We start from the raw sequence: 72089 nt of genomic DNA on the forward strand, positions 1-72089 counted from the left end.
CGAAGCATCGCAGGTCAAAGGACCAGTCATACTACTGCAACATCAAGCAAGTCACTGACGAGTGGATAGACATCCAAGTGACTTCTTGTCTTGGTCACGCTCAGTATCCTTGTTCTTAACAAGCACCTGCACTATTACTTCAGTGTCTCCACACCGTGGACTCGAGTCTCGTCCATCCATAGGGAAAGTAATGTGTGCACTGATCTCATCGGATCGATCACCGTCCTCGTGATGATCCATCGATCAGGAGCGTTTAGAAATTAATCACTAATGATACATGGCTCGAATTCTCAACTCTTGAGAATATGCATCATTATCTTATTAATTTCTTGGACGATTCATAGACACAATAACAACATGAATGAAAAAGATGCCTTTCATTTATTCAATAATAAATAGTCAAGTACAAAATTATGTCCCTAGAATTAACAATGTGTCAGCCAGATTGGTTTCTAGGGCATACATCTAACAAGTACAACCCCCACTAGGAGGGTATTGATATGCCAACGTATAACCTATGCTAGTAGGATGTCGATATGCCAATATATAACTTTCACTGGCAAGGTATCGATGTACTAGCGCATAACCCATACTGTTGGGGTATCAATACATAGTCGGGTCGCAAAATTATGTTGAATCAAATCTCTCTTTCCCTAAATCGGTTTCGTGCTCCAAATTGAAGAAAAATGCAAAGCCATTTGATATCAAATTTAATTAAACATAATCTGTAATAAAATCAATACCTTAGATCATGCATCAATAATAATCTACAATAAGAGATATTCAACAAATAAATACTATGCTTCAAGTTCATAAATCATAAAATATTGCGACTGAAAACTTAATAATATAAATATTTTATAATTTGCTGATAAATTTAGAAAAATAGTTACATTACTTACTGTTAGATGTATGCCCTAGAAGCCAATTTGGCTGACACATTGTTGATTCTATGGACATAATTTTATACTTGACTATTTATTATTGAATAAATAAAAGGCATCTTTTTCATTCATATTGTTTATGTGTCTATGAATCGTCCAAGAAATTAATAAGATGATGATACATATTCTCAAGAGTTGAGAATTTAAGCCATGTATCATTGGTGATTAATTTCTAAATGTTCCTGATCAATGGATCATCATGAGGACGGTGATCGATCCGATCAGTGCACAGATTACTTTCCTTCTGGATGGACGAGACTTGAGTCCACAGTGTAGGGACACTGAAGTGATAGTGCAGGTGCTTGTTAGAGAACAAGGGTACTGAGCGTGACCAAGACAAGAAGTCACTTGGATGTCTATCCACTCATCAGTGACTTGCTTGATGTTGCAGTAGTGTGACTGGTCCCTTGACCTGCGGTGCTTCGGCTACTCACAGTGAGGTTATTGTAGTTTGACTGCACACATACATGGTCTCTAGCCATATGGGTCCATGCAGTGTAGATTGGCTGCAGTAGGTTCACTGTAGGAGTAGGGTATGCACCTATAAGGAATCTATCGACCTTGATAGAAGAGGAGTGATCCTATGTGATTTGTTAGACTGAGTTCTAAGACCTTGGCCAGGGCAGTAATATAAAGTGGAAAAAGAGTTTTCCACTATCGAACTCAAGTCGAATAAATCTTGACATATGACAGACGATGGGGTTTGACGAGTTGTCCATGACCTCCGTCCTGTAGGGATCCACGATAGTAGGATTGTATCACACGTTAACTGCACCTAGAGGTTCATCATTCCATTCTGCTGGGTAGCCACTACATGCTGCTGGGTAGCCACTACATGCTGCTAGGTGTCACTGGTGGATGGTGGGACTCATAGGGATTATCTTGATGATCGATAAACCCTAATGAGTTGAGTTGGAATCGTTCCAACCCATTGAAAGGAGTTTTCAATGATATTGAGATAGAGATCACAATATATCCCACTACCAGTCAGAATAGAACCTATGGGGTCACACACAATAGAAGTATTGACCGATCCGATGGTTGAAATCGTGATTAGGAATCACAAGAAATCAATTTGATTGATAAGAAGTTGAAGAAGGAACAAAGGAAATTAATTGATTGGACTTGAAACAAGAGTCCTACTTCGGGTAGGATTCCTAGAGTCCTAATTGGATTAGGACTGGGAATCCTAGTTAGAGTAGGACTGGAATTCCTACTTGGAATAGGATTCCTACAATCCTAATGAGATTAGGAACTTTGAATTAAACTTGGATTCCTACTTGGAGTAGGATTCCTAGAAATCCTAATTGGATTAGGACTTCGGATTCAAATAGAGTCCTAATTGGATTAGGACTAAAATTAAATAAATCCTAATTGGATTAGGATTCCTTAAGTCTAAATTAATTAATAATCTAATGAATCAACATGACTCCTAATTGGATTAGGATTGAAGAGTTCAATTGAGTCATGGTTCATTCAAGTCCTAATTGGATTAGGACTAGCATAGATTGAACCCAATTTGGCTAATCCTAATTGGATTGGGATTAAACCATAAGAGAGGCACCCAATCCTCTTTGGAAGAGGATTAGGGCATCACAAGAAGGAGGGATCACGCCCCTCCTCCTCTCCTTGTGTGCGGCATGAAGAGAGGGGCCGGCGCCCCCCTTCTCTCTTTGGAAATTCATCTAGGGCTCCTACTTTGGAGGAGCCCTTGATGGCTATAAGAGGGACCATGAGGCCGGCGCCCTAGAGCATTGGAATCCTCTTCCTCTTGTGCCGTGGCCACCCTCTTCCTCTCTTTAGTTGCAGCCGCAAGTAAGGGTAGAAGCTCTCCAAGTGTTGGCGGCCTCCTCCTCTTCCCTTTCTTCATCCAACGCAAGCAACAGAAGAAGGCTGCGTAGGGGCTCATCTTCTTCCTCTTCTTCATCCTTCTTCTTCCTCCTCTCAAGCACTTTCAAGAGTTGAAAGAAAGAGAGGAGATCAGCCATCAAAGCTATCTCTGCAAGGGAGCTAGCACCCCGGTGAGATAGAAAGCTTGGATCGGATCTTGCTTCGTGTGGATACCCGTAGAGGCCGGACGTTTGAACGGCCTCAAGCGAACCCTCTTCCAAAACCACGAATTCAGATTTGCGGTGATCATCTACCCGCGCAAGGTGAAGATTTGATCTTCCTAATAGTTTTAAAAGTTTTAATTCTTACCTAATTACGAAAGGTCTCGAAACAACGTTCATGCGATGAACGTCGATCCCGTGCATGCCGATTCCGCTGCCATCTGAAAAATTTTTGAAATATCAGCGGCATGGGCGGGTTCCCAACAGTGGTATCAGAGCCTAGGCTTCGTAGATTAAGGTAAGAATTAATTAACTAAAGGCTTATTAGATCTGAAAATTGAATGATCATGCATGCTGAAAATTTCTGCATGCAGATTTTTCAGGGGTGCTGATTTTTGCATGCTGATTTTTATGTGATAAAATGATGATTCTAATTGCGTTGTTAATGGGATTACAAAGTTTAGAATCATGATTAGCATGATCAGCGACCTATGTCATGATACAATCTGTTAGTTTTCAGATCTGAAAATTATAATTGTTGCATACGGTGATGATCATAGGATTCAACCCCTTTTGGTATCAAATGTAATGACCTGCGATGTGATCTGCGATGTCATGTAATTTTTCAGATGCTTGCATGCATCTTATTTGATGTTTTGAGAGGCCTGCGTGCCTCCTAAAAGGAGATGTAATTTATTTTTATTTTTATTTTACATCTGGTTGTATTTCTGTGATGTGATGTACATCAACGATCAAGTTGAAGCAAAGGCATGAGATGAAAGGTGATCTAAGCGGTTGATGGCGATGGGATCAAGAGTTGATCAAGGATCGAATCAAGGAGGCTTAGAACCAATTCAAGAGTTGAAGACCACTTGATCGATTGATGTGCATGTGCTTGTAATACGACCTAATTAGAATCCATGATCATCACCTATTTAAAGTTTAACTTTATTTGATGCTGCGATTATAACTGCCTGTGATGTACCGTTTGCATGAGATGTGAATGCGAGTCGGGTAGATAGGTTTACATGTGATGTAGCAAACCCAATTGAGACCTAAATCAAAACCTCCTCAATCAAGTCGAGAGTGAACCGACATGAGCAAGTCATATTAGATTAATTGATCTAATTGGTGTCTAGGAAAGCATGAAAGGTGGTTACTTAATTAGGACCTTACTCTCTGAGTAAGGGGAGCCTCCCACCTGCTTACCTGGCCAATTGTTCGATTACCTCTTATGAAGGGCTCAAGTTGCAAACACTAAGACCTGATTAACCAATATTAAGTCAATAGGTCTTCCACTGTAGTAGAGCTGCTAAGGCCTTTCTGATGTTGATTTGTCTCGGCTGGACACAGTGGTCAAGTTGCATCGGGAGGCTGGACCTCTCTATAGACATGAGATGTTGTAGGGTAAAGGTGGGGTTGGGCACCAATAACTGTTAGGTGAGGACCCAATGACGACTTTATTCCTACGGTTATACGGTGGGTCTGACTTAACTAAGAAATGGGACCAATAACTGTTAGGTGAGGTCTTCATGGCTTAGAGACCAAGTAACACTGCAACATGCTTGAGAAGCATTGTACAAGAGTTGTACACTCATCCATCTATGTGTCACCAATAACTGTTAGGTGAGGTGGCATGTAAATCGGTGGGACCGCAGTACCCACTAGAAACCCTAGTTGTGTGGGATTTCCGTTTCCCTACCAGGGGAGTGTGAGGGATTCGAGAAAATAGTGGGAGTTACATTTGTTCTAAAAGACCTTAGAACAGATTAGGATCAAGTACAAAAGTCTAACTAGAATCTTTACTCTCTGCAGATACAATGTCGGCTTCAAACCCTCTGACCCGTATTCCTGAGACCAACCGACTGACCGGAACCAATTACAAAGACTGGCTTAGAAATCTCAAAATAGTTTTGGACTGTGAGAAGATAGGCTACATACTCGATTCAGATATCCCCACACTACCAGCACGTCCTACTGATGTTCAGCGTGAGTTGCATAAAAAGTGGTTGGATGATGACATTAGAGTAAAATGCTATATGATGGCATCCATGTCTAATGAACTCCAATGCCAGCATGAAAATATAAAGACTGCTAGGGACATACTGGCACACCTGCAAGAGTTGTATGGTGAGCAGAGTCGCACAGCTCGTTTTGAAGTGTCCAAGAGGCTTTTCAAAGCGAAGATGCGCGAAGGGCAGTCTGTCCATGATCACGGTCTGACCATGATCAAGGACCTAGAGGAGCTTGAGAAGCTCGGTATGGACATGCACAAGGAATTACAAGTGGATTTGATCCTACAGTCACTTTCTGATTCATTTGGTCAGTTTATAGTAAACTACCACATGAATAAGATTGAATGCACTAAGACTGAACTAATCAACATGTTGGTAGCTGCTGAGGGAGCCTTGAAAGGTTCAAGGGGCAATGTCCTTGCTGCTGAGTTGACTTCTGGTTCCAAGAGAAAGTCTACTTGGAAGAAAAAGAAGCCTGCTAAGAAGCAGAAGAAAGACAAGAAGCCAAAGAAGGAAGTTCAAAAGAAAAGTGCTAACGACAAAGGAAAATGTTTCCACTGCAATGTCGAAGGCCACTGGAAGAGAAACTGTCCTTCATACCTCGAGAGCCTAAAGAACAAGAAAGGTGACACACCTTCAGAAGGTATAGACTTGCTCATAATTGAAACTAATCTAACGGTTTCTTCTACTTCTAGTTGGGTTATAGATTCTGGTTCTAGTGCTCATCTGTGCACTACCATGCAGGGTCTAAAGGAAAGTAGAAGGCTGGCGGAAGGTGCGGTAACCCTTCGGGTTGGCAACGGGGCAAAAGTTGCTGCTGTGGCTGTGGGCACCTACCATCTGCGACTACCGTCTGGATTTAGTTTAATACTTAGAGACTGCTATTATGTACCTGTTGCTAGCAGAAATTTGATTTCTGTTTCATGTCTAGCACAGGAAGGTCATGTTTTTACATTTGACAAAGACTGCTATTCTATTTATTTAAGAAATAAAATAGTCGCACGCGGTTTCATGATTGACAGTCTCTATCATTTACATATGGATGTATCTGTGAATGTTACCGAGTAAGATGTGAGTGCCAAAGGATCCAAAAGATCCAGAGATGAGATAAACCAAAGATATTTGTGGCACCTCAGGCTTGGCCATATTGGAGAGGACAGAATGAACAAAATGGATAAAGATGGGCTTTTAGGCTCATTGACTTTCGAGTCATATCCAGTTTGCGAGTCCTGTCTTCAAGAAAAAATGGCAAGACTGCCCTTTGTAGGACATGAGGAGAGGACCACTGAATTACTTGCCCTAGTACATACAGATGTATGTGGCCCATTCGATGTGCTAGCCAGGGGACGTTATTCTTACTTCATTACCTTTACCGATGATTACTCACGGTATGGGTATGTGTATCTTATGAGACACAAGTCTGAGTCTTTTGAAAAGTTCAAAGAGTTCAAGAATGAAGTAGAAAAACAAACTGGAAAACCTCTTAAGGCTCTTCGATCAGATCGAGGAGGAGAATACCTTAGTGGGGAATTCCGGGACTATCTCAAAGAAAACAGGCATAGTCTCACAATGGACACCTCCGGGTACACCTCAACTCAACGGGGTGTCAGAGAGGAGGAATCGGACCCTGTTGGACATGGTCAGGTCCATGATGAGCTTCACTGATTTACCTATGTTCCTTTGGGGAGATGCCTTACTCACAGCGATTTATTTATTGAATAGAGTTCCCTCTAAATCCGTTCCTACCACACCGTATGAGATATGGCATGGTAAGAAACCAAGTCTGGGTCATCTCAAGATTTGGGGATGTCCGGCCCACGTCAAGAGACTACAGGCGGACAAGTTAGAGGCTAGGACCATAAGTGCTCGTTTTATAGGATATCCTAAAGAGTCATTAGGATACAATTTTTACGTCTCAGAGGATCACAATGTGTTTGTGAGCCGTCATGCCATCTTCTTGGAAAATCAGTTTATCCTTGACAGAGGCAGTGGGAGGAAAATTGAGCTTGAAGAGAAAGTCTCTGAAAAGCAACGAGTCATGGATCCTATTGAACCCATTCATACAGAGCCAGTACACGATGTCCCTCAACCACCTCGTAGATCTAGTAGGGTCTCCCATCCTCCCGATAGATACTTAGGTATACTAGAAGAGGATACCGAGGAAATGTTCCTAGTGGGAGATAGGGATCACATACAGGATCCCAAAACCTACAACGAGGCGATATCTAATATCGATTCCGAGAAATGGCTGGAAGCTATGAAGTCAGAGTTAGACTCCATGCATTCCAACCAAGTCTGGACCTTAGTAGATCCACCAGAAGGTATTGTACCTATTGGATGCAAATGGATCTACAAAAGGAAGATAGGTTCGGATGGAGAGGTAGAGACCTATAAGGTAAGGCTTGTGGCGAAAGGGTATAGTCAGCGCGAAGGCATTGACTATCAGGAGATCTTTTCACCTGTAGCCATGCTAAAATCCATCCGAACATTGCTTGCCATTGCAGCATTTCATGATTATGAAATCTGGCAGATGGATGTGAAAACTGCTTTCCTGAATGGATATCTTGATGAAGATATCTATATGGAACAGCCTTTGGGTTTCACTTCCAGTGATGGAGATCACAAGGTCTGCAAGCTGCAAAGGTCCATCTATGGACTAAAGCAAGCATCTCGGAGTTGGAACACTCGTTTCGATGACGCAATCAAAACGTTTGATTTCATCAAAAACGAAGAGGAACCGTATGTTTACAAAAAGGTTAGTGGGAGTGCTGTCGTTTTTCTCGTACTGTACGTAGATGACATTCTCCTGATTGGGAATGATATTCCCATGCTAACCTCGGTCAAGGTCTGGTTGTCAAAAGAATTCTCCATGAAAGACCTTGGGGAAGCATCCTATATTTTGGGAATAAAGGTCTATAGAGATAGATCTAAAAGGATGCTTGGCCTGTCACAGAAAATGTACATAGAGGAGGTGCTGAAGAGGTTCAGCATGGAAAACTCCAAGAGGGGTCTCTTACCCCTAAGGCATGGAATTCATCTCTCCAAGAAGATGTGCCCCAACACATCTGAAGGATTCAACGCATGAGCAAGATACCCTATGCATCGGCAATAGGAAGCCTCATGTATGCCATGCTGTGTACACGACCTGATATAGCTCTTGCTGTGAGTGTCACAAGCAGATATCAGTCGAATCCAGGTGAAGAACACTGGACAGCTGTGAAGAATATTCTTAAGTACTTGAGAAGAACTAAAGATTTATTCTTGGTCTTTGGAGGATCATCAGAGTTAAAGGTAGAAGGGTACACAGATTCAGACTTCATGACTGATGTCGATGACAGGAAGTCAACATCTGGATATGTATTCTTGTGCAATGGTGGTGCGGTAAATTGGGAGAGTTCTAAACAACCGATCATTGCTGATTCTACTATGGAAGCCGAATACATCGCCGCCTCTGAAGCTGCTAAGGAAGGCTTCTGGTTCAAGAAATTCATTGCAGAGTTGGACGTGATGACATCAGATGCCATAACACTCTACTGCGATAATAATGGCGCCATAGCCCTTGCTAAGGAGCCAAGGTCTCATCAGAAGTCTAAGCATATAGAGCGGCGCTTCCATCTCATACGCGACTATGTTGAGAAGAAATATGTAGAGGTGCAGAGAGTAGACTCCGCGGATAACGTGGCAGACCCGTTCACTAAGCAGCTGAGTCAGCAAAAGACTGAAGCCCACCTTGAGAAGATGGGCCTAAGATATATGACCAATTGGCTTTAGTGCAAGTGGGAGATTGTTAGATGTATGCCCTAGAAGCCAATTTGGCTGACACATTGTTGATTCTAGGGACATAATTTTGTACTTGACTATTTATTATTGAATAAATAAAAGGCATCTTTTTCATTCATATTGTTTATGTGTCTATGAATCGTCCAAGAAATTAATAAGATGATGATACATATTCTCAAGAGTTGAGAATTTAAGCCATGTATCATTGGTGATTAATTTCTAAATGCTCCTGATCAATGGATCATCACGAGGACGGTGATCGATCCGATCAGTGCACAGATCACTTTCCTTCTGGATGGACGAGACTTGAGTCCACAGTGTAGGGACACTGAAGTGATAGTGCAGGTGCTTGTTAGAGAACAAGGGTACTGAGCGTGACCAAGACAAGAAGTCACTTGGATGTCTATCCACTCGTCAGTGACTTGCTTGATGTTGCAGTAGTGTGACTGGTCCTTTGACCTGCGGTGCTTCGGCTACTCACAGTGAGGTTATTGTAGTTTGACTGCACACATACATGGTCTCTAGCCATATGGGTCCATGCAGTGTAGATTGGCTGCAGTAGGTTCACTGTAGGAGTAGGGTATGCACCTATAAGGAATCTATCGACCTTGATAGAAGAGGAGTGATCCTATGTGATTTGTTAGACTGAGTTCTAAGACCTTGGCCAGGGTAGTAATATAAAGTGGAAAAAGAGTTTTCCACTATCGAACTCAAGTCGAATAAATCTTGACATATGACAGACGATGGGGTTTGACGAGTTGTCCATGACCTCCGTCCTGTAGGGATCCACGATAGTAGGATTGTATCACACGTTAACTGCACCTAGAGGTTCATCATTCCATTCTGCTGGGTAGCCACTACATTCTGCTAGGTGTCACTGGTGGATGGTGGGACTCATAGGGATTATCTTGATGATCGATAAACCCTAATGAGTTGAGTTGGAATCGTTCCAACCCATTGAAAGGAGTTTTCAATGATATTGAGATAGAGATCACAATATATCCCACTACCAGTCAGAATAGAACCTATGGGGTCACACACAATAGAAGTATTGACCGATCCGATGGTTGAAATCGTGATTAGGAATCACAAGAAATCAATTTGATTGATAAGAAGTTGAAGAAGGAACAAAGAGAATTAATTGATTGGACTTGAAACAAGAGTCCTACTTCGGGTAGGATTCCTAGAGTCCTAATTGGATTAGGACTGGGAATCCTAGTTGGAGTAGGACTGGGATTCCTACTTGGAATAGGATTCCTACAATCCTAATGAGATTAGGAACTTTGAATTAAACTTGGATTCCTACTTGGAGTAGGATTTCTAGAAATCCTAATTGGATTAGGACTTCGGATTCAAATAGAGTCCTAATTGGATTAGGACTAAAATTAAATAAATCCTAATTGGATTAGGATTCCTTAAGTCTAAATTAATTAATAATCTAATGAATCAACATGACTCCTAATTGGATTAGGATTGAAGAGTTCAATTGAGTCATGGTTCATTCAAGTCCTAATTGGATTAGGACTAGCATAGATTGAACCCAATTTGGCTAATCCTAATTGGATTGGGATTAAACCATAAGAGAGGCACCCAATCCTCTTTGGAAGAGGATTAGGGCATCACAAGAAGGAGGGATCACGCCCCTCCTCCTCTCCTTGTGTGCGGCATGAAGAGAGGGGCCGGCGCCCCCCTTCTCTCTTTGGAAATTCATCTAGGGCTCCTACTTTGGAGGAGCCCTTGATGGCTATAAGAGGGACCATGAGGCCGGCGCCCTAGAGCATTGGAATCCTCTTCCTCTTGTGCCATGGCCACCCTCTTCCTCTCTTTAGTTGCAGCCGCAAGCAAGGGTAGAAGCTCTCCAAGTGTTGGCGGCCTCCTCCTCTTCCCTTTCTTCATCCAACGCAAGCAACAGAAGAAGGCTGCGTAGGGGCTCATCTTCTTCCTCTTCTTCATCCTTCTTCTTCCTCCTCTCAAGCACTTTCAAGAGTTGAAAGAAAGAGAGGAGATCAGCCATCAAAGCTATCTCTGCAAGGGAGCTAGCACCCCGGTGAGATAGAAAGCTTGGATCGGATCCTGCTTCGTGTGGATACCCGTAGAGGCCGGACGTTTGAACGGCTTCAAGCGAACCCTCTTCCAAAACCACGAATTCAGATTTGCGGTGATCATCTACCCACGCAAGGTGAAGATTTGATCTTCCTAATAGTTTTAAAAGTTTTAATTCTTACCTAATTACGAAAGGTCTCGAAACAACGTTCATGCGATGAACGTCGATCCCGTGCATGCCGATTCCGCTGCCATCTGAAAAATTTTTGAAATATCAGCGGCATGGGCGGGTTCCCAACACTTACCTTGCGGGCGAAATCAAATTATAGGTCCAAATAATTTCAACAATCTCTCTTAGAACCTAACACTCCGATGAGTGCTCAACTGAATCTTCGGTAAGCACCACGAGCCAAGACTATTGGAAGTGAATAGGAGAAGGAGAAGGAATCAACGGTGGTCTAATGGTGGTGATTGGCAAAATCTATTGGCGGTGAGACAAAAGAGAGTGTGGGGTCTTTAAATAGCCATTGGTGGCTAGATTTTCGAGCTTCCATAGGAAATCAGGATGGAGGAGGAGTTTTGTCTCCTACTCCAAGTTGAACAAGGCTATGTGTTTTTTTTCATCTTCTACTTTAAGTTAAACAAATCTCTATCATTTTTTTTCGTCTCCTACTCAAAGTCGAACTGGGCTCTATTCCCTCTTTTTTTATCTCCTACTCCAACTCTTAGGTCTAGTGGACTAGGCCCTAGTCCTTATTAGCTGGGCTGGGTATTATATTCTTCCATCTTAAAAAAAAAATTCATTCTTGAAATTTTCTTACTTGAGTCTTAAGGATGTTTCTTCTACATCAAGTCATAACATTTTTCAAATTAAAGTTATTGTATATGACCAGTTTCAAAATAATTCAATTGATCATATTTTTGTTGCACAACTCTGATTTAAACCACCAAAATTATTTGTATTCACTAAATATCTTTCAATGAAAAGACCCAAAAGTATCAAATAGATAATATACATTTTTTTCCTCTTTTTTTAGAAATCCTCAAATATGATGTCTTAATTCTTCAAATAACTTATTCTGTAATCAATATAGATTTGTATCCCAATGTTCCTAGTGTCTACCCACCTACACTCATCATATGTTTGATTCTATATTATAATTTATCCACTTATGTTCCAATACTATATTAATTGTCATGCCCCGACCCGAGATCACGAGTCAGGGGTCGTGGCAACTGCTACATACTCATAGAAAACTTTCTTCACAAGCATGCAAGGCATCTCAACATGATATCATATACAAGCAGCAGAATAAATTTAAATAATTAGCATTCAAGTTCTACTTTAAATAATAAAATTAAAAGCCTTACAGAACTAATAATATTTTAAAATCTTGCATCAACTCTAAAAAAATAGTCTAAACAAAGATATCAAAATCTTATCTCTAATCGCTCTCCCATGATAAATATCTGAGTCAAGCTAGTTTTTCAAATTTATAAAAATAGTAAGAAATCATGTAATGAGCTAGACAACTCAGTAAGCAATGAACACTTTAGCTAGATAAATTAAGCAATATTATAATAATAATAATAATAATAATAATAATAATATACAATAATTAAGCATGCAAAGTATGCCAATTCAAAATCAAATCTATCACTATCCAGTCATTTCAAAATCTAAATTTTGTTCAAAAATTAATTTAATTCAAAACATTAAGATCATGTTGACAGCCATAAACTATGACCATATTTATACTTTATGGCTGGGCCAGAATATAAAATCAGTAATAATCAAAGTGTTAATGTATAACTCTCACTGGCAAGGGATACATGCCAATATATAAGCCCTGCTAGCAGGGTGTCTATATGCGGGCGTATAACCATCAGTGGCAAGGTGTCGATATGCCAATGTATAATCCTTACTAGCAGGATATTGATGTGCCAAAGTATAACCCTGATTGACAGATTTCGATATACTAGCGGATAACCTCTACTAGCGAGGTATTGATGTACCAATGCATAAACCCCACTAGCGGGGTGTCGATACATAGTTAAGCTACGAAATCGTCTTGAATCAAACCTCTCTTTCCATTAATCAGTTTCATGCTCCAAATCGAAGAAAAATGCAAAACCATTTGATATAGAATTTAATTAAACATATTTCGTAATAATATCAATACCTTCAATCATACATCAAAAATATTTCATAATAAGAGATATTCAACAAATAAATACTATGCTTCAAGTTCATAAATCATAAATAATGCGACTCAAAACACAATAATATAATTATTATATAATTTGTTGATAAATTTAGAAAATAAGTTATATTACTTATTTTGCGAGCGAAACCAAACTATATGTCAAAATTATTCTCTCTTAGAACCTAAGACTCTGGCAAGCGCTCAACTGAATTTCTGGTAAGCACCATGAGCCAAGACTATTGGAAGTCAAGAGGAGGAGAAGGAACCAACGGTGGTCTAGCAGTGGTGATCCGTAAAACCTATCGGTGGCGAGGCAAAAGAGGTTGTGGGAGTCTTTACATAGCCGTTGGTGGCTAGGTTTCCTTGCTTCCGTAGAAAATCGGGATGGAGGAGGAGTTCGTCTCCTACTCCAAGTTGAAAAAGATTCTATCTTTTTTTTTTCCATCTCCTGCTTCAAGACAAATATGGCTCTATCTTTTTTTTTTCATCTCCTACTCCAAGTCGAACAGAGACAAACAAGGCTCTATCTTTTTTTTGTTCCATCTCCTACTCTAAGTCGAACAGGGCTCTATTTTTATTTTTCATCTTGTACTCTAACTTTTACATCTGGGCGGGTCAAGTGGACTAGAGCCCGTTCCTTATTAGCTGGGTAGGGTATTACAAATTCTCTATCTTTGGCAATTGCATCTTGCTTAGTATTATATATACAAACGAATGGTCTACATGAGAAGCTACCAATAATATTTAGTAGTTTACAACTTGGAGAAAATAACCAAGGATGAGGACCTGAAAATTTTGTTATTTCCTAAAAAAAACACACCAAATGGCCACTTACTAGGTATCAATCAGTCGAACGATTGATAAATCGTTCAAAAAAATCAATGAATCAATGAATCCCAGTCAAATCTAGCTAATATTTGCATACAGATCATGGAGAGTGATATTGTGTTTCTCGAGTGCTCAACTAGGCAAATGGATGATATCATGATATATACCAAATAGGACTCTTGGCGGATCAAGATGGTCTTTCAAGTAGAAACAATTCATTAGCATTGGTGAAATCAGATTCACACGCTGCTTGGAAAACATCTTGGCTGGCTGATTTTGAAGCTACTGCGGAGGGGATATTAGAGCAAATATGGATGCAACTTACAAATTGGTCAGCAATCCAAGCAATCCAAGCAAGCCAATTAAGCAAGCCAACATCCCATTTTCATATTTCTTGCTTACTGAAAGGTTCAAATTCAGAACTGCGATGACCTTAACTGCTTGACTATTAGTGGGCTTGGGGATGATTAATGTCCGATTTCAATTATTATGTCAGGGATTTTGACTGCAGACATATTTGTTCCGCATGATTCACACCCAAAGTCTTTATTGCCTATGCCAAGATCTAGTTACACTTGCGTTGGCACCTACCAAACGTTGGTGGGGGAAATACGAAATAAAGCCTGGGAAGTTGGATGCAAAAGCCTAGGGCCTACTCGGAACTCGAAGATCTATGGCCTCAAGTATATGTTCCAATACAAATTGGCTCCACAAACCTCTAGATAATATAACAAACACACTCGACAGACGGCTGGCAACAAGTCAAAAATCTAGTAGAATGCAAAATTTCAAGTCATGTTGACTTTCCATGTAGAGGTAGAATACAGAGTTAAGCCCAGATGGTTTCTCATTCTCAATGGAGACATTCTCATTTTACTCAAAGACCAGGATGCAAATTCCCCCCAAGAGAAACATAAGATCTCTCAAAAGTGCTGGGCAACGCAGTAGTCCAGAGAAAAAGAACGCCATGACCGGCAACATAGAACAGGTCCGCTTGTCACCTTGATCAACGTAGGGAGAATTTGCATGGCATAACATGAAAGGAATTTTATACAACTACGTTAAAGATGAGTCCAGTAGCGCGATCGGAGCATACCACGTGTCCATTTCCCTGAGCGTGCCATGTGTCCGTCTCCTGGTTAGGGCGCACATGTGCCTTTCTTGCGGCCGGATGCGGTTCGCAGCAGCAGCGGATTGCGGGATGAGTTCCCGTGCTCCGCTGGCGCCATGTGCCCACTTCCCTGTTTGGGATGCGTATGTGGCTTTATTGCCGTTGGATGCCGTTAGCAGCGGCGGTGAAATGCAGGTCAAGTTCCCGTGCTCCATTCGATCAGGGTAGGGGGAAAACACAGAGGAGGAGGAATAAAAGGGCAGGGAAGCTTCAGGGCGTGTGTCGAGCGATGCGGGGATGTCGCGCTCCAGCGCTCCATGGGACTAAGGTAGGAAAAAATTTACTTCCCTGGCTACGATGATGAACTGGATTCACGAGGCCCCTTGAAAATATTTGAAATATAAAATATATAAATAAATCTATCTCATTCATCAATTTAAGTTTTTAGAACAAGTGGTGATTTTAATATGGTATTATAGCAGAGATCCTAAGTTCGAACCGTGTCTCCATACTATTTAACCTAATTATTAAAAATTTTATATATTAGACTCACCCGTTAAAAAAAAGCATATGCTCAAAGAGACTAACGAAGCCGCAGATTGAGTGGCTTCTTATATAGCCTGCCACTTCAGAAGGGTCATGTAAATTGTGAAGAAAAAATTGTCTTTTTTTTTTTTTTTTTATAGCCAAAGTATTGCTTAGGGTACTTCCTGATTTGTTTTTTAATTTTATTGAATATATTATTACTTGTATGAAATGCCAGTTAAAATTTTTTTGAAAAAAACAAGACAGAACGGCCGGACATATACAAATCTCATGAGTTTATGGTGAGAGCTGGAGTCCATAAATTTTTTTTTTCTGCCAGCGGTCCAAAGGCTAAGACCTAAGTTGGGTTTGGATAGGCTTTTGAAAAATTTAAGCTAGATGAGCCTAACATATTCCGTTCCTACAAATTTTCAGCTCAATCCTATAGAAATATCCAAACAGATAATAAATTTCCAAGAAGAAACTCAAGGGAAGCAATGTACAAGCTGCTGTAGGTGCAATGCAATTAGTAACTTTACATATATTTGACAAGTATTGCTCCATGATTTCTTTGGAAAAAGAAAAATTTAAAACCTCTGCACAGCTTCCTTGCTAGTTAGAACAAAAAAATGATGCAATGCTTTGAAGTTGGCATGTAAAACATCAAATGCACGGAGTAGGACATCTTTAATTTTTCTTAAGTTGTTGGTCACAACAAAAATGTAATCACATACGATCACCAGTAAGATGGGCAAAAAGAATTAGGACCCCAAATGCAAATGCCATTATTTAAAAGCTCATCAGTTCTTCGAGGAAAAACTCAAGCCAATTGCTAGCTTCTTTTTCCGATCCCAGGCTGGCAGTCTTGTTGTATTTAATTTGTCGCAGAGGAGAAAACCATCGATTCTAGAAAGCTTCATATACAAGAACACAGCCTTTGCCATCTCATCCTATTGTGAGACCAATAATATTTTGTCCCAATGGACAGATCAAGGTACCAATCATAACGTATAGCCCATCAAGCCATCTAAATCTTTGGCCATGGTGCTCAAGCATATATCTACTATGAGAGCTTTGTAAAGACCGTCCAAACTCCACGTCAGCTTACTTGTTTTGCTCATGAAGTCATGAATTCACTGAACTAATCTTTGGCCCTGGTGCCGAAGCATATATCTACAAGGGATCACCTCTAGTAAGTCATGAATTCACTGAACTAATTCCAGGGCTTTCCATTCCCCTCCAAATTACAATCTGACCATCTTTAAATAGGATAGGAACGCAAGGCACCAACTCCTGCAGTAAATCATTTAAAGCACAAATCAGAACACAGCAGCAAGACATTTAACTTATTACAAACATATTTTTTTTATCAATTAGAGCATATAAACATGACAATTTTCATTGTTAACTAAAGGATTCATCAAAAAGTAGTACTTTATCATATATAATACCTTTCCTTTGCAAAACATGCAGGGCTATGGGCTTTTGTTTACTGCAGGCCAGAGTGGACAACTAGTGCACCGCCCCCCTAACTGGTCCAGTTTCATATTTGGACAGAATATACATCTAACCCCATGAAAACTGGGATTATTTCAAGGAAATGGACGAACCAGGCTGGTGGAAAACTGGAATTTTAGGAATCCACTTCAAAAATAATTGCAAGCGACTAACACTTGAGTGCAGATTATAACCCCTTGAGCTGTTGTATGGTCTGAACCCTCTCAACCACTTTGACACAGTTTGAAACTATTTCACTATGACATTTTATTATCCTTACAAAATTGTCACTAATGAAGCTATCTCAACCAGGTTGTAATATTTCAATAATCAGTTATTTTTCCTTTGGTAAAAAAGAAAAAAAAAAATATTCAATTATTCTTTTATGTAGTTTTAAAACTTATAATAATTAAAAATATTAATAAATTCTACATATTTTTTATATTATATATAATTTTTCTAATTATTTTTTATTATTTTACGTTTATTCTGCAATGGAAGAATATAATTTAAAGTAGAAAATTTGTAAAGAGTTATACATATTTTTCTTATATTATATCTATCTTTCCAAATTTTTAAATTTGTTAAGTATAATTTGAATATAAAGCCAGATTGACCAATTGACCTGGTTGGACCAGTAACTTGGTGATCTGGACTCTTGGCAAGGTCAACCTCTGGTCCACATGCAATAACCATGGAGCTAACAGCAACACGATCTTTGCTCTAATTAGATTGCTGGCATTACATCAGAAAAGCTTCCAATGAAAAGCCTCAACTGCAGTTATTTTTTTGCCATGAGTATATAGTATATTATTGGTTATGCGGTAATTATATCCTTCAAGAAAAAGAAATACAAATATAGGCATCATTAGGTTCTCATATACAAATCCCAGCTCACATAAAGTTCTATTCTGGTGCAAGATGAAATTCTTTCTATGAAACCCTTCAAGATGAATTTCAGTACAACTTTGTGCACTTAACAGAACAAATTTCTCAGCAACTAGTAAGGCAGCTAAAGAGTTTGATAGTGTATCCTAAAATGAATGCGAACTCATTATTTTCTTCTAAAGCTAGTTGCCTCAGCTAAGTTACTAACATTACATGATATATCCACATCAGTATATTGATTACTCAGCTACAGATGGCTACAAGGTGATAAAATATTTTGTGGGCCAATAAGAATATCTGGCTTTATAATCCTACTAAATATAAACATTACAAGTGTTTCATATGGAGGATTTCCGGTTTCTGTAAGTCAGATCATGAAATTTTCTTAGACCTACCCATCCAAAGCAAAGTACGTCGTACCGGTACCGATAGGCGTACTGGTCGCCTATCGGACCGGTACGGTTCCAGTTCGTACCGATACCTTTTCCTTGCATGCCCCACGTTAAATGGCACAGAGTGATAATTAATGCCACTCCGTGGCATTAAATATCCCGCGCGGGGCAGCTCGCGCACTGCCTTGTGCGGGGCAACGCGTGCACCCGCCCCCGCGCAGGCGTGCTACCCCGTGCATGAGCCGACCGGTTCGCACCAATATCGGCTTGTACCGGTGCGAACTGGTTTGATTCGCACCAGTACACAACAAAAAATGATTATAGGGGCCGAAACCGTTTTTCACAGCCGAACCGTACCGATTGGCGCCAATACCGGTATGGTACATGCTGAACGGCCGGTTCGGGCCGGTTTAGCAGATCATGATCCAAAGAACATCAATAATGTGAAGGTGAGGATCTAACTTGCTATAATACTAGACATTAGAGAAGCATTACTAATTTAAGGATGTAAAAAATTAAAGAAAATTTCAGAGCAATACTGCACATTTTCATTTCTTAGAATACCAAATGACCAGATAGTTTACATATATCAAAGTTTTCAATCCAGAATCAAGATAGTTAAGAAAACATTATTAATGAAGCATGCTAGACATACCCTTAACTTCACACCAATTTTCTTGCAGTCACTGGTACCCACATGAGTGCAGTCCAGTCTCGCCACTTCTGAAGTTTTGAAGGCATCCCTTACTCTCGCCACCACATTCACATACACACCGTTTCTAGCTGCAAAGATTATGTCCAGCACACAAAATGAAACATGCACATAGGTGGCCACTAAGACGATCAATTGAGGTTTTCACATTGGCAAACATTTAAACAAGAATCAGGTTATGATATATGAGCTGATAATTTTACAAAAAAAAAGAAGAAAAAGAGAGATAACACAAATTTACTCAAATATTTCACTGTAGTGGTGATTTGAAGGGTAATAATTTACTCAAATATTTCACGCAGCACGCATCAACACAAATTTACTTACTGAGTTTCAACAAAGCGGGTGAATTTAACCCTCTATTCCTCATCTCTTTTGTTTCCTCAAACGTCAGACCCTCAGCAACATTTTGTACAAGCCTTGGATAGATGGGAGCCAATGGCTTCCATAGCATTAAAGGAATGACTGGCCTTTGCTTTGGATCATAGTTCCGACCACGATATAGAACGAGAATGTTAATTTTTCTATAAATGATTTTCCCACCAGTTTTATCCTGTACAAAAGTCACAAATAATCTGAGGACAATATCTCCAAAAGATTACAAAATAAGAATACATTCACAAGACATTTCATCATTAAAAGTTTCCTTAATTGCAACCTCAAGGTGGAAGCAGACACCGTCCATGTCAAGGGTTGGCACTCCCAAACACTTGATTCTCACAGCTTCAGCTCTCATCCAATGATTATGGATGTCATCCAGCATATTATGTGTTACACCACCTCTCCCTACATAGGAATAAATTTTGTTCAAACATATGAATGAAAATTTTCATCAAAACAAAGTAGATATTGAATAGAAGAAGAAATTCTTGTTGCAAGTGAACGCTCCACTTCAAAAGACGTAATTGCATTATGTGTAGTTTCTTTCATTTAAATCAATAAAGAAACACATAATTCAATAAAAACAAGCAAGTTGCATCTCCCTAAATGCCATGCATCTAATAAGATCAGGACCTGACATAGTGCCAAACATGTCGCTTGAAAACTAGTGGTGGTAGAGTGGTCTAGAATGAAAGAATGAAAAAATGTTTCAAAGTATTGTTATATATTCTCTTGTGAAGCATAGAACTCAAGTATTGTTATATATTCTCTAGTGCACATGAAACAAGCTTTTCTCATGCCTCAGCTACTAGAAGGGTGTTTAAAGTTAGCAAGTTTAGAATGGAAGAAGCATCATGGAACTACAAAATGACCATTGAGTGTAGATCCTAGGGGCAGGACTTAAATATACGTTTTACTCCACCTTTGCAATAATTACCAAACTGCACAACTCTCCACATGAGCTCCAGACATATCATATATTTGATATTTTCACTACTTTTGTTCCCTTTCACAATCACGTGCATTGCATATGCCCAACACTAGAAAACATACATGTACATAGGTCAGGTAGGTTTGCATTAACTTAGAATTAACCCAATCCCAATTGGTTGTCAATTGTTGAAATTGGAACTAAACCAATCAATAAGTAACAAACCCAACTCACCCAAGTAAAAATTTTGTTCAACAAAAGCAACAAATAAACTATTGATTTTATTAAAAAAACACATTAAGTATAATAACATCACTTACATAAAGCAATACATAGTAAATTCAAAGGCATCTTACTAAAGTCAAACCCAGAACATTTACAGATCTAGAATATAAACAAATTATAATAAAGAGTAAAACAATACTTCATTCAAAAAAAAAAAAAAACAATAGTTAACCCAAACCATGAGTGAAGCATATATTAAAATCAATTATAAAGTATAACATAGTCTTTGATGCATAAATTAAAAAATAGTTGGTTGGAAATGAGCTAATAGTATTTTATTTCCTATCTTTTTAATTATTTATAAAGTCTCGCATTATAAAGATACCATGGATCCCACGCTCCTTGCGGGCACCCCAGTTTTGGCACTCTACCACTAATAAAACAATGATCATATAAGTGACGCCCCTATTTCTGGTGTCACAAACCTCCAAAGGTCAATTTCATCACTTGTATGCATCCTCCGCGCATGCATAAAACAACTCCCTGATTTTTTAAAATTCTTCACATTTTTTCTGTAAGCCTAAACATAGTCATGAATATACTTTTCAGAAAGGGGATAAAGTCAGGAGCCTAATGCATCTTTTGAAACTCAGATTTGAGTTCGGGATTGAGAGGTATGCTCAAACTACTAAGTCACCAAAATAGCCTTGCTTGAAACATGATATCAATCTCAGAATTATTAATAAATATTTTTTTAGTTCAAAATGGTAAATAATATACTTGTTGGTGGGTCATCAAGTTAGGAATTCAATGCATTTGACAGAACTCAATTTCGAGCTTTGGATGGAAATGAATACTGCTCTGAGCAGATTGCTTGGACAGTAGAGCCATGTTATCTCAAGGTCCAGACAGCCATATTCTTCTCTCAGACCTCTGAATGGCAGAATCACCGTCATCACAACGCCCCAAGGTCTTTTTTGAATTTGGATCGAATGAGTTAACAGTCTCAAGGTCCTGATAGAAAAAACTTGTCATTCAAAGCCGTTTTATACATACAAGCTATACACTGACCTTAAATTTGAATTTTTTGAACTGATTTTGAGTTTACTACCCGTAGGTTGCCTACTATGAGTACCCTTCCACCACTCTAGGGAACATATCTAACACTTAGAAATCCCCTTTCTAAGTGAGCAATGGCAGGCCCTAGTACGGGCTCTGATGTTGAGAGAAGCGAGGAAGGAACTCCAGTAAGTCCCCTCTCAAGTGGGCAACGGCTATGCAATGATAAGCTAAGCACGGTGGTGGTTGGTTCTATCTTCTCCTGGCAGGCACCCAAATTTTGGTGCTCTACTAGGGATAAATAATTGATCATATGAGTGATGCCCCTATATCCGGTGTCATAAACCCTCAAAGGTCAATTTCCTTACTCATACGCATCCAACATGCATTCATAAAACAATTCCCTGATTTCTCAAAATTCTTCATATTTTTCTTACGAGCCTAGACATGGTCATGAATGTACTTTTCGTAAAAGGGAATAAAGTCAGGAGGTTAGTGCATCTTGTGACACCCAAATTGGAGTTTGGGATTAAGAGATATGCTAAAATTACTAAGTGGCATGTGGATGCCTTCACCAAAATAGCCTTGCTTGAAACATGATCTCAATTTTAAAATTATTAATAATATATTATTAGTTCAAAATGGTCAATATTATACTTGTTGGTGAGAGCATCGAATCAGGAATCCAATGCATTTTACAGAACTCAATTTTGAGCATTGAATTGAAATCTATGTCTGATTTACTGAATAAAGCACAGAGCAGATTGCTTGGACAGTATAGCATCAATAAACTTCCATCCAAAACTCCAAATGGCGAAATCGCTGCCATCCCAACTTTGCAAGCTCTGTTTTGCAATTGGATGGCATGAGTTAAATGTCTGTCGAAAAAAAAAAAAACAAGTTCAAAGTTGTTTTTGTGCCTATAAGGCAGAACAAATTATTCTTATCGTATCCTGATTTCAAATTCAAAATTTTTGAATGGATTTCGAGCCCTCCCATCCTCATCCGACCCCTAGGGCATACGACTCACCTCTCTGCCCTCATCTGATGCCTCCAGCCCTTCCATTAGCCATTAGATCCTGCTCAAGCCCTTCCGATGAAGCTTGCACAACAATAAGCAAGACTCATTCAATCTAGAGCACGAGAAAAGTCTCTCCTTGCCTACTTCTCGCTCACATTCTCATACATTTTTGCTCGATCTTGATGGATATTGGCAGGCTGGCAAGGGTCAGGATCAACCTCTCTATTGATCGACAGCTAAGTGAGATGAATAATGACAAGTGGGCCTATCAGCAGCTGCCATACCTGAAAATGCTACAAAGCCCCTTTGCATGATTAACGAAACATCGAGAAATTTTCAATGCCTAAATATCGAATTTTCCCTCCTAATTTACTAAACATGAGAGTTTGTATCATTTTTTAAGATAGACACAAGATTTAATGTTTATGTTTGTCTATATCTATCCTTCCCCATTCTTTCCACCATATTAATAGCATGTTTTATATGCAAAATGACATACAGTGTGTAGTGGTGTCCTTGTACTTAAGATTTTTAAAGTTGTCATTTTGGATTCTTCAGGACACTTGACACCCATGTCCCATGTCTAGGTAACATTGCCTTTTGAAAAGAAACTAATCCCTTGTGCTTCATAACGTAACAACCATAATCACAAAGCCATGTTAACTGGTAGGGCCCTAATTTCATTCCACCTCAAAGGTCAGCTTTTCAAGTACTTAAAAATAGACAAAATTTTCCCTCCTCGATCTGCAAAGGATTGTCCTAATTTTTGACTATGGCATGTCACTATTGCCCAAAAGAAATTTATGCACCTCAAAACCCTCGAATGGCTGAGAAAGATAGTGAAGTCCGGACATGAGTAACTCGAGAGAGATATCTACCATTATCAAAGCAAAGCCAATGACAGGGGGTCAAGAACGGCCAAGGAGATGAAAAGAAGTGAGCATTTTTTCTTTGAAAGAAAAAATTGAAGGGGGAGAGGAGAGGTAAATGTGAGCCCATAACCGAGGGAATTATTAAAAGCTGTTGAAAATTGGAAAAGGAATTTAAATTATATTAGCTATGCTCCACCAACCAACACTCCATCATTGGCTTAATGGGGCTGAATTTTAAGATTTATGATTTTAAGGCTTCGCAAATCTTGAGCTTCAAACTTCATCCTGAGTTCCATCAAATCAAAGAAAAGGAAGTGGACAATTCCCAATTATCCATGGTTTATGAAAAGCTAAACAGCCCCAAGATAAGCAGAAGTGTTATTTTTCCAATTTTCTCATATATATTCAATCCTATGTCAATTTTCAAAAAATTAACAAAATTCAACGCATATGTACATAGATGAAAGATAACTTTATTAGCTTGTGAGATTATTTTTATCTTTCTATCTGTATACACCACACAAGCATCTTAAGATATATAACAGTGGCCTTGAAATGCCCACTTGCTGCATTGAAGGACCAGTAAGCATCTTAAAGAATTTCCACATACATCCCAAGGTGGTATGTGCAGCATCTGCATGCTGAAGTAATGTATTTTCTCAGTGGCCAGCAGAGCCAACTTGCTTCCACTTAGAAAATATATATAAAAAAAATCATAAATTTTGTAGTGTATAGATTAAGGAGTGGTTAGACCAGTTTATTGTTAATTAGTTACATCCGAAGATGAATAAGTTTTCCATTGACTGACTTTAAAAATATAAAACATTGGATTATCTTTATGCATAGTGAGGTGACTGGCCTAGAATTGCATGTATTAGGTGTCATATTAACACCATAAAATGTCCTACTCTACCCTATAACTTTGGTATTCGATAAATTATATGATCGTGTCATATCAGTAGAAATAGCCAATCCCTTTTTGAGTGTGACAAGCCTCCAAAATAGGAGATAGTCTCAGTCAATTTTCATTTGATTGCATGTGCCCTAGGACTCTTACAATTTAGAGGCATATGGACTCAAAAAATAAGAAAGATAGCCCTTCCTAGAGTCTTAGTTCTCATGATGAAATAAGACTCCAACCAAATTCCTATTGCATCAGAAACGGGTGAATCAAGCTTGCTAATTACTGAAAAAAAGAAAAAAAGATTCAAATTTCCACTTGTAACTTAGAGAAAAAAAAATCATGCAATATGGAACAATTAACATAGCCAATATGTCATTGAGGACCATTTTGGATCATAAGTTCATAACTAGAAAAACCAAACAATTAGGATCTCGAAAAAGAGAAACAAAATGACATCAAGAAACAAAGGCAGATAATCCCAACCTAGATTGATCTGGCGAGAGCAGTCATCGTGCCGATACCGCTCCACGAGCTGCTCGATTTCCTCCTCCGTGAGCGGATCACCGAGCACCGAGTTCCGCACCTCGGAGTCCCTCTCCGGATCCACCCCCACGTTCGCCGGCGCTGATACGCCGTCCCATTTTCTGTCCAGGCGGCCGGGGCCGAAGGGCGAGAACCGGGGGGGCTCTCGGAAGCCGATGGGCTTCACGGAGGGGTCGTTCTCGGAGTAGGAGTAGCGGAAGTCGAACGGGAGGTCGGACCGGACAGGGGGAGATTTGTCGCCGATGGGGGATCGAGCTTTGGATTTGAGGGCTGGGGATTTGGGGACGGCGGAGAAGGGAGGGTCGTAGGTTTCGTCGCGGGGAGAGGGCGAGTGCTTCTTGGAGCGAGAGAAGAGGAGAAGGGCGGGAGCGGTTGAGGTGTGGGTTAGGGTTCGGAGAGAGAGGAGGGGAGTGCATGAGAGCAGCTTTCGCTGCATCCCAGAGGGAGAGAGACGGGACGGAGAGGGAAGACGACGGCGTCGGTCTGGTCATCTTTTGACTGCTGGATCTTTAACACGTGCGATGCTCGTGAGAGAACACGATACGGGTGAATTTCAATTAAAACTTTAGGCCTCGTTTGGCATCACTTCTGTTTTCTGTCCCATTTTTTTTTTATCTCTCTCTTTTTTAAAAAAAATTCTGTTCCAATTTACTTATCCCTTTCTTTTCTTTCAAGATTTTTAAAACAGATAAAATGTTTGGCAACACTAACTACTTCTATTTTTCAAAATAAAAAAAATATATTTGGCAATGTTGCACTTGTGTATATATTATCATCAGCATTATTGTTTTCATATTTTCCATCAATATGGGATAACAACACTATAGTTGAGTTGGATAGTTGTGTAGATCCATTAATTGGTCTTGCACTTTTCTTACTGTGTAACCATAAGTGAAAACCACTGTTGACTCCATAAAGTTCTAGTATTGTTTGGCCTATACCATTGATGTCACCACCAACATTTCCATTCATTCTAATAGAAGTCGTAGTAACCTTGCTCCACCTTGTCCTGCTCCTCAACTTATCCATGTGGTGCCTATTTAGTTGATTGCTAGGATGAGGTGTAAGCAATTATCGAAGACAAAAAACCAGCATCAGTTGTCTTTTGAAGCAAAGGATCCATCAGTATTGATCCTGCTATAGCAAGGTGGCGAGATCCAATACGAACTAACTGAGAAGATTTACAATGAGTTCATTCGATCCCTTATGTGGTAATCCCTCCATTTATATTACTCGAGACTTTCATGATTACCGACTCCATTCTATCTATAGCTCCTGTAAATAGTCTTTGATTTCTATTTTTCCAAATTGCGTACAACACCGAAGGAAACAAGGCCATTGCTACTAACTGCACGAATCTGAGGAATAGAGTCAATGCCGCTCTGATGGATAGTCTATATCATAGCTTCCTTGCCAAGCCTACCATACTAAACAAGCATGTCTAATAGCTTAAAAATAGATGCCAAATAGACTCAGTTGTTAGATTGCATGTGGGACAAATTGCCCGGCATGAGACCTAGATAGTGTAAGAGAAGTCTTCCTCATGTCATATTCAAAAGTAAAAAAAAAAAAAATTTCTCCTGAAGTGCAATAGAAGAGAAATTATTGTTTACACCAGTATGGCCGTGCAGGCAGCCAATTACAGCCACTAGTTCCTATAGCGGTGAACCAAGATGCATGCTTGATGAATAAGACTCATAGGAATCAGGGGTTGTTATTGGATGCATGCACAACTATGTGGTGCACACAATGTAGGCAATAATTTCACTGCAATAGATAATTTCTATAATTGAGTCCATTCTTCCCACCTGGCAGAGCACAAGTGTCCAAATCCATCTAAGCCTGATGTATGGTGGTTTGCAATTTGTTGCCATGCCCCAAATACCTCCATTAAAGTATTTAGATCCTAAGAACCTTGCACAATAAAATCATTCAAACTCAATATTAGATATATCAACATCAATGTTGAGTTATAACAAGTATCTTCCCTAGGAACCTCAATGCCCATGTTATTAGGCTATACGGTAGTCCTTGTTTGATTTTGCCAGCCACAATGAAGAAGAGTGTTCTCCACCAAAGGCATCACCAATGCCCTATTTTGCATGCTATTGCAAAATAGCCCTAATGTGCTCAAGCATCATACAAGTTTTGGCAGCAGTAGGGTCCCTACATGCTAGATCGCCCCTTCTCATGAGCCGTGAGGCAACCTATGACTACTATTATTATTATATGTAAATTTGACTTGGATAAATATAGATTCATGGATATGGGATCAAGCAAGGACTTGATGTTTACACTATATGAAGAAAAAAAAAAGAAAAAAAACAAACCTTACTACAAGAAAATAGGATGATAAAAATACATTCTCAATGTCAACAATATCAAGAGGAACTGCTAATTCTGGAATTCCAATGAAACAAAAAAAGTTGTGCCCATTCTCCTCCTCCCACAATTGTTGGGTAATTTGATCTCGAATACTGGCCATGTAAAGCAATTGACAATTTACATCTATCTGGATAAATATTTGTGATGTGTTCAAGTCCATGGGCCTCCCAATGATCAACTAGAAGGTCCTCCCCCTTATACTTTTCAAATAGAATATCTCTTCATGCATTTGTTCTTGTTGCCGCCGATCCCAAGAAGCTAATGTAGGCTGCTTCCGTAGATCTACTAGACAATAGGAGAAGGTTCATTGGATTAGCTCCAGTCAAACCCTCTTATGCTTAAGTCAGAGAGGGTTTTTGTGAAAAGTAAGGAAGAAGAAAGCAAAGAGAATAGTTTTAGTAATGTCAATCTTAAGGATGCTCTAGAGATTCGATAGTTGAATATTGGGTTAGGCCATTACCTTTCATAAAGGGTCTCCAAGTTTATTTATAGCTGGGATTCGTAATCTTTTGCAGATCATATCCTAACAAACTTGGGGTCATGTTGTAACCAACTTGCTGATGTAGTGTAACAACCCAATGATGTATTGTAATCGCCTAACATGTGATTGAATTGCTAGAACCTCGTGTATATATTATCATCAGCATTATTGTTTTCATATTTGGTTGCTGAGCTGACTGGTTGTTGGGCTAAGCTGAGAGGCTTTAGCCTTGGAGGTCATCTACTACTGGTTTGCTCGTCTTAGTTTTCAGGTTGGCTTGGAGGTTTAGACCAAAATTTCTTGGAGAATTTCTAAGTATGCCTAGGTCACCACATATATCATGAGTTGGACGAATCTGAACGTGTTACATTACCTTGGTCATTTATTACCACATATATCATAAGTTGGACAAATTTCTAAGTATGCATGGGTCATTAGCCCCCCACTTCCGAGCTCAAAGCATCTTCCTTAGTTTAGTGAAGGAAGTACTATCTCGTTAGACTCTATGATACTTTGAGGGCATTAACTCTTGGGTGGTGGTCTCTTGAAGGATGAGTCCTGACACTCTTTCTTTCGAGACAATATTGACCATTTAGAGAGGGATGGTTGCAACATGCATTTGCTGATCCAATTGGGGAGACAACTGGATAGATTGATCCAAGCATCTAGAACTCTATAAAAGGAGGAAGAAAGTCTCTGCAAACCCGACATATCTAGAGAGATTCTATGTATCCATCCATCGCATGAAGAGATTCTTGCAAAACTAGCTCACTGAATCGTCCCAAATCATCTTTAGGTGGTAGTTTTGTAACTTTTCCTCCTCCTTTTCTTGAGATTAAACATATTGTTAATTTTCCTTCTTCTCTTTGCAGGATAACATTTTCATGGATTCTACATGGGAAAGATGCCTTCAACGGTGCGTAGAGGCACTCTAATTGGCTTTGCAAGAGGCCAAGAAGAAAGTGACCGAGGCTAAGGTATAACTTGGATCCCTCATAAGTAGCCTAGCGGTCGAGAAGGATTGGACCTAAGCGGCTCTACTCCGGGTTGCTGTGGTAGAGAAGGAACTGAATGTCATATGGTTCCGAGTCACCCAGACTGGCAAGAGAGCTTCTTGGTCTGTAAAGAAGTTCAAGGTATGGGAGAACTACTATACAAAGTTCAGCGTTATTGCAATCAAATCCTTCATAAAGGGCTTCAATGAATGCAGAAATCAAGTGTTGAGGCTCTTCCCCCAGGTTTACCTTAGTAGTCTCGACCCTACTGTGGATAAGGATAACAAAGTTAGGAAGTGGGACAACAACGACAAAACTAGAGAGTAGGACAGCGACAACAAAGTCGGAAAGCTGTCAAGCTCAAAGCAATAGGCTTTTGCTTGCCTTCCTCTTACACTTTTTGGCACCACCATGAGGTCGGGTGACCTTGCTGAAGTCGTTGACTTTGTAAAACTAGAGCCCAACCAATCTTGACCTTCTTCTTTTTTAATGAAATGGTCCAGTTCGGTCTTTGACCTACTATATAATCATATATTATTAATAAAATGAATCATTTTTGAGCATACCCTTTTCTTTTGCTCATTAACTGAATGTTTGTTTGAAGTTGTCCTAAGAATGTCTAGATGGGCTAGACCAGGCACAGAGGCTAATTTCTGAGGTCGGTTGAATGAAACTGAGATAAAGTTATAATTAAGTAACTCCAAGTACTTGAGATCGGCTAAATACTTTGAGATAAAACCATAAAATCTTATTTTATGACTGAGACGGAGATAAAATCATAATAAGATGTGACGATAGCAAGGTAAGCCAAGTTAAGATAGAGCCGAAATATCCGTAGAGATTAGCCAAGAAGGTTGTGAGTACTTCAGAGTTATGCCGAAATACATTCATAAGGCCTCTCATAGATAGGCTAAAATATGATCATAATACCAATGCTTAAGTTAGAGAGCGTTTCTGGTGGGAAATAAGGAAGAAAAAAAGTAAAGAGAATGGTTGTAGTAATGCCGATATTAGGGATGCTTTGGAGATTTAGTAGTTGAGTATTGGGTATTAAGCTATTACGTTTCATGAAGGTCTCTAGGTTTATTTATAACAGGGATTCCAAATCTTTCATAGATCGTATCCTAACAAATTCAGGGCCGTGTTATAACAACCTGCTGAAGTGGCCTAACAATCTAGGAACGTGCTGTAATTTTTGGCACATGATGGAATTATTGGCCCCGCGCGCATTTGGATAGGGGGATCGTGTTGCCCCTACTGCAAGAAGGTCCTGCTTGGCTTAGGTTGGCTATCGAGCTTCTTGATTTTTGGGCCGAGCTAAGAGGCTTCAGCTCTGAAGGTTGGCTGCTGCTGTTCTACTCATTTTAGCTCTCAGGTTGGCTAGGGATCCTGACCAGAATGTCTTGGAGAATCTCTAAGTATGCTTGAGTCGCTACATAGATTATGAGTTGACCGAGTCTAATCGTGCTATAGCACTTTGGTCATTTATTGCTACATCAATTTTGATAAAAAATATATAAGGTACAACAACTAATGAAAATATAGCATCGCAATTGCAAACTATATAGAGGCATTTGTTTCAAAATTGGAAATCAAGCCTTTAACATTTTAAAGCAACATTTAACGATATTATGCAACAAGCATGGCACAATAGGTAAAAAGCTCCTCTAGATTGCCCCTCTCTTGAGTGGTATCTCTCTTGCAATATGGTGAGAGAAATCTAGCAGGCATATAAGTATATATAGAATCAACGAGAGCATATCTACCTGTTTTAAACATAATCATTATATTTAATTTATGCTATTTATGTATATTAAACTACAGAAAAATAACATATATTCTTCTAGAGAAGGGAAAACCACATTATTGATCTACTATGAATTCTTAAAAATTCTAGAATCATTGGCATGATCTTAGCATCTAGTGATGATACATGTGAACTTCATATCAAATGAACGTGTACAAGTCATATGTTGTGTGGTCTCAATTCTTTTCCCCCGATACGTAATTTGCCGATTTGATGGAAATCCATGCGTTAGTACGCGTTCCACTTCCACCTATATATAGCCCCGACAATATCTAATAAAAATTTAAGCTTTCTTGCTAGGCTTAAATGAGAGTATTTCTAGAATCTAGATTAACACAAATCACCAATAAAGTAGGTTACAGAGCTGTTTTATATTTTCTTTATCGATCATTTTATTGATAATTAACAAAATGTCTCGCGTAGGTTGCTAATCAGTGGCTCAAATGGATGGTTACAGCCCGGCTAGCTGCATGAGGAAGTTTTTGTGTGAGATTTTTGGGTGGCTAAAAAGCACCCGAGCGAGACAACGTTCCACACCCTTCTCGCACCTACGAACTTTCTTCGGCAGAGCTCGTCCCTGTTTGTGGTTGTTAAGCAGCTTATGTGCGTGATTTCTAGTCTCTTGTCGCCACCCGGACTTGAGGCTTCAACGACCTCCACACTTCGTCCACTAGCCCACGCAAACAGCTCCACCTCAGTCTTTACGCCTTCCATTTCCCCACGTACCCTCTCTACAAACCACACCCCCACAGTACCACTTTCCGCCTCACACGCCTTTTTCCACCACAAGAAGTCCCCTCCTCCCCTCCTCACCACTTCCTTGCTCTCTTACCCTCCCTTTTCATATCCCTTCCCACCCCTTCTCTCTCCCTTAGCTTCCAGCCCACCAAATGTACGCTCTAACCCCACATTGCCACCTCTCAAAGGTCCTACGCCTCTCTCGAACGTGTCGTGCCACCGCAACCTCGCCAGCTCGAACTTCGACCGCCGATCGACGCCGCCACCTTCCCATCACCACCACCACCCCGGCCACCGCTAATGATTACTCCTCACTCCGCTCGACGTGGGCTCACCGTGCATGGGTTGCCACCGGCTTCGCCTCAGTGCTCACCACCCTAGCCAAGTCGGTCTCCGCCGCAGTCGACTCCGGCTCCGCCTTCGAACCCCTCCTCGCCGCCTTCCTCGGCTACATCCTCGCCGACCTCGGCACTGGCGTCTACCACTGGGCCATCGACAACTACGGCAGCCCCTCGACGCCGATTTTCGGCCCCCAGATCGAAGCATTCCAAGGGCACCACCGCTGGCCGTGGACGATCACCCGGCGGGAGTTCGCCAACAACCTGCATGCCCTTTCTCGCGCCGTGACCTTCGCCGTCATGCCGATCGAATTCTTCGCCGCCGCCGATGACGCGGCGGTGCATGCATTCGTCGGGGCGTGCGCGGGCTGCGTCATGATGAGCCAGCAGTTTCATGCATGGGCCCACGGGACGAAGAGCCGGCTGCCGCCGGTGGTGGTGGCGCTGCAGGACGCCGGAGTTCTGGTCTCGCGGGCGGAGCATGCGGCGCACCACCGGGAGCCGTACAACAGCAACTACTGCATAGTTAGCGGGGTTTGGAACGGGCTGTTGGATGAGTGGAAGGCGTTTGAGGCGATGGAGATGGTGGTGTTCTTTAGGTTTGGTGTAAGGCCGCGGTCGTGGAGCGATCCAGAGTTGGAGTGGAAGGAAGAAACTGGTGGTGTGTCTTCGGAGTAGGGGTACATGTTTTGGATTCCATAGTGGAAGAATATTATTCTTTGGGATGATGCTTGATGCAAAACTGGAGCGAACTGCCATTTTCTCTCTGTTTTTTTGTTTCCTTCTTTTATTCTTTTCCTCTACAAATTAACCAACAGGTCTACAACTTTGGCTACATGGTGATTGGCCAAGAAATAATCAATGCGAGAGATCCTAATACATGGTATAATAGGGTTGTCGGTTGAATGCTGAATTGCCAAGACAGTATTATGCAGCTTCTCTTTTCTTTTATTTTTTGGTATAACTGAATTTTATCTGTACCAATCTAGAGAAAATACAACCGTATGAATCAGAAAATAAAATATATAAAAAATCAATAAAAATGTCCGATACAGCAGTTCACAAAATAGTACCAGTATAATTCACCATATATATTGCCATCCAATCAACAATGTTATTAGCTTCCCTAAAAATATGTGTCATCTCATAAGAACGATGAGCAGAAACCATTCCCTAATATAGTAATGGATGGAAAATTTTAAAATTAGGATAGTTTGATAACCACCTAATCACTGTCAACGAGTCCCATTCAATAATAATATGGGATGCTTTAAGGTGCTTCGTCGAATACAACAAACTTTCCCAACCAGCACATAATTCGACCATTGATATTGTCACTTATGCATCACTTGAACTTCTAATAACAAAATTTTCGTCTTCGAACTCACTTTGATTCAGAATACTACCATCAAAATTGACTTTGAGAAAACAGGAAGGTAGTAGTTCCCACGAAAAATAAGTGAATTGAGAAGATACGAGATTTGCGAAATAAGAACTGCAATTTTTCCTTGCTATCAAAGATCACTTTAAAGGAGTTGCACAAACAAATTTTTGGGCTAGAGAATCAACATTCATCAAAATCAATCTAGGACCACAATGAATATTTTGGATGATACATTCATTCATTACCAACCAAATCTTAAGAGCAATATACGACTTCAAAATCGCCTCCTACCTTTGGTTACTTCTACAAGATTTCTCTTTAATATTCTGAATGAACTCATTTAAAGAAGCAATGGCATAATAACTGTATTAGAAAGAGGAGCTTGTGATGTAGCATAGAGTGCGACCCATAAGTATCACGCCTAATTAGACCATACCAAGCATCGAAAAAGCCAGCAGATTTATGGGCGAACACTGTAGCAAGCAAATAAGCGAGCATGCAAGTGAATGAGATTCATAGGTTTCAACATATTTTCTTATTTTTTTTGATAATATTATAAATTTTGTTATAAATATTTCATTAGAGATAATTATCAAATTTTAGCTACGTTTCCATATTTATAATAGAATAATTTTAGTATGTTTTCTTATTGTCGAATCCTTTTTCAAGTATGTTTTGTATTGGGTTGAATGTCCAAATTAGGGTTAAGGTATCATGTGCTATAACTATTTACATAATACACTGTAAGGCGTAACCTTTGAGATATTAATAAAATTCCTTTCAAGAGAATTTCTTTCACCAAGTGAAGGATTCTTTTATCTACTTTTCTTTTATTTGTGTATTGATCTTCAAAGTATAACTTCAACGATCTATATAATCACCCCTTCTTCCTTTTTCCCATTGTTTGATTGGGTATCAGAGTATGAATTTTTTATCCAATTTGGATGGTTCTGAAAGAGAAGCAAATGATGCAAGCAACCATGGTGGGAAGAGCACAAAGAAGCAGATCGATTTCCGATGAAACAAAGATACGACGTCAAATCAAAGCCCTTACTCAATAGCCTCACACAGTTGAACCCTCCGCATGCATGGAAGAGGTCAAGGAGGATGATGACATGCTCAACCCTTTCCATGAGATCGAACCAAGTGCATTGGTGCAAAAGTAGAACTGTTCTCCCAAGTGTAGGAGAATCGCACAAGTAGTATAACTCGGAAGTCCGAGGTCGATTCCTCAGGGAACGATCTAAGGATTATTAGCGTAATTTTTAGATGTAATTTTTAGTTTATCTTCAGAAATTAAAAGCAGAGAATAATAGGTAATTAAACAACGTTCAAGAATATAGAGAAGGCTAGGGATCCGGAATCCCCCTTGACCATATTATCTTCAACAAATAAACTCTGGCGATTTCTTGATTAAGGATTAATTTGATAGAATAGTTCTAATCATGGAGTATATAATCTGAAAACATGAATTCAACATCCAAGTATTTATCGTGCCGGTTACGTCTACGACAAATTAAATATTGAAACAATCCATGCATCAATATATATAAACCATACAAGATCTATCTAATAAATTAAATACGCAAGAATCCAAAATATACCAATAGATATAAATCAATTAGAATAAAAGTTGAGAGTGTACTTGAAGAAAGCAACATGACAAGGGTTCATCCATCACCCTTTGCTAAAGAAATTAGCTTTCCATTACAAAAATCAGCCTCACCATTTTTTTTTTATTCTTTTCGGAAACAGGGCATCCCTTGTTTCCTCTCTCTCTCTTTTTTTTTTCTTTCCTTCCCAAACGGCTGGAGCTCCTCCTCTGTTTCCTTCCTTCAACCGCAGCAGCCCCCGCCTCCTCTGTTCTTCCTCTTCTTCTCCCCCAAAATGAGCCTCCCTTGAACCGATCCCCCATCTCCTTTTTATAGCTTTTCCGACCTATCAAGCGGACATAATCTTCCGCGTGAGAAGATTAGGGCGGAGGAATGGGGCTGGGAGGTGATTGCGGCCGGCTCCGACGCTGAGAACGGAGCTGGGCTGAATGCACGTGGAAATGGAAGAATCACGGACCGCTAAGGAGCTCTGTTCACGGAGGCTGATTGCTTGCTAATCTGGAAGAGGCGGATGAATGGGCGTTGGGCTCGGCTGAGAGGAAGGCTGAGACGCGGATCCGGAAGCAAGGGATGCGGGTTCATCAAATCTGGGAGGTGGATGGGACACGGAAGGAAGCTGAGGTGTGGAGGCTTGGCATGAATCCCGATCTTCTTCCAATGGATGCACAGAGACGCCCAGGAGCTGATCGCGGATGCTGGGAGATCGTTGCAAGAGGATCGTGGACGCTGATCTCGGGTACTGCGGGAGGAGCGGACGGCGGGGTAGAGCTGGGATGCGGATCCGGGAGCAATGGACGTGGGATGCTCGGACGCGAGTTCCGGCTGTGATGCTGGAAAAATGTTGAAACGGAAGTTGGACGGGCGGAAGAGGCGGCTGGGAGGTGATCGGGATGCTGGGAATGGATCACGGAAGCTTTGAAACGTGGATGGCTGAAAATCTGGATGGCTGGGAGACGTGTGAGGCGGATGAAATCTGGATGAGGGGATGCGGAAGATCAGATCACTGATCCGCTGCGGATTTTTGGATCCTCTCGGATGATGAAACTAGGCCTTTAGCGGATCCATCTTGCATTGCCTCCGAACGGCTGCCAAGTGTCGCTCGAGTGAAGTGTTGGCCAGATTCAATTATGCTTCAGCATGATCAGGTTCGAAGTCGACCAAATGCACATTTAAACTCTGATTTACGATAATCTATGCCAAATAAAATATAAAATTAATGCAACCCTTTTATCATTATTTGTTAGCAATAATATTAATTTAAACAATGTGTAGAACGCACTTTTGTGCTCTCATCACACCCCCCAACTAGCTTATTGCTAGTCTCTAGTAATTAACGAGCAAACGATAATGAGGACACAAAAGATGTGGTCTAACCTATGACTTTTTATTGAAGCTAAAGATATAAAACTAAGATACGTACCCATTTTCGTAGGGCATCACGATTGCACTTAGCTCGTGCAACAAGCCGTTAAACTCCTAGGTTATCCTAGTGGACGAGTGTTGTCTCGTGAGGGTTTGCAGTAATGTTACCCACAAACATCATTCATAAAATGATATACAATGAAATCTAAGTCAATACACATGTGATATATATTTTTCTCAAGCTTGGCAACTATCAAAGCAAGGGGAATACTAAAGTGTAGTATGCATAAACAGAATGAACTTTCTTAGAGCAGTAATACCTCCACCACAACATGGTACCGCTTGAATTTTAGGTGCACTACTCAAGTTCGCAAGTGTTTACTACAGTTTATTAGAACCTGATCTATCAAATTTTCAGAATATCACATGTTGTCTACATTCGTCAAGAATGGTTCGTATGTAAAGAAGAAGCTATCAAGCCCAGCTAAACATCCAAAGTACACACAGTTCCAAATTAATGGAGTCAAACCAGCCATTACCACATGTCACTGGGTTCAATCCAACCAACCTTATTCATGCTTATTTTTATTTTTAAACAAATATGACGATTACAATAGTCCAACCCCTTTAGGCTCTAGTAAGGTCCATGTAGCAAGTTTTCGGCCAATGACTCCTGATTCAGTTGTCTCAAGGCATTAGGTGAAACACCCCTCGGGCTTAATTACTCGAACCAGACTACGCCACGAGGTTAGACTTGTCATCTCCTCATTTTTTTTTTGCAAAATAGAGAAGGTAAACTGAACCATATAATGTGACTGTATCGTGACTATAGGTCAACCAAGGTCGGAACATAAAATACTTAGATGATCTAGCCGAGGTACCGAGGTATTCAACCTCTATATTTATGTGAAAACCAAATCATGAACCTTATAGTACGGACAAGGATACTCGTACTTTTTTTACAGATATGGCTTAATAAAAATGCATTAAACAAATGTGAACTCCTGAGGCCTTCCTATAATCATTAAGTACATGTGCGGGGATCTAATAATAGATCTCTGATCAGTCATAGTATGCATGTGTTCCTTACCTTAATAGTTGCACAAACTCAATATGAAAATACATGTGCATTTGTAATAAATCAAATGCAAAAACAAGTTTTTTTTTTTTTAATATTTCCCTCCCCCCAACTTAAACATTGCATTGTCCTCAATGTAATAGATACAAGAAAACTATATATGAGAGACAGTAGAGAAAATAATATTGGAGAGAAGAGGAATACCTTGAGCTGCTGATATCTAGAAAATAAGACCTACAAAATAAGAAGAAAACTAGAAATAAAAGAAAAAAATAATTCTAGCTAATATACATATACCTTTGCCTCCATGCTCAGTTATAAGAAGGCTCCTCCAAGGAACAGGTGTCCTCTTCATTTGCAAAATTCTGAAGAAAAGGTTTAAGTCTGTGTCCATTCACCTTAAATATCGTACCATTCTGTGGATTCTCAATCTCAACCGCCCCATGTGGAAATACAGTTTTTACAATGAAAGGACCTGTCCACCTTGATCTTAACTTTTCAGGAAACAGATGTAAGCGAGAGTCATAACAAAGAACTTTTTGTGAAGGTTTAAAAGATTTTCTTAAAATTGATCTATCGTGCCTAATTTTCATTCGTTCTTTACAAAGTCTAGCATTGTCATAAGCATCTCTGCGAATCTCATTAAGCTCGTTCAATTGCAATTTTCTAGCTAGACCGACATCTTGTAAATCAAAATTCAATTTTCTAATTGCCCAATACGATTTATGTTCTATTTCTACAGGCAGATGACACGCTTTTCCGTAGACTAGCCGGTAGGAAGACATGCCAAGAATGGTTTTGTATGCAGTACGATAAGCCCATAATGCATCTGATAGTTTCAAGGATCAATCTTTCCGTGATGGGTTCACCGTTTTCTCTAAAATACGCTTGATCTTCTTATTGGCTAACTCTACCTGGCCACTAGTTTGCGGATGATATGGGGTAGCAACTCTATGGGTGACACCATACTTTTTCAATAAGGTCTCGAAAGGCTTATTACAAAAGTGTTTTCCACCGTCACTAATTATAACCTTAAGCATCCCAAATCATGAAAAAATATTTTCTTTTAAAGACTTCAGGACAGGTTTGTGATCATTGGTCCTACAAGCGACAGCTTCTACCCATTTGGACACATACTCGACACCGACTAAAATGTACTCATATCCAAAAGACGGTGGGAATGGGCCCATAAAATCGATGCCCCAACAATCGAAAATTTTGATAATAGTAATGGGTTGAAGAGGCATCATTGCCTACGAGTTAGACTTTCAATACGTTGACATGGATCACATGTCCTGCAGAACTCGTGGGCATCTTTGAACATAGTAGGCCAATAGAGACCACATTGCAAGACCTTTGCGGCTGTTTTCTTCGAAGCAAAGTGTCCACCACAAGCATCAGTATGGCAGAAAGAGAGTACGCTTTGTATATCATGATCCGGTATGCATCGTCTAAAGATTTGATCGTTGCAATATTTAAATAAATAGGGTTCGTCATAGTAATAATTCCTAACTTCGCGCAAAAAAATTTTTCTATCTGTCGAACCCCAATGTTCCGGAATCCGATTCGTAACAAGAAAATTTACAATGTCAGCGTACCATGGCATATTAGAAAGTGCAAACAACTGCTCTTCGGGGAACGTATCTTTGATGGAAAACTGTGGCACCGAATCATTAAAAACTAACCGTGATAAATGGTCTGCAACCACATTCTCTACTCCCTTTTTATCTTTGATAGTTATGTCAAATTCTTGGAGTAGAAGTATCCATCGTATTAAGCATGGTTTGGCCTCTTTCTTATCCAGCAAATATTTTAGTGCTGCATGGTCCGTGAAGACAACAATAGGAGCACCAAAGATATAAGAGCGAAATTTGTCTAAGGCAAATACTACTGCAAGCAATTCCTTCTCGGTGGTGGTGTAATTCATTTGAGCATCGTTTAAGATTTTGCTTGCATAGCAAATGACATACGGCTTATTATCCTTGCGTTGTCCTAGGAAAGCTCCAATCGCATAATCGCTAGCGTCGCACATGATCTCAAAAGGTAATGACCAATCAGGTGGCTGCACGATAGGTGCAGTGCTAAGCATAGACTTCAACTTTTCGAATGCCTCCTGACAGATTTCAGTCCAATTGAACGGTGTATCAAGGGATAGGAGGTTATATAATGGTCGAGCTATGACACTAAAGTCCTTGATGAACCTCCTATAAAATCCAGCGTGACCCAAAAATGATCTAACATCTCTAACCGTCTTGGGTGCAGGTAGCTTAGCAATTAAATCGATCTTAGCTCTATCTACTTCCATGCCTTTTGAAGAAACAATATGTCCTAGGACAATTCCCGTTGGCACCATGAAATGACATTTCTCCCAATTCAGTATCAAATCCTTTTCTATACATCGAGCTAAGACTGCTTGTAAATGTGACAGGCAATCATCAAATGAGTTGCCAAAAATGGAGAAGTCGTCCTTGAACTCTTCTAAAAATTTTTCGTTCATGTCTTCAAAAATACTGAGCATGCATCTTTGGAATGTTGCAGGTGCATTACACAACCCAAATGGCATTCGTCGGAAAGTAAATGTGCCAAAAGGACAAGTGAAGGTAGTCTTCTCTTGATCTTCTGGTGAAATTTCAATTTGATAATATCCCGAATAGCCATCGAGAAAACAATAGAAATCATGCCCTGCAACTCTCTCCAACACTTGGTTTAGGAAGGGTAGAGGAAAGTGATCCTTTCGTGTGACCAAATTCAGCTTTCGGTAGTCAACACACATGCGCCAACTCGTCGGGACACGAGTTGGAACTAGTTCACCTTGTTCATTTTCTACTACCGTCAAACCCGACTTCTTAGGAACGACTTGAGTAGGGCTTACCCACTTGCTGTCGGAAATTGGATAAATAATACCCACGTCAAGCAACTTGAGGACTTCTACCTTAACCACATCTCTCATTGTAGGATTTAACCTTCATTGCATTTGCCTTGTGGTTTTGGCATTGTCCTCCAAATATATCCGGTGCATGCAAATTAAGGGGCTAATTCCCTTCAAGTCGGCAATAGACCACCCTAAGGCTCCTTTATGATTCTTTAGAACACCAACTAATTTTTTTTCTTGGGTATGATAAGTCCAGACGAGATGATTACAGGAAAAGTGTCTTCGGATTCAAGAAAAACATACTTAAGTTCCCTTGGTAAGGGTTTCAATTCGAGCTGGGGTGGTTGCTCACGGGATGGTACTATTTTCACCTCACGAGGCGACAACTTCTCAAATTCTCCTACTTTTGGTCTCCACCCAGTAACCATCTTAATATCCAGATTATCCACAATAGGTGTGACTGTCAAATCATCATTGGTTCCATTAGGATACCAATCAATTAAGCTATCATCGGATGGGTCGTTAATTGCTTTAGCTAACAAATATTCTTCTGCAATGGTTTCAACCCAATCAATCTCTTTACTCTCTCGGGATCATTGGGTTGTTTGCACACATTAAAAATGTTCAGTTATAAGGTCATGTTACCAAAAGAAAGCTTCATGACGCCATTCCTACAATTAATCAATGCATTAGAAGTTGTAAGGAATGGACGTCCTAAAATGACCGGAATCTGAGATTGCAAGTTCGAAGCCGGATGTGTGTCCAATACGATAAAATCGACAGGAAAGTAGAACTTGTCTACTTGGACTAATACATCCTCGATAATCTCCTTTGGAATTTTAACTGACCTGTCAGCTAATTGCAAAGTGACGGAGGTTGGCTTCAACTCACCTAAACCAAGTTGCTCATATACAGAATATGGCAACAAATTTACACTCGCTCTTAAATCTAACAATGCTCGCTCTATCGTAAAGTCGCCTATGATGCATGAGATAGTTGGGCAACCTGGATCTTTATATTTAGGAAGAATGTTGTGCTGCAAAATAGCACTCACATTTTCAGTTAAAAATGCCTTCTTCTTAATATTTAATCGACGCTTGACAGTACACAAGTCCTTCAAAAATTTGGCATATGAGGGTACTTGTTTGATTGCATCAAGAAGAGGTATGTTGATCTTTACTTGCTTAAAAAGCTCAAGAATTTCAGAATTAGGTTCGAGCTTTTGCAACGGCTTTAACCATTGTGGAAAAGGTGGAGGAAAAGGACATTCAACTTTCTCGGTAGAAGTTGGGACCTCAATTTTTTCTTTGTCCCTTTCATCGGCTTTCGGAGCATCAGAATTAGAAGTGACCTGCGGTCTCAATGGGACGGTCTGATTAATGACTTTTTCATTACGCAAAGTCATGATGCTCTTTGCATGTTCTGTATGCGAACTAGAAGGAGCCGTATTATTACTACCGTGCACTTGTGGGTTAGGTTGGGGTTGAGCTGGAAGCTTACCCTTCTCTTGAGTACTTAGGACGGTAGTCAACATTGACAATTGGTTCCTTATGTCTTCAAAATTTCGAGTATTTTGAGCATTGATATTAGCTTGACCTTGTAGAAAAGTTTGTATGGATTGCAAGGTATCCTCGATATTTGGCTTTTGAGAGGGTGGTGATGCAAAAGTAGGATGTGCAGGTGGAGGAGCTGAATGGTGTGACTGTTGAGGATGATCATTTCTCCACCTAAAATTTGGATGATTCTTCCAACCAGGGTTATAGGTATTCGAGTATTGATCGCTATAAGGCTTTTGGTAGGAGTTCATAGCATTTGCTTGATCGTGCAAGACTTCTTTGCATGCCGGTATGGTGGGGCAATCTGTAGTGGTATGACCCGACATATCGCAGATACCACAGCACTCGTTTCTAAGCTCTATAGTCTTGACAGGCTCAACCTTCCTAAGCTCAATTTCTTCTACCTTCCTAGTAAGGGCTGCCATTTTAGCATGAAGATCATCCTCAGTTCTGAGGTTGTAAAGGCCTCCCTGTACAGAGCTAGTAGGCTTAGGTAAAGACTTGGTGTTTCTATCCCCATTATCCCAAAGTTGGGCAGTCTCAGCAAGGGAATCCAAATATTCCCACGCCTCATCAGGGTGTTTTTCTAAAAATCTACCATTGCACATGGTCTCTACAAACTGTTTCAACTGTGGAGATAAACCTTCATAAAAGAAGCTAATGGTTCTCCAGGTTTCGAACCCGTGATGAGGGCATGAGAGAAGGTCTTTAAATCTTTCCCAACATTCATAAAATGTTTCATTATCTTTTTGTTGGAAATTGCTGATATGTCTTTTCAAAAAGTTGGTCCTTTGTGTGGGAAAGAACTTCTTTAAAAATTCTCTCTGCATATCTTGCCAAGTTCTTATTGATCTAGGTCGCAAGGAGTTTAGCCATGTTTTGGCCTTATCCTTTAGAGAGAAAGGGAACAATGTCAACTTGAGGACATCCTCGGTGACGTTTGGCACTCTAAAATGTAATGCTCAATTCTTCAAAGTCCTTTAAATGAAGATACGGACTTTCGGACTCTAACCCGTGAAACTTGGGCAGCAATTGAATTACCCCGGGTTTGATGTCAAAATGTCCTACATTATCAGAAAAAATTATGCATGAAGGTTGACTAGTCCTAGCCGGTTGTAGGTATTGTCTTAGAGTCATAACATGGGGTTGTCGTTCTCGATTGTGGTGACTCCCCGCATCTTCATTTAAATCAGCCATCTCACAAGGTGTGAGATACTGCGAAGGAATTTCAGGGGTATGTCCTAAGGGATGATCTAAAGTTGTACGACTTAATCGACCGGTGTCGTCCCTATTCCACTTTAGCATGCAAAATATTTTCCTCTCTTTTTTTTTCTTTTTTTTAAAAAAAATAAATATAAGTACCAACTAAAGATACCCTAAAACGACACCCTAAAACAAAAATTTATTCACAATCAAACATGCAACAAAACATTACACCTCAATTTCTAATATTTTTCTTAAATTTCTAGACAGCTCCTAACTGGTTTGAAGAGGGCACCTAAGCCTCCAATCCGGTCTAATGAACCGAGTTGACCAGGTAAGCTCCCAGGTAAGTGGAGGAGTCACGATACGTTCGCAAATGTCCCACTTAAAATCCACTTGCCTCGAACAGATGAACTGTCTTCCTTATAGGGACAAAGCTTGCCTAGACATCAACTAAGCCACAGAGCGAAATTAGTGCAACTTTCGGTGGTCTTCATCCTATTGAGCTCGAATGTCCTTAGGGGCCAACGTCTAGTTGATTTTAGTTAAGCTTAGGATATTTATGCTCTGGGGTGATTTTTGGGCTAAGGACGAGTGATGAAATCTCGACCTTATCTTTTTAAATGGGTTCAGCCCTTAGAATATTTTATGCTGATGCCTTATACTATATGCAACAATCAAGAGATTTTTTTTTTAATGTTTTATGACATGACATTAAATTTCATTGAATAGGTGATCAAGCAAATTATTTATTTTTTTAAAATTTTATGAGTTGAAGTTTGAAATTTGAATTCTGAAATTTGAAATTTGAAATTTTAGGTTTTTCCTCTTTTTTTTTTTAATTTTTGAATAATCACCCTTGATCTTTTCTTAAAGTTTTTTTTTCTTAAATTTTCAATTAGCAACAAGGGTTAATGAGATATGATAACAATAAAATTCTGATTCTAAAAAAAAATTAAATGCAGAAAATTCAAAACAGAAAGCAGTAAGGTTTCGTATTCATCTAATGGTCTTAAAAGTCTCATAATGTCAATCAGACCGTTCGGATTATTGAAAAATATGTCTTGCACCATCTGACCAAATTTGAGTCCAATCAGACGGCTAATTTCTATGATATCAGAGTTTGATGCAAACTATGCAGGGAATTAAAAATAGTAGTAAAGATTTAATTTATTTTTTTTTTCAAAAGAAAAATACTAACTACTAAGGTAAAAATTAAATATAAAATTATACTAATAACTCAGCCGTTCCCCGGCAACGACGCCAAAAACTTGGTGCAAAAGTAGAACTGTTCTCCCAAGTGCAGGAGAATCGCACAAGTAGTATAACTCGGAAGTCCGAGGTCGATTCCTCAGGGAACGATCTATGGATTATTAGCGTAATTTTTAGATGTAATTTTTAGTTGATCTTCAGAAATTAAAAGCAGAGAATAATAGGTAATTAAACAACGTTCAAGAATATAGAGAAGGCTAGGGATCCGAAATCCCCCTTGACCATATTATCTTCAACAAATAAACTCGGCGATTTCTTGATTAAGGATTAATTTGATAGAATAGTTCTAATCATGGAGTATATAATCTGAAAACATGAATTCAACATTCAAGTATTTATCGTGCCGGTTACGTCTACGACAAATCAAATATTGAAACAATCCATGCATCAATATATATAAACCATACAAGATCTATCTAATAAATTAAATACGCAAGAATCCAAAATATACCAATAGATATAAATCAATTAGAATAAAAGTTGAGAGTGTACTTGAAGAAAGCAACATGACAAGGGTTCATCCATCACCCTTTGCTAAAGGAATTAGCTTTCCATTACAAAAATCAGCCTCACCATTTTTTTTTTATTCTTTTCGGAAACAGGGCATCCCCTGTTTCCTCTCTCTTTTTTTTTTCTTTCCTTCCCAAACGGCTGGAGCTCCTCCTCTGTTTCCTTCCTTCAACCGCAGCAGCCCCCGCCTCCTCTGTTCTTCCTCTTCTTCTCCCCCAAAATGAGCCTCCCTTGAACCGATCCCCCATCTCCTTTTTATAGCTTTCCCGACCTATCAAGCGGACATAATCTTCTGCGTGAGAAGATTAGGGCGGAGGAATGGGGCTGGGAGGTGATTGCGGCCGGCTCCGACGCTGAGAGCGGACGCTGGGCTGAATGCACGTGGAAATGGAAGAATCACGGACCGCTGAGGAGCTCTGTTCACGGAGGCTGATTGCTTGCTAATCTGGAAGAGGCGGATGAATGGGCGTTGGGCTCGGCTGAGAGGAAGGCTGAGACGCGGATCCGGAAGCAAGGGATGCGGGTTCATCAAATCTGGGAGGTGGATGGGACACGGAAGGAAGCTGAGGTGTGGAGGCTTGGCATGAATCCCGATCTTCTTCCAATGGATGCACAGAGACGCCCAGGAGCTGATCGCGGATGCTGGGAGATCGTTGCAAGAGGATCGTGGACGCTGATCTCGGGTACTGCGGGAGGAGCGGACGGCGGGGTAGAGCTGGGATGCGGATCCGGGAGCAATGGACGCGGGATGCTCGGACGCGAGTTCCGGCTGTGATGCTGGAAAAATGTTGAAACGGAAGTTGGACGGGCGGAAGAGGCGGCTGGGAGGTGATCGGGATGCTGGGAATGGATCACGGAAGCTTTGAAACGTGGATGGCTGAAAATCTGGATGGCTGGGAGACGCGTGAGGCGGATGAAATCTGGATGAGGGGATGCGGGAGATCAGATCACTGATCCGCTGCGGGTTTTTGGATCCTCTCGGATGATGAAAGTAGGCCTTTAGCGGATCCATCTTGCGTTGCCTCCGAACGACTGCCAAGTGTCGCTCGAGTGAAGTGTTAGCCAGATTCAATTATGCTTCAGTATGATCAGGTTCGAAGTCGACCAAATGCACATTTAAACTCTGATTTACGATAATCTGTGCCAAATAAAATATAAAATTAATGCAGCCCTTTTATCATTATTTGTTAGCAATAATATTAATTTAAACAACGTGTAGAACGCACTTGAGGAGGTAGGATGGGCAGTTGGTCAGATCTAGTATGGATCGTACATGGACGATAGTTGGAGTCGGCGGCTCTCCTAGGGTTCCCTCATCTGGGATCCCTGGGGAAGAGGATCAAGTTGGCCCTTGCGAATAATCTGATAAAAAACGAGCAGTTCTAGTGAGATTTGTAATATGAATACCTTTACGCTTTGCAGAGATGTAAGGGGCCATTCTAGGATTCCATTTCTTAGTACCATCATCATGCATTGGATGGGAAGCTGACCTTTGGCAGGGATTTAAGGCAATGGGAGCAGGACGTTAAAATCGACCTACCTGAGTTCTCAGCAAGCCTGACTGCGGAGGAGTTTCTAGATTGTCTCTATATGATCGAGAAAATTCTTAAGTTCAAAGAGGCTCTAAATAAGAAAGTACTACTGGCGGCAACACAATTGTGAGGCAGGAGTGCTGCATGGTGGTGCCAATTGACAATCAAGCAGGAGCATGGCGGTAAGCTAAAAATCATTGATTGGAAAAAGATGAAAAAGAAGAAGCATGGTGAGTTCCTTCCTTAAATAAGCATATTCATACTCTATATCATGGATTGCAAAATTTAAGGCAAGGAAGCAACTTAGTTGATATGAATTAGTCATCTGGAATGATTTCGCTAAATTTGAAGAACATTTAGTTTCAAGATATATTGGAGGTTTACGTCAAAGCATTCAGGACAAATTAGTAATAAAGGATTGTTGGTGAATAGTAGAGGCACATCATTGTGCTCCAGTGATGGAAAAGAAGTTGCAAAGAAGTTGACAAATATTGATGCTACAGGATGCTAAAGCTATCTGCTAAGTTTCTATAGAAGGTAATTCTACTATTTCTAAGAGTACCGTAGCATCAGAAATGATTTAGAATTAAATTTTGCAGCCAATTCAAAATGCACAAGGTCGGACATTATGCTTCTAATGTGAAGACCTAAAGTTTTCTATATATTTTTTTATAAATTTTTCATTAGGGACAATATCATATTTTAGTTGATTTTCCATGTTTGTAATAAAATAATTGTAGTATATTTTCATATTGTTGAGTTCTATTTTGAGTATGATTCTATATCGATTTAATACTTGAATTAGGGTTAGGATACTATATTCTACAAACGTATACATAATACATTGCAAGGAGCAACCTTTGAGATATTAATAAAATACTTTTTAAATTTTTTTTTACCAAGTAAAGGATTATTCAATCTAGTTTTTTTTTTCTACTTGTATGTTGATCTTTGAAGCATAACTTCATTGATCTAATCACCCTTTCTTTCTTTTTATTTCTGTGTCTTCCAATATCCAAACCTACAACACCATGCTATAGTTCAAAATAACATGAGAAATAGACTTTTTGTTGACCCAAAGGTTTGATTTTGATAAATACAAAACATTTGAGCATAAGCCTACTAATTGTGTGCTTGCAGAGTACTTAAGGTTGTGTGCAGGATGCAAAAACAATCCCTAAATAACTTGATTGGTTGGAGAAGCAATTAATTAAAATTGCTTAAGTTGGAGAATATTTTATAAGTTTTATTGAAGTTTTGGAGTAGATGAGTCGACCCTAAGACAATAGGAGCTGACCCCTAAATAACCACGAGCATAGGTAAAAAGCCAAGACTTTGGATGGTTTTAGGAGTCAACCCAAAGACCAGTGAGCCGATCCCAGCACTACTTGAGTCGACTCCGACATGCTGGAGAGGACTCGCACGTCTCCATGAGTCCACCCTAATAACCCATGTTGACTCGAGAACAGTCTCAAGATAAACCAGAGTGCAGAGTCGACCCTAAGATCAGCCGAATTGACCCTAGAATGGTCATAAGAGAAAGATGAAATATAGTAAAAAATACTCATTTCTTGTTTCGACCTAAGATTTCTTGTTTAACCTGTTTGAAACCTGCTTAACCTATGTCGGACCTATTTTACCCGACCTGCTTAACTTGCTTAACCTGTTTAAATCAATTTAACTCTTTTAAACTCGTTTAACTTGTTTAACAAACGGATTATGTGGGTCAAGCCTCCTGCGATCATGCTCAATAGTGGAGGATCAGGCTAAGTTGGGTTGCTGTACCTTTGGAAAGAGATTGTCCAGCCAAGCTTTCAACCATTTAGGTCGTAAATGGGTCAACCCATTTAAACCTATTTATTAAAAGGGTTGGGTTCAGATTTAAATTTTTGACTTGTTTAACCTGTTTTGACCCATTTAATAATTGCGTCGGGTTGTGATTTAACCCATTTAACCTGTTTAAAACTTGTTTAACCTGTCTGAAACCTGCTTATGTGCCAGAATGTTTCCAAAATGTGCCTGGGTCGACTCCATCTCCTCTAGGGTCGACTCCTACTATGTACCAAGTGTTCCAAAGGCGTGCCACTTCATTCCAAGACGTACCAAATGTATCGGGGTCGACTCCAAACTAATTGGGGTCGACTCTAACCATGTTTTTTTGCACTTTGAAGGTTAGTTATGCACATTGAAACAATAATATGATATTCCAAGCAAATTACGATGCATGGCACAATAGAGTTTCATACCCTTAATAGCAGAAATTACCGAATTGCCCTTTTAGGTATTTTTAACGTGAAACTTTGCCAAAATGGATTCTTGAGCTTTCTACCATTCTCTATTACAAATTTTATCTCGTTATCAATTCTTGAGAGTGGTTTTGACTATATATTCCTAATATATCGTGAATGTATCGAGGGTATGACATTTATCAATGATGTATCGAGTTAATTTGCATTTCTAATTTGATATGGCCTCAATGGTTGTGTTAATCATCAAAATAACATTATCATCCTCAACAGTTTCAAACAATAGAATTACCTTGTTCATCATTTTCAAACTCTACAAGATGGGATCATAGACATACCTTTCTTTGTGCCAAACTTCTATAAGAATATTCTTGTGAACTTACTTTGGCCAATGAAGATCCCCCTTTTTATTTATCTTAATTTGGAGTTCAAGAGGAAATGTTAGTTCATCCATTTTACTCATTTCGAACTCACCTTGCATGAGCTTAGTAAAAACTTCACATAAAACTTCAATAGTAGCACCACAAATAATGTCATCAATATATACTTGAGCAATTACGATATCAGGATTTTCTTTTTGATACATAGTTTTATCAATACTACTTTCTATCAAAAAGTTACTTAAACTTTCATATCATGCTCTTGATGCTTGTTCTAAATCAAATAGTGCTTTATGATATTTGTAATAAATATTTTTGAAATATAGATGGTTATTTTTACATAAAACTTCTTCAATAATATAACCATACAGAAGTGCATTCTACACATTCATTTGCCAAAATACAAGGCTCATAAAGCCGTCAAATGAAAATGATGATCTTTGGCTTCTAATCATGCAAAAGTTTTATCAAGATCTATTTCATTTTTTTTTGATTGAATCTTTTAGTAATCACCAATTCTTCTTCATTATGTACATTTCTGAAAAACTTAATTTTGTTCCAATTATAAACAAGTCTTTAGATTTTTTAACAAGATTTCAAAATTTTATCCCTTTCAAAATGATTTAGTTTAACTTAATTAATTATCATCCTGTTCATTCTTCTTAATGTCTTTTAGATTTAGATTGTTACATGCAAACAAAATAATTAACTATATACTAATCATAAGATCTGATTTTAGTGTCTTGAGAATGATCATTAAATGATTATACCTTTAGGATGATCAATTGCTTACATTCAATATGTTTACCTTGCTGAAATTGATCTTCTCCTTGATCATTTTCTGATGCAGAGCAATTTTTTAGGGGTAAAACTCTAAGTCCTTTACCAAGTTCACCTGTATCAACAATAACATCTATATCCTTCCTTGATGAAGGATTATTAGTCTCATCAAAAACAATATGAATTAATTCTTCTATAATTAGAGTTCTATTTATTTGAATACTCAATATGCTTTGCTTGATGAGTAATATCCAAAAACAGACATTTTTATCAGATTTAGCATATTTTTCATTGTTGAGAACATAACATGTATAACTAAAAAACATGAAAGTATGCAACTTTTGATTTTCTGTTTTTTTCATGAGTTCATAAGGGGTTTTCTAGAAAAAAAAATTCTAATAGAAACCTTATAGTATGAGAAGCTGTGATGATAGCTATAAACATAATCAATTAGGCAAATTACTAGCACATAGTATTGTCCATCTCATTTTTTCTAATGTTCTATTTTTACTTTTTATAAACCCAATATGCAACGATGTTCTTGGTGCAGATATAATTATATTCAATGCCATTTTCTGTGCAAAACTTAACAAGAAATTGATTTTCAAAACTGTGCCATGATACTTCTTTATTTTCATAGTTTGCAAACCTTTTTCATTTGAAACATTTTGTAAGTTTGTGCTAATGTAGAAAATATTTCAATTTAAGTGCCAAGAACAAAACTAACGTTAACTTTGAGAAATCATCCATAATTACAAAATCAAGCAATTTATCTCCTAGGTTCACAATCTTAGAGATCCAAATAAGTTTTTGTGGAGAATTTTCAATGACTAAAAGGTGGAAACAATGTTTTCAGATTTAGAAATGATTCTAGTCTGTATTTCTAGATGACATGTATAGCAAACTTTGACCTTGCAAAAATTAATCTAGTAAACCAATGACAATGTCTTTTGAAATCAAGTCCATACTAGCATGAATTAATTTTATATGCCAAAACAAGTTTCTTTAATCTTAGTATCATAGAGTATATTTTTCAAGAGTATACCAAGTACACATTCATATATCTATGATCAATAGAAGATGATGCTATGGATATAAAAACAATTCAAAATCAAGCATCTAGAGAATTCAAAGAGTTATTCTAAAAATACATATTAAGTATTAGCAAATTATCCATCAATAATAAAGTATAACATAGAAAGATAGAGTGATTTGAATATATTTCTTTCATTTTAATTATATTTTTTAATCACATTTTAAGTTTCATTCTTTAATATGTGTCTAGAACACCCATTGTCCAGATAACATCTTTCTGCTGAAAAATAATCAGATTTTTAACTTAGGAATCCAAGCTCTTTTAGGTCCTTGCAGGTTAGCAATAATTATTCCTTTTGGAACTCGTATTTTCTTAATTGCTATTTTGTTTATTAGTTTGCAGGTTTTAGGGTTATAAGTAATATACTTTTGCATACTCTTGTTAAATTTAAACAACATAGATTTAACATAAATAAATAATGAATTTTCAGTTTTCTATTTCTGTTTATTAGTTTCACCAGATTTATGAAAAACTGTTTTAGGATGAACAGAGAAGATTTTAATTGATTTTTATTTCTGTTCATCAGATTTATAAGAATCTATTTTAGGATGGACAGTGGAGAATTTAACAAACATATATTTTAAAGATTTTTGGGTGTACCAAGGTTGATATTCCAATCCAGCTTTGTCATATACAGCTCTTAAATTTTCTATCATTAAATTCAGTTTTTCGGAGCTGAGAGTGAATCTCTCAACAATAGATTTCAAGTTATCAACTTTTTTAGTTAATTTTTCATTATCTTCTGAAAGCAATTCATTGTTCTTCTTAAGTTTATCATGGCTTTCAGTGAGAAGTTGATTTCTCTGATTTAGTTCTTTATTTTTTTTAATTAAGATTTCAGTTTTATTAGTTAGTTTCAGTTTTTCATCTATCAGGATTTGATTTCCATTCTTTAAGTTCTTGTTCTTACGAATAAGTTTCTTATGTTTTAAATATAAATTAGAAAAAGCATCATGAAGTTCATCAAGTGTAAAATTATTTTCAGTTTCAACATGTATCTTATGTATCTCATCTTCATGTGCCATGAAGCATGGATTTGTAAAATGATGCAGCTCTTCTTCTACACATGATGTTTCAGATTTTCATTCTAGCTTTCCATTGAATATAATTATTTTTAGCAAACAATGGAAGTTTGTTTATTTTCATTCTAGCTTTCCATTGAATATAATCTCTCTTCCTCTACACATTATGCGGGGTTGCCATGATCTTTGGCTCCAGTCGGTTAAGACTATAAATGACAAGAAAGCACCTGCTCTGATACCACTTGTTGCCCAAGGTGACAACCCAAGAGAGGGGGTGAATTAGGTTTTCTCAATTTTATGGCTTCAAATTAATTCTTAAGTGAGTATAGAGTTTGGCCTATGTGAATTATATAGGTGCGGTGGAAGCAAGAGAGATTAATATCTAGGCAACTATGATTAAGTTACTTTAAGAATTCGAGGTAGAGCAACTACTCAATATAATGAAGAACGTAAAACAAGAAGCACAATGCAAAGACAATCATGTATAGTGGTTTGGTGCACTCCAAGGCACCTACGTCCACTCTCTAAGCGCTCCCTTGGAAATTTACTATAACCCCTCGGATTATTGTTGGATTGTTTTTCCAGGCTCACAATCCAATAACCCTTACAATTAGTTTTACGGGATCACCAACAAACCTAAACGTTGATTTTACGGGCTTACCAACAAACTTAAACGTTGGTTTTACGGGCTCACCAACAAACCTTACAAGGAATGAAAGAAAAGAAATTTAAAGCTCCTAAATGAGCAAGTTACACAAATATGTACTAAAAAAAGAGATAAGAAAATAATTATCGCTTTGAAGATGCGCTTCTCTTCTTTGCTGAGATTGCTTCACACTTTAATGGATGGTTGATCTCTTGAAGGCACTTGTATTTCTGCTCAACACACTTCTTTTTGAATTTGAACTGAAGCAATAATCGAACTCTCTTGGATTTGCTCTTTCTCTTGAATGCACACTTAAATTCTCACCAAGATACTTTTTTCTAATGAATAGTGGCTCTTAAATACTTCTCCAACCTCCAAATATCAGTTACTAGCCGTTGGATTGAAGAAACTAGTCGTTTATAGTCGTTGGAGCCTTAAAAAGTACTTCTATAGAACTAGCCGTCAGGCTGTCAGTCGAGTTGGGGTCGACTTAAATTCTGATGGGGTCGGATCTAGCAGAAGTTCCAGAGAGCAAAATCCTGTAGATGCTGGTTGGGGTCGACCCGTGTTTTGATGGGGTCGACTCAAGTTTGTCTAGGGTCGACTCGAGCTTTGGTGGAGTCGGCTCTGACAGAGGTTCCAGAGAGCAAATTTCTGTTGATGCTGGTCGGGGTCGACCTGAGTTTTGATGGGATCGACTTGAGTTCTGGATGCTGAAGGATCAAGCTTCTGTCTTGACTGTCGGGGTCGACCCGAGTACTATGCCAAATTTTTTGGGGTCGATCCGAGGCCTGTGCCAAATGTGTCAGAGTCGGCTCCAAACTTTCTGGGATCGACTCCAATCTTGAAATTCTGCACTTCAAAGTTAGATTTGCACTTAAAACATATAATCATGAAGTAACAACATTGCAAATCATTTCTTTTTTCTTAGGATGTTTGGCACATTAAAGTTTAGCATGTAAATGACAGAATTAAGCTTCAATCAAGAGAACTTGACTCTAAAGTATATTAAACTGTAAACTAATTCTTTCCTCAAGTTCTTCCAATATAATTTGTTTTTAGATGTATTCTTGAAAATTTTTTTAAATGTATCAAGCAAAGCGTATCAAGGATGTATCAAATCTTTCTTCCTTTCTCACTTATGTACTAGATCAATTGAATTAATGACATTTGTACTTCCATATGACCTCCATGGCTTTGTACTCATCAAAATCACACTAGAGTCAAAACAATCTCTCCCTTTTTGATGATTACAAAATATTGAGTATCAGGAAATTGATATTCATGTGAGAAGTAAGGTCAAAACAAACGAATTATGTGGGTTGGGTCAGGTTAACTGTTTAATAAACATGTCAGATTTAGACTTGAAATTTTGACCTGTTTAATAAACAGGTCGAATTTGGGTTGATGACTTTTTGAGCCGACCTGCATCCAACCTATCCTGATTGCCTCCCCTAATCTGAGATAACATCTACTTTGTCAAATTGAGCACGAGTAGGAAATCACCATGGAGCTGTTTATTTAATGCCTATGTCGATGACCTCTAGTCTACCACTAGGGCTGTTAACGAGCCGAGCCAAGCCCGAGCCTCCGCGGGCTCGGCTCGGCTCGTTTCACAAAATCTCAGGCTTGGGCTCGGTACCGAGCTTATATTGGGCTCGGGCTCGGGATCATTTGGCACAGCCCGATTCAAGCTTGAGCTCGTAATGCCCGAGCCCGAGCCCGAGCCCGAGCCCGAGCCCGCCCCATCCCCGAGCTCGATTCGTCGTTGCCTCATCGGAGAGAAGAACAAAGGAAAGAAAGAAAGAAAGAAAGAAAGAAAAGAAGAAGAAGAGAACAGAGTAGGAAAGATAGAAGGGGGAGAAAGGGAGAACAGAGGTAAACTATTAGTTTGCTTCATTCATGCTCATTCAGATGTTATTGTGAGCAAACTAAAAATTAATCATAACTTAGAACAGAGGGTTCGACGTCAAGATGCTGGGAGTCGGGAAAGAGGGCCGAGATCCGATCACCGCCTTCGAGAATTCGGTCCTGCCAACTTCTACCAAAAATATAATGCATCATACGGAAAGCTTGTCAAAATCCACAACGTCAGATGCTTCTTGGGTCTTGATGCATAGTTGAGCAAATAAAGGGAAAACTAATCCAGTAATCCCACCACCGAAGCCGACGCCGATCGCCGGTGTCGCCACTCCATCGAACGACCCTACGAGAAACTCTAAGGCATTGAGATCGTCGGCGGTGACCGCCGGAGTTTAGGATGGTGTCGGGGTCGCAGCGAAGGGGCTGAGGCACCGCCGACGCTGGCACTGGAGAAGCGCTTCTCATTTGCTGCGGACCTTCGCATACTTACAGTACGGGCACCGCCGGCCGTCCTCCACCCCTCCCCTGATTCGCCGGTGGAGGAGGGCTTCTCCTCCCCTCCTTTGTCGCCGGTGGAGGAGTCGGCAAAGAGAGGAAAAGAAAGGGGGAGAAAGGGAGAACCAAAGAAGAAAAAGGGCCTCGCTGAGTCGCTGGAACATTATGGAGAAACCGAAAAGAAAGGAGAAGAAAATAAAAAGGAAGAGGAGGAGAAAATGGGTTAACGAGTTGGCTTCGGGTTAACCGGTTGAGTCCGAACCTGAACCAATCCGATTTAAAGAAATTAAATGGATTTGGGTTAGCTTGGATGGGTCTGATCTAAATCCAACTAGGTCCAATCAGATTGAGATTTAAATTGATTAAGCCAAATAAAATTTAATTGGGTTGGGTCCAAGGTTAATTGGGATCCAATTAAATTGTTAATTAGACTGAGCCCTCATTTGGGCTCGTGAGCTGCTCGGGCTCGGGTTCGGATTTAAACGTGCCTCATTTTGAGCTCGGGCTCGGGCTCGTTAGTCGCCCCGTTGACAACCCTATCTACCACAATCTCCTGTTGTTAGGTATGTTTATTTAAAAATTAAAAAAAAAAAAAGAAGACTAAGTTGACGAAATGCCATCAATTAGGCATCCATTCTAATAAATATAAAACAATGACTTCTGCGCTTTGCCAAGTAGAGTCAAGCGATAGCCCCTCAAGTCAACTTGATTTAGTAGTCTCCCGCTGCCTGTCCTGATCACGAAGCTTCCTTTCCAATAGATCAAGTGCTCATTTAGGCCAAATGAGCTCATTAAGAAATCTTACAATGCCTTCTTAAAATCTCCCATCTCTTTAATGTATCTCTAGACTTCTGAAACAAGGCTCTATATATAGTCTTTGGAAGTTCTGCATCTTGTCAGATTTAGTACTCTTCTCTTTCTTACTTTCGTTTTTATATCGAGAAAACTCTAAGCTCTCTAAGCAGTCTTTCTTTCTGTGAGAACTTAAGACAGTATACCTCCATGACGGGCCTAGAACTAGTAGTTGCAGGATGGTTTGCAGTTAATGTCATCTCTAAGTTGGCCGACCAGGTTGTATCCCTCGTCAAGAAGCAAATCAAGTATCAGAAGGGTGTCAAGCGCAAGCTGAAAACTCTTGCAGAAGATCTTAAGAAGATTCAAGCTGCCATCTATTCAGCTTGCAGGCTGCAAATCACCAACCCTGCCTTGCAACACTGGATGTTGGAACTCATGGATGCGGCTAAAGCTGCCGAGAATGTGCTGAACAAGTTCAGTTGCAACGTCGCCGGAGAAAGAGAAGAGCCTGCTCGTCCTCGTGGATTTACCAAATCAACAGGTACAATTGTTAAACGTCTCTTTTTTCATGATCGGTACCTGGATGAATTGAACGATGTCTTGAACAGATTTGGAAAAGTTGCTGCTGAGATGGGTAATTTCCTCAAACTGGTTGAATTAGATCTAGTTGTAAGGAAGCATCGTGAAATGCTTGGGGGGCAACAGACAACCTCCATGCCGATCGAATCCAACGTAGTTGGCCGCGATAATGAGAGAAATGATATGGTGAATTTTTTGTTGGCGACAGGTAACAGTTACGTATGCGGTAACGATGTGAACTTTGCTGTTGTTTCCATAGTTGGCATTCATGGTGTTGGAAAAACTACTCTTGCTCGCTGTGTCTACAATGATAGAAATATACAGGGGCATTTTGATATCAAGGTATGGCTCTGTGTTTCTGATGAATTTAATGTGAAAAGACTCATGATCGAGATCATAGAGTCTGCTTGTATCCAGAGACCTCATGATCTACATAGACTAATAAACTTGGATACCATTCAAGGAATTCTTAATCAAGTGCTTATGGAGAAGAAGTTTTTGGTCGTCTTTGATGGCATAAGGAGTGATCAGATAATTGCTGGGTGGGAAACCCTGTGGCCATCATTTAAGTTCGGGAAAAAGGGAAGCAGAATTATACTGACAACATGTGATCAAAACATAGGAGAGATGATGGAGATGAAAACAATAAACTTGAAGGGCATAGAAGGCCAGGACTATTGGAGATTGTTCGAACAATGGGCGTCTAGAGGTGTGAACCCGAGAGATCTTCCAATACTGAAATCGGTTGTCAAGCAAATAGCTCCCAAGTTGGGGGGATCTCCTTTGGCAGCGAAGATGGTGGGACTTAAGATAGCATCTATGCTAAGGGAACAGGGGCAGAAGATCATGCAAAGCAAATTATGACAAGAAATAGAAGGTCATATCATGCCAACTACGGATTTTCTGGGAATTACACCCTTTGAAAAGGAAGCTTTTTATTGCAGACCATGAATTGGAGTAGTTGTATGATCCATCATAAGTTCCGTAAAGTATCTTGTAAGAGTCTTTTCGGTATCATGGGGATCTATTTTTCTAATCATTTATGTCATTTTGAAGAAAGTGAAGTCAGTCTCATGTGTGTTATTGTTATTCCCAAGGCCAAAATTAATCTTGTGTGCTGCTTATGAGTTTGAATTTGTCTTCTTTTGCTTGTGATGGCTGTAATCTGTAATCCTACCTTTTTTGGTTAGTGGATTCTTTGTGCCTTTCTTTTTTATATTCTACCGAACATGGACGCCCATAACTTGGGCAAAACACGGAGCCAAAATTTCTGTAGTGATAATTTTAGCAGAACTTTGATAATAACAAGAAGAGAATAGAGATGGATAACAAAGAAAAATTTTTGAAGGGAGAAACTTTCTGAGTGCTTCCTCATTTACGAGGGTAAGAACCCTTAAACACACATCTTGTCAGCTATATTTGGCATATGCAATATGTTATACATGATATATATAATCAGCTGTAATGGAATTTATCACTGACTATTCATGGTATGTAATATCAGCCATGATCTTCGCGATGATCACCAAATCAAGAGATATCTTTCTATTCACATCCTCCCTAGAATTGATGCTGAGAATCAACAAGCATCAAATTGCCAACTAAATAAGCATGACCAGCCTGTATTATAGATTTGGTGAAGAGATATACAATTTGATCATGAGAGACACATGAGAGAGAACAAATTTTTTTTTTTTTTTGGTGAAAAAGATGCTATCTTAAGTCAGTCCACCTGTGAGGCCCGGCCCCACACCAAGGGAGGGCCCGAAGGCCCTCTTCCCATTCAAAACAGGGCAGAGCCCTGTTCAACCACACGGAGGAGGAGGAAGAGTCCGCCACCACGGACACCGTTGGAGCTTAGAATAAGCCTAGCCTCCGATTGAGTCTATCCACTGCGATTCTCCCGACAACCTCGGCTTGTCTCTTAGAAGTTTTTTTTTTCCTATAAATTCTTCTCTTCCTCTGCAAGACTGCAACTGATCCACCTTTGAGCTCCACCGAGCCTTCTCTTTCTGCTCCTCTCTCCTTCTCCTTCTCCGGTGGCCGGCATGCCACCCCGATAGAGCACCACTGCCCGAAGCCCCGTTTCTCCTTTATTTTGTTCGAGCGTTCTGTTTCCTCTATCTTAGCTTGCCGGACCAAGCCCTTCGGCCGAGATCCTCCACCACTGTCGACGCACCGGTAAGCTTTCCCCTGTTCCTTCGGTCAAGCCAACCGAAACCAGCCTCCTTCCCCTATTTCGGATCCAAAGCGAGGATGCTCTTCGTTTTCCCCTCCTCGTCGGCCGTCGCCTGCTGTCGACGGCTAATTGTCGACCACCCAGGCTCGGCTGCCACCGGACCTTCTTCTTCGGCCACTTCCTTCTCCTCCTTGTTTCCCTCTCTTCCTTCTGGACTTCTTCTTCTTCTTAGTTTTTATTTGTTCTTCTTTCCATTCTTAGTTTCTTTTATTTAATTATTAATCCCTATAAATATATGGATTATGCTGTTTTTTCCTAAAATTGCTAATTTTTCTCCCTCGCCTATGGATCAGATATTGTGATGGTTAACGCTACTATGATGCACAAAATCCAGATCCCTGACTGACCTGGGCTGAGATTTCTCTCGTCTCCATCTTTCTTCCTCTAGACAGGCTTAGGGACCCTAATGTAGGCTCTGCTTTTCTTGTTGCTCAGATCCAAGTTGATCTAGTTTGGAGTCTCTGAACCACCCTGGTATCCAGACAGTAGACCGGCCCATTACTTCATCCCCAACTAGATTTGGCCAATTTTGATCTTCACCTGACCTGTTGAATACTCCTTACTCGGACCGACCTAGGCAGTCGAGCACTGTCACCTAACCGACTTGATTTGGAGACATGAGACCCTTCTCTGGTAGTGTTTGATTTTGACTTCGTTTGACTTCTAGAATGATGATGAATTTTATGATTTATTAATTATATTAAAATAGGTGCACCTAACCTGTCTAACTGAAGTGAGATTTTTGAAGCGAGAAGAGGTAAATAATCTAATGCTTCAAAGTATCTTTTCCAAATTTTTGGTAAAATAATAATTAGTTTATTAATTTAATTATAGTATCTATTTTATACTTAGTTAAACAGGTGAGGCATGTTAATGTTATGATATGTTATGTTCTATGTTATAAAATTTGAAAAAAAAAATGTGACTCGGCAAATTATAAAAAATCTATTTTATAAGTATGCATTCTCATCAAGGCTATGATCTAATTTGGCCCCGTCAATGGGAATTATTCGTTGGCCCTGTCGACTTGTAATCTATGGAAACTGAATTCAACACCGCACCACTAAAATAGTAGTATTTAGGACACCATGCCACCGGTGGTTGATAATAGTGGTTTTTGGCACTTTGTGTATTGTGACCATGCCACTGGGTTACGTGGTCATAGCCTAATTTCTGACTTTTAATTTTTAATTTTTGATTTTTTATTTTTGTAAAAATAATAGTATACTTCAAAAAAAAGAAATTTGCATTATTCGAGAAATGATTTATTTTTTAGTCAATATTTTGTGCTTTTAACTGATTATTTGGTATGCTTTGACCAACTTTAGGATATTATGTTGCTTACCGGACCAGTATAGCTCATTATTATATTTTCTCTATTTTTCAAATCTGGATGCATAGTTGCTCGGGGCTTGGAGAGTGCATTAGTTCTTTTGAAGATACTTTCAGTCATTGAAATTTTAATCAGTCTAGTTAAAATATTTTGTTTGAGTTATGTTAGTAGTTAGCACATGTTGACTTATGTCACTTTGTAACTATTGTAAGAACCATTTTGTAATATCCGGGCCCAATCTGAGCCCAATATCCTTTTGGGCCCATGGTTGGCACCCTATTTGAGGGCTGCCACCTCATGTTAATTGAGGGGACAGAGGAGTCTAGCTGTCGGCACCAGGTGCCACTGAAGCAGTGCTGCTAAAGCAGTGACTACCGCTTAAGAAATCCCCAAACCCCCCTGTCTTCTCTCATCTTGATGTATTTGAGATAACAAAGAAAGAAAGAAACAAAGAGAGAAAGGAAGGGGAAGGAAGAAGACTCACCGCATGTGTCGCCGGCGCCCTGGAAGCTAGGTAAGCCCCCTGCCTTCTCTCCTGATTTATTCAAAATAACAAAGAAAGAAACAAAGAGAGAAAGGAAGGGGAAGAAACAGGGCTCACCGCGTGCGGCCACGAGCATCACCGGCGCCGCTAGCCCCGGTCGCGAGCACCGCGGCGTTGCAGCCCGGCCTTGAGCGCCACGACCATCGCGGGGAGCGGCCGTGGGCTCAGCCGCGGGCATCCCGCGACGCCGCTAGCTCTCCCGGCGCGTCTCTCCTACGCAGGAGAAGGGAGGGCCGCCGTAGGCGCCGCCGGCCTTGGCTAGCCCTCCCGAGAACTCTGTCGCCCTCATTCCTAGCTCGCCTTCCTCCCTTCACGGGAGAAGAAAGGGGGGAAGGAAAAGAGAGATCGAGAGAAGAGAAGAAAAGGAGGAGAAGAGAAGAAAAAAAGAAGAGCGAGAAGGAAAAGAGGGATCGGGAGAAGAGAAGAAAGGGAGGAGAAGAGAAGAAAGAATAGAAAAGAGAGAAGGAAAGGAAGGTTCGGGGAGAAACCGGGAAGAAAAGAAGAAAAAAAAGGAAAGAAAAGAAAAGAAAAGAAAAGAAAAAGAAAAAAAAAAGAAGAAGAAAAGACCTTATCGGGTCGGATCTGGGTTCGGATCTGAAACCCGTTAAGCCCAATAAAACGAAATGGATTTAGCCAAATTTGACTAAACTCGAGCCCAATTAGCTGGGCTAAATCTGGACGAGCCTAAGCTTTAAATTGGGTCAGATCCAAACCCAATTAAGCTGGGTTAGTTCCAACATACCCAATTGAATATGAATCAGGCGCAATTTAAGCCCAATTCAACTAATTTGAGAACAAATTGGCCTCGGGCTGACGCTGACTCAAGCCCAATTCCTTAATTAAAAGCCCAATTGACCTATATGAACCCATCTGGTTTTAAACCGAGCCCAAAGGCTCCAAATTGGGTAAATTGAACTTGGGCTAGATCTTTGGATGGGATCCAGGCAAGTAAGTTCATAGTATGATGAACTGAGAAATTATATAATAAATGAATAAGGAATAATGTGATCCTTATGATATTGTTTTAGGTGATTGAGGATTTGTCACTCGGATTTAAGAAATTGGAAAGCAAATTAAAAGTAAGTAACTTGTTTTAATCTTATTATGGATCATGTATGTAAATAACATATCTTAATTTTATTGTAGATCATGTATCACAACGAGTATTATTCATGCAATTCGAAATTGTGTAAATTTGCACTAATCTTATTATTTTATAAATCATGAAAATACTTTGTTATTTATACTTTCAATTATAGGATCAAGCATATGCTAGTAAGCATGCATGATTTACCAAAGATAGCATGGTTCAGTTATATTATGCATTCCATAAAATATGGGGTTATAAATGCATTAAAGGATATTTGTAGCATGATCATGAGATTAATGATTTGAGGTGCCATTAATCAGTTTTCAAATGACTTATAAAGTATGATTTATGAAAGTGGGATTTACAAACTCTCAGATGCTATGCATGGGCCCCTGCTAGTGGGTATAATAACTTGGCCTGACACATTTGGCGGGTTGTGACACATTTGGGATAAGTTCTTGATATAATAAATATTAGAAATTATTATTGCTTTGATATGATCGGTAGTCTTGCATGCTTATATGGTCCACTCTACAGGTATGCAACATCTATTACACTTTGGGTTCAGAGCGTAACATCACCTCTATATGTTTTGTCTATTCATGGTGCATAGGATTGGTAGCAATCTGAATAACACTTATATTATGGGCATAAAGAGGTGTTGTTTGTTGACACAATACACCGAATTCTATAAAAGGTCGATGAAGCCAAACAACTTCTGAGCCAACAAATGATATAGATTGATATTCAGCTTTAGTAAATGACTTAGCAACTCAATCTTGTTTCTTACATTTCCAAAAAATTGGTGATGTACCTAAGAAAACACACAAATTAATAGTAGAGCTCCTAGTATGGAGACAACCTGCATGATCCGTATCTGTAAAGGTTGTAAGAGCAAGAAAAGAATCTAAAGGAAAGAACAAACCATGCCCATCATGCCTTTAAGAGACTGAATGATACAATGAAATGTTGTAAGATGTAGTCATCGTGGGTTAGAAAAAATTGACTTACAATTTGAGCTGCAAAAAATATATCTGGCCAAGTTATGGTAAGATAGATCTGTATATAGTTGGATCTGAAATGGGCTATTTGTCATCCTTCTTCAACTTCAAATAAAGTTTCATGGGAGTGGCACAAATCTTGTGATATGTTAGATTAGCTAAGTTGATCAGATCTTCCGAATACTTTCATTAGCAAAGAACTAAACCATGTTCTAAATGAGTAACTTCTAGCCCCAAAAAATAAGTGAGAGATCCAAGATCTTTCATGTGAAAGGAGGATTGAAGAAAACTCTTTGGGGGCGTTTGGTATGGGGTGATCGTCCCAATATCAAGGATGATATGGATGGAGGTGATGAGATCACCGCGTTTGGTTGCACCACGGTGATCCTACATGGCGGTGATCCTAAATCACCTTCTGAGATAAATAACTATATATATTTGAATGTTTTACATATTATCAATTATGATGTATGAGTTAATGTATCACATTATTCCTAACTTCTAAGATTTCTCTTTCTTTTTTGTAGATTCCTGATACTTCAAACACTCATAGAGATGATGATGATGGAGCTGAATCCTGTCCCTGATACTTTGTAGATTTTTTTTTATGAAGTTTGATATGTATATGTTTCTTATATTTTTGAAAGTACATTATAATTTATGTACAGATATGGAGTTAAACTTTTTATGTAAATTTTATCAGATATGACAATATAAATAATTCGAATGATCTGAATGTTTGTGTCAATGTAAATGTAATATATGTTCATATTGTTATAATGTGTGTTTTATGATGCGCAATTGTATTTTTAATTTTTTTCAAAAAAATTACAAATCCCGATGCTTTTAAGCGTCGGTAAACATACATTGTGGAACGTCTACGCCAATGCTTTAAAGCGTCGGTAAACAAACGTTGTGGCACGCCTACGCTGACACTAATGAAAGCATCGGCAAAAATGGCATTTGCCGATGCTTTTAAGCGTCGGTAAACAAACGTTGTGGCACGCCTATGCCGACGCTTTATAAGTGTCAGCAAAAATGACATTTGCCGACGCTTTTAAGCGTCGGCGAAAAGTAAGAGCTTGGCATCCGTTTGGTATTTGCCGACACTTTAAAGCATCGGCAAATGCATTTTTGCTGACGCTTTCGTTAGCGTCGGAAAATTCCTATTTTTGCCGATGCTTTTGCGTAGCGTCGGCAAAAACTTTTGCCACTTCGGTATCGCCGCCGCTTTTACGACTCTTCTGTTAGCGTCGCTGGAACTTTAGCCGACGCTTATAAGCATCGGTAAAGGTTATAAAAAGTGCCAGAAAAGATGAGTTTTTCTATAGTGACTCCTCAAATCACCATCCAACCCGGTGATAGGATACCTGTCCTTGAGGTCGGAAATCCAAGATCACCCCAGGGCAGTGATCCTGAACTGAAAATTAAAGACAAAAATATCCCTCAATTTAGCAAAAAATTGATATATCAATATACCATCCATATATTATGTCAATGTTATATATATATATATATATAATATTATGTTGATATTATATATTATATTAATGATATATATTATATTATAATATATTACTAATCATATTATTATCATAGTATTATTGAAGGATAATTTTAAATTATAGTAGAAATATATTATTATATTTTATATTTATATAATGAAAATATTTAATATATTACTCTTATTTACCTTACTTTTCTAATCAAAATAATTATTAGTATTAAAAAATTATTATAAGTATAAATAAAAATATTAATTCTATAATGAAAAATAACATATTTTTATAAGATTAATAATTTATAGGAGTAATAAATATATTTTTATAGAAATATATTAATAATTAATATATTGATAAATATATTAATATTTTATTATAATATATTTTATATGATTAATAAATATATGATAAGGGCTACTAAAAGTAGAATATGTGACAAAATTATGGAGCTATTATAGAAATTAGCATATTGACTTACATTTTTGATATATGAGAATTAAAACATATAAAAAATTCATCTAAGATATATCAGGAGTATTTGTGGTATTATGTGGTTGGTGATCTTGGATCCCTGTACCATACCAAACAAGTTACTCATGGATACCTGGAGATTTTTAATCACTCGACCATGGCCTACCAAACACATTGATTTTAGATCACTGAGGATCAAATCACCTCAGCATTCGGATCATCGGGGATCTTAGATCACCGTGGTGATCTTGTTGGGATTACCAAATGCCCCCTTTTGCTCATCAATACCTTTGCGATCACTATCTCTTATAATCATGTCATCAACATAGAGTAAGAGAATAATAATTCTATTAGAGGTAGTACGAGTAAACAAGGAGTGATTATTGGCGCTTTATTGAAATCCGACTGAACTAATGGTAGAACAAAATTTCTCAAAGCACGCACAAGGAGCCTACTTTAGGCTATATAGTTATTTGAGAAGTTTACACATCAAGTTAGGATTAGAAAGAGAATACTCAAGAGGAGGGTCCATGTAGACAGTTTCTTTAAGATGCCTATAAAGAAAAGCATTCGTTACATCCATTTGATGTAGAGTCTATTTATTAGTGGAGGTTGCACCAAGTAGTGTATGAACAGTGGTTATTTTGGCTACCCGAGAAAATGTTTCTTCATTATCCATCTCATATATAAAGAGAATACCCAAAAGGAGGGTCCATGTAGACAGTTTCTTTAAGATGCCTGTTGGGGGAAAAAATAGACCACCCCACACGTACAATTAAAGCACCCAAATCTGACAACAAGCCTGAGCTCACCATGCAGGCCGAGCCCAGAAGGCTGCCGAGCTCATCCAGGCTGAGCTCATCCAGGCCGCCGAGCTCAGAAGACTAAGGCCAGAAGGCCGAGCACAGAAGCTGCCGAGCTCATCTAGGCTGAGCTCATCCAGGCTGCCGAGCTCATCCAGGCCGAGCTCATCCAGGCCGCCGAGCTCAGAAGGCCGAGCTCCGCAGGCCGAGACCAGAAGGCTGCCGAGCTCAAAAGGCCGAGCTCCGCAGGCCGAGACCAGAAGGCTGCCGAGCTCAGAAGGCTGCCGAGCTCAGAAGGCCGAGCATAGAAGGCCGAGCTGACCTCAGAAGGCCGACCTCGTCGTCTATATGCTGCGGCCATGCCCTGCAGCAACCTTACCGCACCATGCTTTACTTGCCGGCCACGCCACGACATATCAATCAGGGACCATACCCTGCTACGACTGTCAACGCCTCACCATTCCCAAGAATGTACTGCACTGCGCGCCACAAGCAAGCTCTGGCTACACGCCATCTCCTCCCATGATGGGAACGGGCCATCCACGGCAACTCATTACTTCACACGCCCACGTCCAATCGTGACGGTAACCCATTAATTCGCCCAGTCACATCACAGGTAACCCTGCCACTCTCCCTATAAAAGGGGAGCTTCTCCCTCTAAAAAAGGGGCTGGAGGCTTCTTCCTCCCAAGGGAGGCTTCGGACTGGAAAGACAGTCCCTCTCTCTTCTCCAAAATTAAGCCCCCCTCTGACTTAGGCATCGGAGGGCCGGCGCCGGAAAGCCCGGCCACCGGCTTTTTGCAGGCCCCCCACGGAGGACGCCGCTCGCCGACGGATCGCCGCCCCGCCGTGAGAACTCACCGCCGCTCCCTCTCCTCGACCGAAGATTGCCCCCGGGTCCAATTTCCAGCAACAGTTGGCGCTAGAGGAAGGGCCCGAGTTGCGGCCATGAAACTAAGGAGCAGAGGAGTCTTTAATGCCTCTTGGCATCATGCTCCAAGTTCCGAACGCTCAGTCCAGAATTTACCACCAAGATCTCCGGTAGATCAAGTTCTACAAGTCCAACTCGAGCACTTCGACGCGCTAGTGCAGCAAGTCCAAGCGCTAGCCATTGCAGCCCAAAGCCTGCAACAAGTGGAGGCCCCTCCTGTGCCGCCTCCACAGGTTCATATTAAGCAGAGGAAGAAACTCTCTCCCGAGCCATCTCGAATCAGGCATGGCTCCCGCTGCAACGACGTATGTGGGGGCAACTAGTGAGAAGTAGTAGCCCAAGTCTCACGTCAACGAGTTGGAGGAAAAGAGAAATAAAAGCTGAGGTCTGGAGAAGGAGTTATGGAGCTTTAAAATGGGATTGTGAGCCTCTGTGGCGAAGGGTACAACCCCATTAAATCCCATTATCCTTCCAAGTCTTCTGTCTTCCGGCAGCAAGAAACCAGCATGTACTCCCTCCTCATGGGTGTAAGTCCTTACGACGGCGCTCGTGACGTTGCTCTCCTTCAGAGCGTCGCCATGACCGAAGCCCCGGCCGTGCACAGACGGCTGCCGAGCTCAGAAGGCCGAGCTCATCCAGGCCGAGCTCAGAAGGCCGAGCTCGTCATCCACATGCTGCAGCCACGACCTGCAGCAGTCTCATCCAGGCCGAGCTCATGCAGGCCGAGCCGAGCTCAGAAGGCCGAGCTCATCCAGGCCGAGCTCAGAAGGCCGAGCTCGTCATCCACATGCTGCAGCCACGACCTGCAGCAGTCTCATCCAGGCCGAGCTCATGCAGGCCGAGCTCAGAAGGCCGAGACCAGAAGGCTGCTGAGCTCATAAGCCCGAGCGCAGAACACCCCTCCCAGAAAATCGAGCCAAAGAAGGCCGGTGCTGAGCCAAGTCCTGAGAGACTTCGAAGCTCGAGAGCCATCAAAATATCTCCAAAAGGTACAGGATGCCACTTTGGCTTCAAATAATTTTAATATTTCATCTATTTTCAGGTCGGAGAATCCAAAAAACGACCCACGGGTATCTCTATCTCCAACGTCGCCCCGCTCCGAATAAGGGCGCACGATCGCCAACGAATGAAGTCTATCTTCTGTATGTCCCCAAGATCGGATTCCCGACCAAGCTCGGATCCCCCAGTTAAAGGATTAACGTCATGCTACATCAACTATCGAGCTCGGCTCGATCTCCATCAACTAATCGAGCTCGGCTCGATCTCCATCGACTATCGAGCTCGGCTCGATCTCCATCGACTAATCGAGCTCGGCTCGTTCTCCTACCCTGACCACGGTCAGGATGCCCCGAGACGTCGGGATGCCCCGGTTCCCGGGAAGCTCGAGACGTCGAGATACGAGTTGCGGTCCTCTCTAACCAGACGAGCTCGGCTCGTTCTCCATCGGCTATGAGTCGCGGTCCTCTCTGACCAGACGAGCTCGGCTCGTTCTCCATCGGCTATGAGTTGCGGTCCTCTCTGACCAGACGAGCTCGGCTCGTTCTCCATCGGCTATGAGTTGCGGTCCTCTCTGACCAGACGAGCTCGGCTCGTTCTCCATCGGCTATGAGTTGTGGTCCTCTCTGACCAGACGAGCTCGGCTCGTTCTCCATCGGCTATGAGTTGCGGTCCTCTCTGACCAGACGAGCTCGGCTCGTTCTCCATCGGCTTCCACCTATGAGCGCGGTCTTCTCTGACCAGACGAGCTCGGCTCGTTCTCCATCGGCTATGAGTTGCGGTCCTCTCTGACCAGACGAGCTCGGCTCGTTCTCCATCGGCTATGAGTTGTGGTCCTCTCTGACCAATCGAGCTCGGCTCGATCTCCATCGACTAATCGAGCTCGGCTCGATCTCCATCGACTAATCGAGCTCGGCTCGATCTCCATCGACTAATCGAGCTCGGCTCGATCTCCATCGACTAATCGAGCTCGGCTCGATTTCGGCTTGATCGCCAATAGACAAGGCCAAAGAAGGCCGCTGAGTCAACCTGGAGCACTTTAACTCCAACTGCATGAGAGGTACACCCTACTTGGCACGTACATCTCTATACATATTTGGCTATATTACAGGATGATCGACGACTGGACTACTTCCTTCGTCCGAGCCAAAAAGCAGCTCGAACTCGGAAGTCGGGGGGTAGTGTTGGGGGAAAAAATAGACCACCCCACACGTACAATTAAAGCACCCAAATCTGACAACAAGCCTGAGCTCACCATGCAGGCCGAGCCCAGAAGGCTGCCGAGCTCATCCAGGCTGAGCTCATCCAGGCCGCCGAGCTCAGAAGACTAAGGCCAGAAGGCCGAGCACAGAAGCTGCCGAGCTCATCCAGGCTGAGCTCATCCAGGCTGCCGAGCTCATCCAGGCCGAGCTCATCCAGGCCGCCGAGCTCAGAAGGCCGAGCTCCGCAGGCCGAGACCAGAAGGCTGCCGAGCTCAAAAGGCCGAGCTCCGCAGGCCGAGATCAGAAGGCTGCCGAGCTCAGAAGGCTGCCGAGCTCAGAAGGCCGAGCACAGAAGGCCGAGCTGACCTCAGAAGGCCGACCTCGTCATCTATATGCTGCGGCCATGCCCTGCAGCAGCCTTACCGCACCATGCTTTACTTGCCGGCCACGCCACGACATATCAATCAGGGACCATACCCTGCTACGACTGTCAACGCCTCACCATTCCCAAGAATGTACTGCACTGCGCGCCACAAGCAAGCTCTCGCTACACGCCATCTCCTCCCATGATGGGAACGGGCCATCCACGGCAACTCATTACTTCACACGCCCATGTCCAATCGTGACGGTAACCCATTAATTCGCCCAGTCACATCACAGGTAACCCTGCCACTCTCCCTATAAAAGGGGAGCTTCTCCCTCTAAAAAGGGGGCTGGAGGCTTCTTCCTCCCAAGGGAGGCTTCGGACTGGAAAGACAGTCCCTCTCTCTTCTCCAAAATTAAGCCCCCCTCTGACTTAGGCATCGGAGGGCCGGCGCCGGAAAGCCCGGCCACCGGCTTTTTGCAGGCCCCCCACGGAGGACGCCGCTCGCCGACGGATCGCCGCCCGCCAGTGTTCGCCGGAGCTCCTCCTCCTCAGCCGACGGCCGCCCCCGGGTCCAATTTCCAGCAACAATGCCCATAAAGAAAAGCATTCGTTACATCCATTTGATGTAGAGTCTATTTATTAGGGGAGGTTGCACCAAGTAGTGTATGAACAGTGGTTATTTTGGCTACCCGAGAAAATGTTTCTTCATTATCCATCTCATATACCTGTTTATAACCTTGAGCCACAAGCCAAGTTTTATACCTGTCAATTGAATCGTCGGACTTCACATTAATTGCGTCTACTCATTTGCTGCCAATAACAGAAATATTAGTATTTATAGAAACTAAATCCCAAGTATGATTAGTCTCTAGTGCATGGAGCTCTTCGGCCATTACTTTTCTCCAACACTCATGCTCTATAGTTTGCTTACCGGTAGTAAAAATTGAAATAAAATTAATGGTAGTAGAGAAGGAAGTGGAAGGACTATACTATTCAAGACAATAACCAAACCAATTTGGAGGATTACCTAAGTTGGAATGAGTAGAACGACGTAGGGGCGAAGGATTTATACATTGGTCAGATAATGTAGACTCTAGAATAAAAATATTATCAAGAAGGGGACTTGAGGTTGGACTTCTGGGATCATGACTATTGACTAGTAGGAGGCATGGTTGGCGTTTCCATCGCTAGACCTAGAGAAGTAGTTTTAGTATAAGATGCGTCAATAGTCACCAAAGGTATCCAAAAATATAGGCAAGCGAGAAGTGGATTGATTGTACTAATATAAAGGGTTATTGAATTCTTGAGTTGAATCATAGTAATATAAATTTTCAAAGAAAGTAACATGGTGAGATACACACATGCATTTATTTTGGGAATCATAACAAAGATATCCTTTTTGTTTAGCACTATAACCAAGAAACACACACTTTACAACTTTAGAAGATAATTTATTTCGTTCATGAAGAGGAAGTATTAAAAAATAAATGCATCCAAAAATATGGAGTTGACTGTAATATGGAGGTTTATTATAGAGACAAAACCATGGTGACTTGTTGTCAAAGTTGTCGATTAATTTGATATACTGCTATATGAATAGCCTCTACCTAAATGATAGATGGGACATGATACTCAAGTAAAATAGTTCGGGCAACTTCTACTGACAATATTTCTTTTAACTATCCCATTTTGCTTAGAAGTTGGTGGACATGATTGTTTGGGTAAAATTCCCTTTTCATGAAAAAAAAAGGTAAGTTGTTAAAAGCAAAACTGCCCCCCTAAATCTGAATCGGGTGCTTTGATTATTTTTTCTAAATTATGTTTCTAATATAGTAATAAAAGATTTAGCAATATTTGTGAGGTCAGATTTGGCATGTAAAAAGAATAAATTCATATGAACCATGAATAATGATGGATGAACAAACCAAAATATCTATAATCTAGTCTACAAGGAATTGGTGATGGACCCCATGAATCAATGTGTATCAAGTCAAATAGAGAATCAATTTTGGAAGTAATAGAAGCAAAAGATAATTTCAAAGCCTCACCAAGAGAGCAACTTTCACAATTCTTATCAAAAGACATAGAATTAACATTCAAATTATATCGAGGAAAATTACACTTAAAATATAATTAAGTCTGCTTGCGTGGGGATATCCAAGATGGCTTGGAGGCACCATAGGTCCCGTCTACTTTGGTGACGAACAATCTTAAGCGGTATATCCAATATGAAATTGTTAGTTTTTATTATTAATAAATGTTTGTCAAAATTATATTTTTTTAATTAATTTTTTTTATGATTATATTTTTATTGCTAGCTTTTATCATTGAATTTTGCTTAAATTTGATTAATATCCAAATATATATTCGATTATATCTGTATTTAGATAAGAAAATATGGATGTGTCTAATGTCCGATTCATATCCGTATCCGTTTACAACAAATATAAATATACTTAAAATCCGATTCGTTTCCGTATTTATTTAAAACAAATTTGGATATTAATTTTAATGTCCGTTTAATATTCTAACTCTATCCCATGGAATCAAACCTTTTCTGCTAACAAGCTAGGAGACCGTTTCCATCCCTTATGTAGGAGGGGAACATGCATCTCCCTATGAATTCCTGCAAAGGTAGTGGGCTTCTGAAGATGCTTTATAGGACATCAACAAAGAAGCAACGACTAACCATTTTTTTGACTCCCAATCATATGCCACAAGGCTAGAATCTCCAACAAGAGCAGATTAGCTTTTGGACCAGTGCCCTGTTCTAGCCAATGGCAACCTTGGGTATGCTTTTTGGTTGGAGCTCTAAGAAAATAAAATATAGGAGAATGGAAAGCAGCACAGATAGTCTTAAAAAGAAGCACTAGAACAGTATATACCCAACAACCGCACAAAGGGGCCATAGGGTGGCCTGGTCAGTGATCTAACGAAGCATGGAACCTTCAAACTAGTCCATTCGAACAGTTGCAAAAGCAGGTATATAATCCTATCTTGAAATTTTAGACATACTTGTTATTTCAATGATTGATGGGCGCTATGACATCTTAGGAATGATGGTTTTGAAACTTAAACCTCACAACGAAAACTGATAATTTTGGGAATCGCAACTTGGTTGCTGGACATGAAAGGGAGATCCACATCCAGCATTTGCCGAGACTAGTTAAAGTTAAGATCTTTATACACATAGTTAAGATCTCTATACATACAATTAAGACCTCTATGCACATAACTAGCTTCCTCTGCATATAGTTAATGTCTCCTCGCATGTAGTTGAGCCCTCTATGCGCAGAATCAGGATCTCTCTACACACGGTTAAGATCTTTATGCACATAGCCAAAGTCTTCTTGCACGTCGTTGAGATCTCTGTGTACATAGTTGAAGTCTTCACGTACATAGTTAAGGTCTCCCTGCATATAGTTGGAAAATAAAACGAGCCTCCAAAAGTAACAATTCAGATGAAGTTTAAACTGTCAATATTGGAATATGTATTTCTGAACATTGTCATACAGTTTGAACAATGTGAAAGTGTCGGTAGAACACAAAAGCTGCTAATGAAATTAACTTTGAGCTCGGAGATACGAAGAGGGCCGATAAGGGTAAGTTTGTTCTCCATCAGATAGCAATTCAATCTAATCTATGAGTGACAAA

General features: G+C 40.1%; 3 protein-coding genes and 1 non-coding gene across 4 annotated transcripts; 3 read left to right on the top strand and 1 right to left on the bottom strand.

The window, feature by feature from the left end:
- Positions 1 to 16160: 16160 nt before the first annotated feature.
- On the bottom strand, positions 16161 to 25447 carry LOC103720928 (RNA-binding CRS1 / YhbY (CRM) domain-containing protein). The gene is made up of 5 exons (XM_008810900.5): positions 24870 to 25447; positions 19652 to 19779; positions 19321 to 19546; positions 18937 to 19064; positions 16161 to 16797 (listed from the first exon to the last, which is right to left on the bottom strand). Exons 1-5 carry the CDS (start codon positions 25363 to 25365, stop codon positions 16702 to 16704), a joined length of 1074 nt encoding a protein of 357 aa, XP_008809122.1. The 5' UTR covers positions 25366 to 25447; the 3' UTR covers positions 16161 to 16701.
- A 5823-nt stretch (positions 25448 to 31270) lies between these two features.
- LOC103720930 (fatty acid desaturase 4, chloroplastic-like) lies at positions 31271 to 32550 on the top strand. The gene has a single exon (XM_008810903.5). It carries the CDS (start codon positions 31488 to 31490, stop codon positions 32349 to 32351), a length of 864 nt encoding a protein of 287 aa, XP_008809125.3. The 5' UTR covers positions 31271 to 31487; the 3' UTR covers positions 32352 to 32550.
- Positions 32551 to 42216: 9666 nt separating this feature from the next.
- Positions 42217 to 42322, top strand: LOC149752996 (small nucleolar RNA R71). The gene has a single exon (XR_016396332.1). It is a non-coding gene; the product is annotated as a small nucleolar RNA R71 (small nucleolar RNA).
- Positions 42323 to 55414: 13092 nt separating this feature from the next.
- LOC103720931 (putative disease resistance RPP13-like protein 1) lies at positions 55415 to 57182 on the top strand. The gene is made up of 2 exons (XM_088702080.2): positions 55415 to 56299; positions 56421 to 57182. The coding sequence occupies exons 1-2, from the start codon at positions 55586 to 55588 to the stop codon at positions 56475 to 56477; spliced, it is 771 nt and encodes a 256-aa protein (XP_088558206.2). The 5' UTR covers positions 55415 to 55585; the 3' UTR covers positions 56478 to 57182.
- Positions 57183 to 72089: the final 14907 nt, after the last annotated feature.

The sequence above is a fragment of the Phoenix dactylifera genome, chromosome 8, assembly GCF_051530095.1.
Source record: "Phoenix dactylifera cultivar Ajwa chromosome 8, Ajwa_hap1_PhDact_Kaust_v1.1, whole genome shotgun sequence".
Lineage (NCBI taxonomy): Eukaryota > Viridiplantae > Streptophyta > Magnoliopsida > Arecales > Arecaceae > Phoenix > Phoenix dactylifera.

Coding starts and splice junctions, on each gene's coding strand:
- LOC103720930 (XM_008810903.5), top strand. CDS start 31,488: ATGTACGCTCTAACCCCACATTGCCACCTCTCAAAGGTCCTACGCCTC.
- LOC103720928 (XM_008810900.5), bottom strand. CDS start 25,365: ATGCAGCGAAAGCTGCTCTCATGCACTCCCCTCCTCTCTCTCCGAACC. Junction 19,780..24,869: donor CTCTCGCCAGATCAATCTAG/GTTGGGATTATC, acceptor ATTCCTATGTAG/GGAGAGGTGGTGTAACACAT. Junction 16,798..18,936: donor AAATTGGTGTGAAGTTAAGG/GTATGTCTAGCA, acceptor GATTTACTGCAG/GAGTTGGTGCCTTGCGTTCC.
- LOC103720931 (XM_088702080.2), top strand. CDS start 55,586: ATGACGGGCCTAGAACTAGTAGTTGCAGGATGGTTTGCAGTTAATGTC. Junction 56,300..56,420: donor AGGGGCATTTTGATATCAAG/GTATGGCTCTGT, acceptor ATACCATTCAAG/GAATTCTTAATCAAGTGCTT.